General features: G+C 42.0%; 4 pseudogenes; all 4 read left to right on the top strand.

Annotated features, from left to right (window-relative positions):
• LOC124234154 (butyrophilin subfamily 3 member A3-like) overlaps positions 1–6,861 on the top strand; it is a 12,096-nt pseudogene extending 5,235 nt beyond the window's left edge.
• A 516-nt stretch (positions 6,862–7,377) lies between these two features.
• Positions 7,378–10,876, top strand: LOC124234153 (butyrophilin subfamily 2 member A2-like; annotated as a pseudogene).
• A 39,254-nt stretch (positions 10,877–50,130) lies between these two features.
• On the top strand, positions 50,131–56,599 carry LOC124234152 (butyrophilin subfamily 3 member A3-like; annotated as a pseudogene).
• Positions 56,600–71,758: 15,159 nt separating this feature from the next.
• LOC124234160 (butyrophilin subfamily 3 member A3-like) overlaps positions 71,759–72,089 on the top strand; it is an 8,496-nt pseudogene continuing 8,165 nt past the window's right edge.

The following is a 72,089-nucleotide window of genomic DNA, read 5'->3' as shown; positions in this document are numbered from 1 at the left end:
TGCAGGTAAGCTTCTGTGTTTTGTTCTGAACTGGTTCCTCTGTGGGACTTGGAGGCAGAGGCAAAGTTCATGCCCCCAACCACTTCAGAGCACTCCTAGCTGGTCACTAGCGACTGCCTCCACTGCCTTTCCACTTTATTTTTCTTAGGTCCTTGGGAAAGACGTAGATTTTCCTCCATGAAGAATCCCTCCTGTACATATAATATCAAGTAAAGCACTCTCTCGTGCTGGCCACCAGGGTCTAAACTAACGATCTTCAGGAATAGGAAGAATAAGAAAATACCTCCTCAGTGATTGTACACTGTTGTTTGAGTTCAGTTTTGTTCTAGATGGCTTCTGTGGCTCCCCCAGGTGCACGCAGCTGTGGGTCCTGTGAGGCTGACCTGGGGGACAACACCTGTGCTACCAGTGTTTTCCAACCAAAGGTCCCCAGAAACACACCTGGAGTTGACCAAGTTGTATTTATTATTTTTTGTAATGAGGGAGAATGCACACCTTGTGAGAACCATGGGGTGTCTCAGTAAGAGGGTGTCAGAGAAGACTTGGTATAGAATTTATTATTGTGTTACAGGAGTTGGAGGTGGGTTTATGGAAATGTGGGTTTGCCCTGGATTGGATGCTGTCAAGAAGGTGAGGGTTAGGATTCTGTTGCTGGATGTCTTAATAAATTCTATCTAAGAGGAAGACTAGAGTGAGGCTAAAGCTGTATTTGGTCAAGGAACAGCAGTCACTCATACCCAGGATAGGGAAATGTTTGGTCATGATTATGGTTTGGACAGTGTTCATGTTTTTCTCTGTGTTCAAACATGATTGTTGATTGGTCTTGTTTTCCTCTTGACCCATCATAGAGACAAAGTATCCTTGCCTGATGTTGGTGTTCCACGAAATTAGTTATATTCAACAGGAGAACACTGAGACCAGGCCGATGTCCAGATGTCGAGGGTTGCATTTCTCTTTCGCAGGGCACTCTCTTGCTCTGTGGCTTCTGGCTGGGTTTGGTCCATCGGCAGCCATAGCAGAAGGGGCAGGAGGGAGAGAAGAGAGAGATGTAGGGACTTATCCCCCTGGCATGCCCCCTCTAATATCACCTGTAGCTGGCTGTATTCTCCTCCCAAAGGTCACAGCTCCCCTCAAGAAGTCCCTCTCTACATGACTCTCTTATTTTAGGTATTCAAAATGACTTTTTATCTGCCTTCCTTTGGATTTAGGGGTGGGTGGTAAAAACCCCATTGTTCCTGGCCCTGGAGTATTGCTCTTTCCCATGTAATTTTCCCCTCATCATGAACATGATTTCGGTAACAACTCCTTAATGGACTTGGGTCTCTGCAGTTAATATAAGGCAGAGAACAGTATTTAGAGCCTTCTTCTCACTTCAAGAATGTTTCTTTCCCCCATAAATATGTTTATTTCACAATAATTTCTGAGAATTTCCCGTGTGCCAGATGCTGTGACTGGCAATGGGAATTGGGGAAAAGTGGTAAAGATCAGATCCTTAAGCAAAGATAAATGACAAAACGGGAACAAAGATGTACAACTCATATCATGGAGAAAGAGCTAATATTCTTAAAATATGGGACAACCCAGTAGAAAATGAGCAAAGTTCAGAGAAAAGGAAATAATACACGGGATGATGTCCAGTCTCACTCAATAGAAGAACTTGTATTGAGCCGTTTTCCACTGGTTAGATTGGCAACAAAACAGGACCAAAGTGGCAGATCACACATTCTGACGGCAGGACTGGGGGAGACAGTCACTTTTAGACATTTATTGGTATCATTGGTATATTTTTGGCATAAAATGGCACAGTTTCTATCGGTGCAATATAGCAGTATTTCCCCAAACTACCTATTTATTGATCCAAAATTCCACTTCTGGGAATTTCTCTGTCAGATGTACTTGTATTTGCATGAAATGACACAAATAAAAGGCTATTTTTTGTAGCATTAATGGTAGTAGCAAAAAGTTCGGAACTATACAAATGTCCATCAACAGAGAACTTTTATTCAATGCAATATTTCATGGCTACAAAAGAAACCACAGACATTCTTTCTGTGCTGATATGACCAGATCTCCAAGACGAACAGAAAAAGCCAGACACAGAGCAGTTTGTATAGAATGCTATCTCTGGTGTAAACAGGAAGAAGTAAAAATATATTTATGTTTTTAAAAGTGAATACACACTTGCATAGCACTCATTGTGTCAGGCACTTTACAAGCATTAATTTAATCTTTTAACCTTATGAGTGAGGTACTGTTATTAACCCTTGTTACAGATTAGGACACCAGGAACAAAGTAGGTAAGTAATTAGTCCAAGATCCAACTGCCAGTCAAGTGAAGGGGCCAGAATTTGAATGTAGGCCCTCCAGCTCCAAAGCTCATATTCTTAACCCCCATATTAATCTGACTAATAAATGGGGGGAGTGAGGAGGGAGTGGATGGGAGAGACCTGGATGGCTTTTTATTTATTTTTGATATTTCAACCATGTAAAGGTAACTTATTGAAAAAATTAAATTAGAAAAGACATAATTCTGATTGCCAAGTAACTCATATTCACATGTGAGAAGCAGACAGTTCAAGACAAGTAATATTATATTATAGTAAGAGTTTACTGACATCTCAGCAGAACTTCGTTGAGTCTCTAGGAGGAGAAGGATCATTTAATGTCCTGACATCAACTCTGATCGCTGCCGTGGAGGAGAGAGGCTAAAGCTCCATTCCATTGCAGACCCCTTGCAGAAGGCCAGGCCCTGGATCTTGGCTTTGGCGGGGACCGTGCCTGTCTTGCTGCTGCCTATTGCAGTGATGGGTTACTTTCTGTGGCGACAGCAGAAGGAGAAAGAGAAAGAGCAAGCAGAAAAGGATCTGCAACGAAGGGCAAGAGGTATCTGGCCAGGGAAGGAACCTGAGGACCTGGCTTGGGGGAGGGAGCCTGGTGACCTCACCTGTCCCCACCCTGGGCATGCACCCCCACTCTATTTGTAAGGTTTATTTTCCAGAGATCCTCCCTGTTCCATCCACATATCAGTAATATTTTTTTCCTGCTTATTTTCCAGAGGCGCTCCAGCATGAACTCAGTAAGTTCCTACTCCCCCAGGGACCCACACACCTTTGGGCCTCGCTGCTTTAAGCTTCCTAGTGACTCTTCATGTTTCTTCCATTGCAGAGTGGAGAAAGATCCAGTACATGGCTTGTGAGTGGCTCTGACTTTTTCTTTCAATTCCCATCTAAGACTCTCTGCTGGGATATTTCCCAGTCCCTTTCCTCATCCCTAACTCTTCCCAGGACTGAGAAATGTCCAGGATCCATTTACCAAGGGAAAGAAATAAGAGCGACTGATTTGGAGGAAGCACAGGGAGTTGTATTTATTTAATGGAGAAAAGTTCCTTCAGTGTCTCTACAGGAGGGGCTCACAGATTCTCCAACCCAGCAAGGTACAAGGGAATAACCAGGAGTGCACCTGAAAGGAAAGGAAGAGGAGGGTGATGGAACTTCTTAGATGAAATTCCTTCCCTCTGCTGGAAACCTCGCTAGTTGCTTTACATAATCTATAGGCTGCTGAAAAGAAAACAAAGAATGTAAAATTTAAAAGAATGAGAAAATCAAAGAAGAAGGAGAGACAAAAGTGTCTTTTAAAAGAGGAGTGGCCACAGTGACTCATTTGTCATGCATTTATTAGTCCTGCCTTTAAAAGAATAGTGTGTGAAATTTCCTCAAGTTGCCCAGTTCTTTTCAGAAGTAGACAGGAAATAATACAGCTTGAGACAGATGGATTTGGGAGCATGTACACATGCACGTATACACACAGTGACACCTATGCTCAGATATGGGAATATAGTTACAAACAGAATAGATCTGCCAGGTCTCAGCTGGCAAAGCACTTACATGGTGCCTGAGGTATCATCAGCATGTGATTGATGTTCTCAGACTTGACATTAAGGAGGAGAGGGGAAGAGTGTGTTGAACAGGTAGAGGAGGAAGGTAGGAAGACTGGCAGTGTGGGCCAGAAAGAAGAACTAGATGGGTGCAAAGGAAGAGAAAGAACATGACTCAGAAATGACACATTTCAGGTGACATCTCTAATTTTTTCCGTTGTAGGTGGAGGGAAGTCTCAGGCCTATGCTGGTGAGTGACCCTGATGTTCTCTGAGTTTCCTGGCACATGTGTACTAAGCTTTTAAACCTTCTGTCTGCTGTGTGACCCATTGGCATTCCCAGTAAGAATAGTCAGATGTAGTCCAGAGGATCATTTTCTGTAGGGGATACTACCCCTGCTTTTCTGGAGTCTCAGAGAAGATTTTCAGATACAGGTTGTGGCCGTTTTCAGCCACCCCTCACCCTGCAGGTACACATGCTCTCATCCAAGCAAAGCCTGGCCATGTTGCCTGCAGCCCCAGCATCATGGAGGGAAGGAAATTCACCATTTTTTGAGAGGTTGTGTGCCTGATCCAGCAGAGCTGTAGAGGAAGGAACACACACGCTGGAAGAGACTGAAGAAAGGGAGAGAGGAAAATCTTAGTGAGGAGAATGGGTGGGGCAAGCACAGAAATAATGCCCTTTCCTTATCTGTGTCTCCTGCCTTTCAGAATGGAAGACAGCCCTCTTCCAAGCTGGTGAGTGAATCACTGTATGTTCCTGAGGACAACCACCAACCTGTGGGACCATATTCCCTTTTTCTTCTCCAACTCTTGAGATTCTAGGAAGAAAAGTCCCCATGACTGGGAGAGTTCTGGGTGGATGACTTGAGGTCTCGGTCTGAAAGGTGTGCCCATCCCCAGGCCTTCCTGCGGAGAGCCCAGGGAACCAGGGCAGATTTCTCTCCTGGGCCTCCACAGATGTTCATGGGGAGTAAGAGGCATAAAGGGTAGAGCTGAGGGAAAGGAGAGGCACAGTAAACTAATATTCCAGGGAGAGTGAGGATGTGGAATGACCAGGGAGAGAAAGCAATGCACGAAGATCTTTGCTTTTCCCAAGCTACTTATGCCACCTCCTGCTGCTGTGTATTCCCAAGTTACTTATGTGTCTGAACTTTAGTCTCCTCATTTTTAAATGATGATCTTAACCCCTATTACGTGAGGGTTGAGGTAAAGAGTAAATAACGTGATGGACGTGTATTGGTCCAAAAACCAAAAAGAAAGAGATAGAATGTTCAAACTGGGTGTTTGAAGAAGGTTTACAAGTGGAACTCTTTACAACAGTGGGAGTGGGGTCAAGAGAAGCCAACAAGGGAATGTGAAGTGGCCCAGGGCTCACAATAGTGTGGAGTTGTCACCAGCCCTAGGCTTGAAGGAATAGGGACAAAGAGTAGTTACTGGAGCCCAGAGGAAGCTGTAGCTGAAGGACAGGGCTGCCTGAGAGGAGTCATGCCTTTGTGAGAGCATCACCATCTGACACTGGCAGGGAGGAAGTTGGGGAAATAAATGCTGTGCCTCTCTTTTCTTTCTCCTTCCAATCTTCAGCTAGTCCCTCCCATGGGCCAAACCCAAAATGTAACAAGAGGCAAGGGAGCCCAGTGATGTTGTCCATAAAGGATGTATTCCTGGGGCCCAGAAGAGGAGAGAGAAAGGTGGAGAGAAGGTCTGGGAGCACAGAAAGCCCCCAACGTGGCTTCTAGCACAGAAAAGGCATGGAGGCCTTATATTATCAGGTACTTTCTCCATGCCTGGACCTGGGCTACATATAAAACACGTGTTGTCTATTCCTACCCTAGAGATTAGTATTTTTATCCCCATTTTTCAGATAAAGAAATTGAGGCTCAAAGATGTTGTATAGCTTGTGTTTAAGGAAAAAGAGACTGCAGAAAAAGGAAAGTCTCTCAGCTCAGGAATGGCAGAGCAAGGATTGAAATGTAAATCTATGTGACTATAAAGTACAGGTGGGCAGAGTCATTTTGGAGAGGGAAGTCGGAAAATGTTGGAAAGAAATAGCCAGCTGCAGAAGTTGGGTTAGGCAGACGCTGACCCTCAGAACTCTACTCTTCTGAACACAAGACTCCTGGGCCTTTCTTCTGGTATTGCTGAGAGGGTCACATTCAGGGCAGCCTGGGGACACCAGGCCCTGGATTTGGACCTCCTCAGTCACACCCAGGTCTTGGAGGCTAAGGCTCTGAGATCTGAGAGCAGTGGCTGACCTCATTGCCCATCCCCAAACTTTCTGCAGCGGATGTCACTCTGGATCGGGACACGGCAAACCCCATCCTCCTTGTTTCTGAAGACCAGAGGATCCTGCGGTGGGCAGAGGAACAACAGAATCTTCCAGACAACCCTAAGAGATTTGATACCCATTACTGTGTGCTTGGCTGTAGCAGCTTCACATCAGGGAGACATTTCTGGGAGGTGGATGTGGGGAACAGGAAAAATTGGTATGTAGGAGTGTGTACGGATGACGTGGAGAGGAAAGAACGGGTTTGTATAGCACCGGAGAATGGATTCTGGATGATGGGGCTGTCTGATGGGAATGAGTGTCTGGCTCTCACTGATCCCCGGACCAGTCTGGGGATTGACAACCCTCCTAAAAGAGTAGGGGTTTTCCTGGAGTATGAGACTGGTGAGGTCTCATTCTACAATGCCATGGATGGATCTCATATCTACACCTTCCCACAAACCTCTTTCTCTGGGCCTCTGTACCCTGTTTTCAGACTTAAGAAATGGGATGACACTGCATTGACCATTCGCCCACCACTGACCTGAGTACAGAGTTCTCTTGTTCCTGACCTATTGTCTGACCTTTCCCTGCAGACCACAGTGACCCCAGGCTCTACTAATGGGAATGGGGATCCTTAAACTGAAGTAACATCCTTGTTTCCTCCTCCCCAGCCTGGAGCTGAGGGTCTCCTCCTTAACAGCAACACATCACAACAATAAAGAAAATACTTTGAAAATGCGCATACTGTGTGAAGTACTTCACTAGTATTAATTCCATTATTCCAGGTGACAGCTGAGTTTGGTACCACTTTATTATCTCCTGTCTATAGATAAGGGAAAAAGGATGCAGAAAAGTGAAGTAATTTCCCAAAGGAGACTCAGAAAGAGAATGACAGCTGGGGTTTGTAGAACGATGACCAACAATAATAGGTAACTTAAAATGTGCTGGGTGCTGTGCTAAGGGCTTTAAGTGAGTTTCACTCATTTAACTCTCAAAACAACCCTGTGAGGTGGTATCATTTTGAGAATATGGAAACTGAGGCAAGGCCAAATTAAGTAAGTTATATAATTCATACATAAAGTTGTGCTCCTGGGAGAGGATTAGACCCTGTCCTATCCCAGTCCCCTAGCCTGTTCTTCTTTTCCAGCCCCATTGCCCCTGTGGGGAAGAGACCATGTGCAGCCTTGAAGTTCCCATCCCAGCACATCCCAGGGTGAGGATCACTGTAGGTGACTATGGAGACCACACGCCACTTGGTTCCTTCAAAGTCGATTGTCAGAGCCAGAAGTCCAGCACCTCACTGGGTTGACTGCAAAGTGATGTGGTCGAGGGAACGAATTCACACACGGGATGTGAAGGGACTAGAGGCCAAACTCTTCACTAATAATGGGCACATGTGTACCCACTCTGTCAATGTGATTCATGGTCATGGAGCCAGAACCAATCCTCCTACTTTGAAGTTCTCTAAGAAACCTAACTTAACACCTAAAGATTGTCTGTGGAATAAGAATTTGGGAGAATGAAGCTAGATGATCTATAGTGGTATTTTTATCACACTGTAGAATCCATCTCCAGAAAAAGGGATATATCCACCCCTGATCATTCATTGGTGTTAACAGATGTTCCTTTCAACTGATGGATACTGGGGAAAGGCTACTCTTCGTTATCATTCCTATCATTGGTCACCACTTTATCCTCTCCGTCAGGCGTGTGCTTCTCAAGTTACATTTGTTAAATAAATTTAATAGTCTTCACTCTTCCTCTGAGGTTTTTCTAGATTTTAATCTCCCACCGTTTATTCACTAGAGTTTCATAGTTTACTTCATTGTAACATTTTCACAAAATCCTTATTGTATTACTTTTCTATTGCTGCCATAATAAATTATCACAAATTTTGGGACCTGAAACAATATAAATTTATTTTCTCACATTTCTGTAGATCAGAAGTCCAACTTGGGTCTCACCAGGCTAAAATCAAGGTGGTGGCATGCTGTGTGCTTTCTGGAAGCCTTGGGAAGAATCTGTTTACTTGCTCCTTCAGATTGTTGGCAGAACTCAGTTTCATGTAGTTGTAGGACTTAGGTTCCCATTCCTTGCTTTCTGTCAGCTGAGGGCTATTTCCTGCTTCTAGCAGCTGCCATCTTCCTCATCCTGAGATGCTCTTCGTCCATCTTTCAAACAGCAATGGCAGCTTGAGTCCCTCTCAGTCTTTGAATCTCTCCCTGTCCTTCTTCCATTGCATCTCTTTGACTCTTCTGCCTTCTTCCACTTTTAAGAACTTAGGTGGTCAGTCCAACAGATAATCCAGGATAATCTCCCTACTTTAAGGTACAAAACATTAATTCCACCTGAAAGATTCATTTTGCCATGCAATGTATCATATCCATAGGTTGCAGAGATGATGGTGTGGACTATTTAGTCTATTACAGTTATCGTAGTCACAGTCTGGACCACTCTGGAGGAAGAGGAGCTCTTGATCCTGGTAGGCCCCTATATAGAGTAAGAGCCTGCGTGATTGGAGAGTCCTGTGAATTTTTTTATCACATTAACCTAGAGCTTCAGGAAGCCACAGCTACTGAGAAGTCCTCCCAGGGCCAAAAGTTAAATCTTGAACCTGCTTGATTCACTTCAGAGTGGACACATCCATACAGAAGTGAGAACAGTAAAATCTCTAGTTGAATGAGTCAATCAACAAACATTCAATAGGAAGCAGACACTTGGTCCTGTGATGGGGTCTGTAACAGGAACACAAAGAAAAGTGTGATGTAATCTTTTCTCCTTAGAGATCTCACCATTTATTTGGCATATTGGTCTCCTAGTGTTCTCCAACATGAAGGTTTTCTTCCTTGCCTTCATCCTTCCTTTCTTCCTCCCTATCTTCTGCCTTCCTTCCCTGTCCCTCCTTCTTTCCTTCCTTCCATCTTCCCTTCACAGAAGGGCTACTGCAGGAATGCATGGAATATGCATAATCAGTTTCTCTGGGCACTGGGAGAGAGTATAGACATCACAGTTCAAGAGCCATGTGTGGGAAAGGCAATAAGCTTCCCCACGCCTGTCTCAAGGGTGCACACACAGGTGTCAGAAATGCCTTCCTGCTCCAAGAGAACACTGATCTTCTGTGTGTAGCCTGCGAGGGGAGGGGAGGTGGGCAAGTGGGAGAAAACAGAACCCACTTGTTTGGTCCTAATGAGCACTCTGCACTCTATGATTTGTCCCCTTCAGCTCAAAAGCACCAAAGAATCCAGGGTTTACTAGATACCATGGCACTGGGACCTTTCCTCCTTCCTTGGTTGAATTTCAAAATCGTCACAGTCAGGCATATCAACTTGGGGAAAGGAGAAAGTCATTTTAACACAATGGAAATGCACATTGACTAAGTAATAATAATTGCAGATGGGAGAGTCTGCAGAATGTCAGGGTCTGAAGCATTTCCTGTATCCAGAGAGCTCATAGCTGCAGACTCAGACCCAAGTTGCTAAAGCAAAACTGGATACAAAGAGTTCCCCCTCCCTTTTACCATACTCACCTCTCACTCTCAAGCAGCAGGTTGGCTTTTGGTGACATTATACTCCTTTTTTATCCTTTGAAGGACGCCCTTCTTAGTCATTTAAATCAGTTGTCATCTGGTTAAACTGGTGGAGCACAGAAGATCAATGAAGGGACCCATTACCGCCCAGGGAGCTGTGTAGGGAGAAGTTGGCCTTAACTGCTTCATTGGGAGAAGGATAGGGCCTCTTTGTTCATGTCAACCAAGTGGGAAAGTCTCTAACTAAAGCAAGTCCCTGGGGTCATATGTCTTCAGTAGAAAAGGGGGAAGATCTGAGAAGGTTGAGAGAATATGGGAGCCATTAATTCCATCTTTCTTGCTAAATTTTCTGCATTTCTTAGAGCCCCAATTATCCTCTACCTGAGGCTACGCTCCTGTCACTAAAAGACAGAGTGTAGCCTCAGTAATTCTCAGGCTGTGAGCTGCCTGGGACCTGAGATCAAGGGTCCTTCATGGAAAAGGCTGCAACATGAGGGATCTCGCACCAGCTTTCTGAGACCTCTCTGGGGACCAGGAATCACAAAATCTCCTGAGGTCACATTCCTAAACCTAAGACTTCCTCTGCAGCTGATGTGATCCAGGACCCAGACACCATTCATCTTGAGCTCTTCCTATGAAAGGACTAGAGAAGCATGAGATGGGGTCCCTCCAGGCAGAGCATGCTTGACAGCACAGAGAGATTTGATTGCTGCCTTGTGTCCTGGGCCTGGAGAGCTTTTCCTCAGGAGACATCAGTGGGAGGTGGAGGTTGAAAACATGATGGTGTGGCATGTGAGGGTTTGTACAGACAGTGTTGAGAGGAAAGGGGAGGCCCTACTCGTTCCTCAGAAAAGCTCCTGGACCATGGAGATGGTTGGAATCCAGTACTGGGCCTGCTCGTCTCCTTAGAAGTTTCTCCCCCTGACAGAGCACCTTTGCTGGGTAGGCATCTTCCTGGACTATGAAACTGGAGATGCCTCCTTCTATAACATGAGGGACAGGTTGCACATCTACATAGTCCCCATTCACCATTCTCTGGGCCCCTGAGACCCTTCTTCAGGCTGGGGTCTGATGACAGCTCCCTCTTCATCTTCCCAGTGTTCACAGGGGGCTGGGAGTTCATGGTGACTGAGGGTGTCCTGATCCTTCACAGGGCAGGGACCCACCACAGCCATCAGGACAAATTCACTAGTCTCAGTGCCAAGTAGAGAAGTCCTGGCCATCTCTAATACCACAGCACAGCACCCCATGGGGGAAAATAGGCTCTTCTTCCCCCTGTTCACATAAGAGAACCCCCTCAAGAGGCCCCTTTGACACTCACTTCAGACCTAGCCCCGTCTCACCCTCATTAGGTTGTTACTTTAGTAACTCATTTGCTTGTAACCATGGGGCAGGGTCCAGTCTCAGGAACTTGTGCTGCCACATCACTCCCAACCAAGAAGAAAGTGTGAGAAAGTGACAGGCAGAAAACCTGCTACTTTAACCTCAGAGGGATGCATTCCACCTGATCTTCGAGTTGACATCAGACACTGTGAACTCTTGGCCAGGACAACAGGACACATTAGGATGTAAGAGGTGAAGGGGAAACCACAAATGGAGGTCAGATACAGAAGAAGCAGGGCCAGTGAGGATGGAGGGGGCCAAGACTATCATCATGGTCAAGCCCCACCATTACAACTAAGGAGTCCCAAGAGCTGATGGTCCATTTCCAACTACCCCCAGGATTTCCAGACCACACACTAAAGCTCCCTAGGCCTAGAACTGGGATGAAGAAGGATGAAGGATGAGAACACATCTGAGTTTTGCCTGGCTCAGGTGTCCCTGTAATAAACAATCAGTCAGGACTTAGATATTGAGTATGGCCTAAGGTTTCAGGTCCCAGCTGAGCAGGTGAATACTGGACAAAATGGCTCATAAGGTTCAGGTTGAGTGGGGAAAGCAGCAGTTTTCAGACTTTGGTCTTAGGTATTTAAAAAATTATTGAGGATCTTAAAGAGCTTTTTCTTATTTGGGTTATATCTCTCAATATTTATGGCATTAGAGATTGAAACTGAAACTGTGTGGCTCTTGTATGGTGGGTACATGCTGTCTCTGTTGTGTGGTTGGTACACACTGTATCTGCTGTATTGTGGGTACATGTTGTGTCCGTCACGTGGTGGGTCCCTGGGGCAGGAGCAAGTATGGAGGATGGAGACCAACTAGGAAACAATTACATTTGTCTATGCAAGAGATGATGATGTAGGTTTGGACCATGTTAGTAACCATGGAATTGCAGAATGTAATGGATTCATGATTTATTTGGAGATGGGACTTCCTGTTGGAATAGGTGCTGGGGGAGAGGAGGATAGAAGCAAGGATGACTTTTAGGTTTTCCCTTGAGCATCCGGCTGGATGGTGGGAGACTAGGAAAAACGTATTTCAATTATGTTTCCTTTGGTGTGGGACTTTGCATGCTTTGTGTGCTCGTGTGTATGTCTGCATGTGCGTGTGTGTGTATTTCTGGTTTTCCGTGTTTAGCACAGGATACTTTTGTGGTCAGATCTCTCTCCTGTGGTGGATAGGCTAACTGTCCCCAGTTCTGCTGTTGTCAGCCATTAATCTTTGCAGTGCCACACCTCATTGACTTTGGGCTTGGCCATGTGACTTGTGTGGCCAATGGAATGTCAGTGAAATAAAGGTTCTAAATATGTTTGCATGGTTTGGCTTGGCTCTTTGATTCCGCCAGTTACCAGGACCCGGAGAAGCACACATCTTGAAGTTCCTGTTCTCAGAATAAAGAGAGCTCTGGAGTTGACAGGAACCCAACCTCCAGCCTGGAATCCAATCTAGTCAGCCAAGCCCAGGTGAGCCCACCGCAGACCAGCTGCAGTCCAGTTACCCTGCAGACCCATGAAGGAGAAAAGCAAATGTTGATATAATCTCGTGAGATGTTTGATGTTTGTTTTGAGGCATGAATGCAACAGAAACCCGTTTTATATACATACACCCAGTACTGAGTAAATGTTATTAACATTATTATTTTTTTTATAATAATGGTAACTCTTTGCCACTGATTGGTTGAGGGACTATTTCGGCTGGGTCTGAGGTTCCCGTTTTTGTGGATCAGAGCAGCTCAATCATCTTGCTAAGCATGAAGGTGGGAAAGGAACTTGAGGAGTAAGGGCTCTTGCTCTCCCTCCCACAAAGGGAAATTATTGAAAACAAGATTAACTCCAGGGCAGGATTTGGATAAAGGATAATCCAGGGGTGAGAAGACTCCCTTACAGCAGAAGACTCCCACCTGCTTCCTGTTGCCTGAAGTCTGTTTAAGGAAGGAGAGAGCCTCTATTCCACAATGAGAAAGAAAAGACTTCAGATGCATGTAAAAGAAGTAGAGCAAAGGAGTTATTAAAGTAAATATTGATGATAATTTCTCTTTCTCTCTCTTTCTCTTTTTATTCAACCAATGATTTGGGCACCTAACCCTGTCTTTCAGGCACTAACTCCATTCCTTCAAGTTCAAATGTGAAATAAATAAGTGCCTTGCCTTGGAACAGCTTGTCTGATAAGAGATAGGGTTAAAAAGTCAGCAGTCCTGGGCATCTGAAACTGAGTACCAAGAGGAGACTGGATATCCTGAAGTTGAACTTCTCCAATTCCACAGTGGCCTCTGGTACAGTGTATTTTTGAAACAAATAGAAATAGTGTTGAAGACTATGTGCTTCATTCAGAGCCTGGAGCAGCCTTTACAAGTGCTCTGACTCAGTTAGAAATTACCATCCCTGGAGCTCAGACTAACATTTTTGGAGAGCAGCTTGCTTTTGGCTAACAATAGCCCCACAGGGGAAAAAAGAAAAAGAAAAACAAAACAAAACAAAACAAAACAAAAACCCAAAGTGTAGAAATTGTCTACAACGTTTATTTGCTCTTCACAGTGTAATCAGAAAGTGGGTTTTGCTCTAAATATGTGGTCTGAGTAACAGCTTTCTCCCTGAGGCTGAGAAATCTGTCCACTGAAATTCATGTTTTTTCCTTACATAATATACAGTTATCACTGGTAATTAGTTGCCTAGGCAGGGAATACATTTCCCAGCATCTCTTCTGTCTAGGTGGATCTGCGCATTGTTTCTTACCAATGGAACATGAGCGGAAGTGAAGTGTGTCTCCTCTGGGCCAAAGCCTTTAAGAGGTGGCCACTTTCTTTTTCTTCATTCTGGCTACATGTGGAGACTCCGTGCTCTTGGGGGATGGGCTGTCAGATGAAAGGAGTCACACCCATGAATCCTGCCTACCAGCCAGGAGCTACTACATTGATGGTTATATGAGCAAGAACTCAATTACTGTTGGGTTCAGCCCCTGAAATTTTGGAAGATATTTGTTGTACCAGCTAGCAAGACATTAAGCAATACATATACCTTGCATATTCTAGAATATACAGGAATAGCAACATTTCTTCAGGGAGGTCATATGTCAAAAAGTCTCCTCCATTTCCCCATCTTGGTAGCCCCTCCCTAAGTAGCTCTGATGAAAATGGCATCAGAGGAATTTTGTAACATTCACACTGCAATCAAGACACCCAGGACTAGAGCACTGACCTTATCAGTATGTCTGGGGCTTTGGTGTGTAAGCTACACAGAATCTGTGGAAAAATTTTGCCTTCCTGGGCTTATACAATTTTAGGACCCACTTTAAGGAAAATATACTAAATTATGCATATATATTAAGTACAGGCCCTTGGAAGAGGCCCTGAGTCTTCAGTTTTATTTGCATCACTCTAAATCCACCTCACATGCCCACTGAAGAAGATGCACAGCAAGGGAGGTGGGCAAGCAAGAACAAAGAGGGCTGCCTACACAGTTTTCCTTTCTCAACTAAGGTGCTTTGTAGCAAAATGCAAAACCGAAGGAGTTTGCAAAACTGTGTAAACATTGAGAGTTTACAAGCTGGTGGTGCTGTTCCACCAGCAGAGGAACATGGAGCCATGCAAAGTGACTGTGTAGAGGGCTTCTTGCAAATCTTTCAAATGAGATCATAGGACAGGATTTAATTTGTTTTAAAAACTTAAAAAATATGATACATCTTGCTCCAGGTGTGTTGTGGGCAAGTCTTGCCCTAACATCAGGTTCTGCCATCCACACTGCTCCCATTTCACCTGGAGTCTCCACTCAGAGCTCCTCTCTCTCTCTCTGAACAATCTTTGCCAGTGGCTTGAGGTCCCCCTTGCGTGGATAACCCATCTGTTTCAAGCCCAGGCCTGGCTCTCTACCTGCCTGATGTGTCTGTCTAAATGTCCTTCAGCACCTCAAATGCAACAATTACTGAGCTGCCATCATTATCTCCATGTTCTCTTACACCTGGCTCTCTTGACCCAGTAGTAGCACTGACGTCTTTAGTTACCAATCAAGACACTGGGATCATGCTCCATAATTCATTCTCTATGGCCTACTTCTAGCAGCTGCCATTTCTATCTCTGGCTGGCTGCATAATTTGCAGGGCTCAGTGCACAATGATAATGTGGGGCCCCTTGTTCAAAAAGCAGGAACAAGTGCTTTTAAAAGTATTGAAATATAAAGCTTTTCTCTTTCTTCTATAATCTCTCTCTCTCTCTTTCTCTGGTCTATTATAGTGTCTTTTATTTCCTAGTTATTATTGTTCTAAGTAAAAAAAATTGGCATTTTTAATTATTACCATGAAATTTACCACTTTCTTTATAATGTGCAATGTTAGTTTTAAATGCTAATATAAGAACATTTAATGCATATGTGGATTCATTAAATGTGCATCATTTGTATTTTATAGAGTGTATATGTATTCCATTCTTATCAGAACAGTGGAAACTCTGCACAAAACTAAGTCAACTGTTGTTGTTTCTCTTTTTGGTATGTGTATGTTCTACCAACACTATCTTTGGCTTATTAATAACTAAGGAAAGACCAGAAGGAAGGGGAACTATGGGTTTTTATATCCTTTCCTTAACTTCTCTGCCATCAATTTTAGCATAAATGGTAGCAAATACAGGGATGTAACATACAAAAGAACATGATGGTATTGTGTTTCTTAGGACACCATTAACATCTTTTTGCATTTGAAGCAAGTTTTGGTTCAAAAGGGAATCATGACCTCTAGGGGCTGTCAGCACCCCCATTTACTCAGTCATAGATGTGACTTGCTTACTTTGTACTCACTCTGAGTTTTGCTGAATTACCATGCTTATGGGTCTGATGGAAATCTGTGGAGCATCACAAATACTATATGTGAAAGGAGAGGCAAGGAACGGTGGACATGCACATTGGGCATATAGCCTTTTCTTATGAACATGCTCTGTTAGTCCACTGGATTTCATTTATAAAACACAAGTTCACCGGACAGCCACATGCAAAAGAGTGAAACTGGACCACAATCTTACACCATACACAGAAATTAACTCAAAATGGATTCAAGCCTTTAACGTAAGACCTGAAACCATAAAATTCCTGCAAGAAAATATAGATGATAGGCTCCTGGACATTGGTCTTACAGATGATTTTTTTAAAATTTGACACCAGAACAAATGGTAACAAAAGCAAAAATAATCAATTGGTACTATATCAACCTAAAAAGCTTCTGCACAGCAAAGGAAATCATCAACAAAATGAAAAGGCAACCCACTGAGTGGGAGAAAATTTTTGCAAGTCATATATCTGACAAGGGGTTATTATCTAAAATATATAAAGAACTCATACAACTCAATAGCAAAAAAAAAAAAATCCAATTTAAAAATGGGCAAAGGAACTGAATAGACATTTTTCCAAAGAAGATCAACAGGTGGCCAACAGATACAGTAAAACGTGTTCTACATCATGAGTCATCAGGGAAATGCAAATTAAAGCCACAATGAGATATTGCCTCACATGTGTTAGAATGGCTATCATCAGGAAGCTAAGAAATAACAAGGGTTGGTGAGAATGTGGGGAAAAGGGAGCACTTGTGCACTGTTGGTGGGAATGTAAATTGGTGCAGCCACTGTGGAAAACAGTATGGAGGTTCTAGAAAAAATTAAAAAGAGAACTACCATGTGATTCAGCAATTCCACTTCCAGGTATTTATCCAAAGAACACAATAATGCTAACTTGAAAATGTATATACACCCCCCATGTTCTTTGCAGCATTATTTACAGCAGACAAGATATGGAAACAACCTAAGTATCCATCAATGGATGAATGGATAAAGAAAATGTGGCATATATATACCACGGAGTATTATGCAGCCGTGAGAAAGAAGAAATTCTTGCCATTTGCAACAACGTGGATGTACCTCTTTATGCTTCTGTGAAATAAGTCAGATAGAGAAAGACAAATACTATATGGTCTCACTTTTATGTGGAATCTAAAAACAACTCTGAACTCATGGATACAGAGAACAGATTGGTGGTTGCCAGAGGCAGGGGTTGGGGGTGGGTGAAATGGATGAAACAAGACAAAAGGTACAAACTTCCAGTTATAAAATAAGTAAGTCATGGGGATGTAATGTACAGCATGGTGACTATAGTTAATAATACTGTATTCTATATTGATAAGTTGCTGAGAGTGGATCTTAAAAGTTCTCATCACAAGGAAAAGAAATCTGTAATGTGTGGTGATGAATGTTAACCGGACTTATTGTGACGATCATTTTGAAATATATATAAATATTTATACCTTATGCCATACATCTGAAACTAATACAGTGTTAAATGTCATTTATATCTTAATTTTTAAAACCTCCAAGTTCAAAGATAAAATTATTAAGAATTTCAAGATGGCAGCAGCAGTGGTGTCCTTCTGACTGCAGGGTCCTATGCAACTGCACAGGTGACACCCTATGAAGCCAGCCCTGTTTCTATCTCTTTATTACCTCTTGGAACTGCCCCTCCTCTTCAAGCCCCCGGCCTCTGTTCATGTCACTGTAACTTCTCCCCTGGACTGTCACAGTAGTTGCCCTACTTCTGGTTTCCTTACTAACCTTCCTCCACATTGTCCTCACAGAGACCTTCATATAGCACACATTTAATTTGTGCTGTTAATCCCCTCTCCTTTTAAATACTTCCATGAGAATACAGTATAAAATGATATGTATACTGTCCAAAGCCCTCTATGACCTGCCCCTGGCTCTACACTCTCATCCTCTCTACACCCTCAGCCCTGGACAAGCAGTCTTCATATAAGCAAAAGCTTGACTTACGGATAGTATTACCATATTTAGCAAATAAAAGTACAGGATGCCCATTTAAATTTCTCCCATACAATATTTGAGACATATTTTTAAATTCTTTGCGGTTTATCTGAAATTAAAATATTAACTTAGGCATTATCTGAATTAACCACCCTTTCTTTTTCTCCAAGTCACACCACAGTGGTTTCCCCCTCCTGGAAGTCTCTCTGGCCTCTCCCATCGCTCCCCTTATCACAGCACCAACACATGGCTCCTTGTTAGAATAGCTGATCTTGTTTGGCCTCCAGCAGACTCTGGGACCCAATAGCCTGATTTCAAAGTCTAGAAAGAGTCACTCTTCTCTAATTGTGAAAAGTTCCTTAACCTCTTTCTGCCTCATTTCCTGCATTTGTATAATGGGCATGATGAGGATGGTGGTGATGAGGGAAACAGTGCTGTTGTATGGACTTAGGGGTCCAGACATGTACAAACCACTTAGAAAGATTTCTGGCACATAGTAAATGGTATAATTTGCTATTTGAATGACTTGGCTGTGAATTCCTGGCCAGCAGGAACTGTGTTCTATTGATCGCACCCCTGACTCCTCATACAATCCCTGGCACACAAATGATGCTGCTTATTGAATGAACGTATCTGCTTTAAACTCCAACCGGGAACCTTGAGAAGTAAGATTATAAAACCTTACCATGCCTACGGCATTACACAGGGTCAAGAAGGTGCCTGCTGACAGGGCTCCATCTTTCCTGGGTCCCTTGGGTGTCCATCCTGGGACAGCTCTCCACCTTGGCTTCTGCTCCTTCCACACATCTGCCTGTTTCTAGGTCTCATCACCTCTCTGGCTTTTCCCTTCTCCCATCATAGTGGCAATGTTTCCTGGATCTGCAGCTGACTGGTCTCTGCAGGCAGAGAGAGGGGGCTAATGTGCATCTCCCTACCTGGCCTCTCTGGGCCCAGTCAGGTTCTTCTGCTCTTGTGACACAAATGTGCCAATTCCAGAAAATAAACATTTCGTATCACTCAACCCCAAGTGGGCAAGGAACATCCTGTGTGAGGTAAGTATGGAGGAAAGCCTGAGAGGGAACAAGAAAACCATATTATCCTTTTTACATTACTCTCTTTGGGCAAATAAACTCTGGGGGAAGGACAAAGACCTCCTGTGTTTTGGTCAAGGACCTTTGCACTGTTGTGTGTTCTCAGCTTACCAGCACTTTCTCTCCTGCTCTTCTTTGCCAGTTGTGGGCATTAGGGGCCTGTGCCAGTCTGAGTTGAGTTCCTGTTCCCCAGCGTCAGTGTGTGTGGCCACAGAAGGCCAAGGAAATGGGGGCAGGGCCTGCTGCACAGCAGAAACTGTTCAGAGGTCCAGCTTCACAGTCAGTGATGGATTGAACCCTGACATTGCTGCTCACTAGCCAAGTACTTTGATCTAGCTTCAGTTTCCTGAAAAATTTGGGATCCTAATACCTCCCTGGCTGATTCTGTGCAATGAAGCATAAACAAAAACTCATTGCCTGGGCCTTGCGTAAATCATGGGGATGCACGCAGCCCCTAGAACAGCGTGAGCAGTGAATAACATCTGGGTGTTATTATTGGGATCTTAGAGAGAGGGCACAACAAGGATTCTGAACTGTGATCTTTTCCCAGGAAGGAGCAAAGTTGGGAGCAATGAAGGAGAGAGCCTTCCTCTCTGCATCTGTGATCCTCTTCATTTCGGAGAACTCTCTAATTTTCTTGTGAGAAAGTCATGGGAGGCTCCAGAATTCTCTACAGAGGGGCAAGTGTGTCTGTGTATCTTGGGGGCCTAACGCTGCATATGCATATTCTCACGCAATTTAAGAAAATGTCAACAGGGTAAAGAATGGGAGATGATGTAGATTTGGGAGGCATGGATGTTCTCCATTGTTCCCAATGTTAAATGTGTTTTCACATCACAATGGTTGGGAAGGCAATGTTGGGTGTGAAGAACACTGGCAGTGAGTTTGAATAACAGTAAGATTAGTCAGAGAATCCAGAGCTCCCACTGTGTTAAGGGATGTTAAGAAAAAGAGTCATTGAGCCACCTTGGATCTGAATATTTATTTTGTTTAAACAAGTTTTGAGGGCAGGGATTGGACTGGAAGTCCAACAGTGATCCTGGGGTTTTAGCATTCACAAACCAATAGTAGTAGCGGAGCTGAATGAGGATATCCTACAGACATGCACTGTTCTAGGAAGAACAATCTGCAGCTTGTGGGAATGCTCATCCCATGGTTGGGGTGGTAACTATTGTAGCTACAGAAGAAATTTTGGGGAATGGTGGTTCTCCCTTCAAAGCTTTAGTAACAAGCAAGAGATAGGAGGAAGGGAGGGAGGAGAAGAGAAAGGGTTGAGACTGAATGCAGTTTGGAAGGAGGCTAACGATGGAGCTTAAGGAGTGCTGCCCACAGCAAGAAGTTGCACCTAGAAGTGAGACTGCAACACTGCCTTCCACTTTCTCCTCCTCCTCCTCTTTAGACCCTGCATCTCTAGTCCATTTTGGTCCATTCCTTTCTTGTGTGGAGGCATCGCCTGTCCCAGGGTAGATGCCTGCCCTTGCACCATCCAGAAGATGTCTTCATCTTCTATGCATGGAATGCTCTTTCGTAGAAGAAGCCTCTCTGCCTAAAAGCAAAGACAAAACTGCCAGTTTGGGTCTTCACATCCTGGGACCAGGGACTATTGCCCCCTAGGGAACCTTGAGATCTGACTCTCAGAGTTGAGCAGGAGCAGGCTGCGGCAGGGAAAGATTACTACCCTGGAAATCAGCAAACCAACTAGCTCTGAGCTTGGACAGGTCAATTAAAGCATCATAGACAAAGAAGTAAAAAGCGTTTAGGTGATTCTCAGTGGAAGGCTCCTCTTCCCATGAGGAAAAAGAAAGTTTCCACCCATTCCTCCAGATCTCAGGTTCAGGGGTGATTTGTGTCTCCCTAATTTAAGTCCCTGGGGCTTTTTTTGCTTTTTTTTTCACAATGACTCTGAAGGCTTCCTGGTTTCCCAACCATCCTGTGGGAAAGAATGGGGCAAGACAGGAGTCACTATCACGGCCAGGCCCCTTCTTGTCATTGACTGGTCTAGGAATCTTGAAGAGGCTTTGAGGAATCCTCTGTGGCTCCAGAACATGCTGTATGTGGCGCTTTCCTGCTTTTCTCTGCAGGAATAGTGCTCAGCAATCCCAGCTCAGGCACACTCTTGCTGAAAGATTTTCCTTGGGCGACAGCACAGACTTCACTCTTGCTTCTTCTGGGACTTCTCCTGGGGGGTGTGCTGGGTTTCATCTGGAAATTTCTCTGGGAGAAAAAGTGAGAATGCCTCACCAGAGGTAAGTCAATCAGAAGACAGAGGCAGTGAGGTCCAAAGACTGTGGAACAGGAGGTTGGACTGAGTGAAAGGAGAGGACAAAGACCAGAAGATCAGGGGATGTTTTAATCAAAGTTTTTAATGCAGTCCTTCCTCACTCACTACCATCAACCCTGCTCCATTTCCTTCCCCACCTGTGACCCTGACTGTGCCCCAGTGTTCTTAGTTCTGGGACAGCTCTCAGGACTCACTGCACACAGTCCAGGAAGGGGTCTCCCAGAAGCCCCTTTGCTCAGTAGACCTGGCTTCTCTGCTATGGACAGTACTGATTAACTTCTTGTCCTTTTGTAGAGAAACTCCAAAGAGAGCTCAGTAAGTTCTTTGCTTTGCTCTCCTCTGTGTAGGATTTAAGACCTTCTCACTCACCAGTTATCTCATAAGGTTTCTTTGTTCTACTTGAGGCTGGAGAAAAGCCCAGAAAGTGGATGGTGAGTAAACTGGAATATTTGTTTTAATCTAAAACTTCATCTGCCTCATTTAATAGGTGTATTTAACCTGATTCTTTCCCCTGAGGCCTTGTTTATTCCTATACAATCCATATTTACCTGTATAATCCCAATACCTCTGGCTCACACCTCACGGATGCCTCAAAGGGTTTTAAATCCTGTGTCCAAAACTGAACTCCATGCCCTTTCCCGTCTCCTGCTCTTCCTCCTGTGTACCCTTGACTCCTCAAGGCTGCCACCACCCAGCCAAGTGAGCTCCTTTCTCTCCTACTCCTCAGGGCAAGTTATTTCTACTGCTTAGCCCAAGGCTCCTTCTCAGCATGGACTGCATCCCCAAATTTTTCTCTTTTTTTAATCACAGATCTTGGGAGTTTGTTTACCACAGCACTTCTTTTCACAGCCATCACCAACAAAGCATTGTAACTCTATGGTTTCTGTTTCCCTTATTCTGATAGATACTGCTATCTCTCTTCTCTTATGACTTTTAGTTTAATTAAATATCAGGAAACAGAAAAGATATCTGGAAAACAGCCAGAATAACCAACACATTGCTCTTTAAAATTTATTACAGTGGTCAGCCTAGTGGGTAGTGGTTGAGTTCACATGCTCTGCTTCAGCAGCCCAGGGTTCACGAGTTTGGGTCCTGAGCACAGACTTGCACACTGCTCATCAAGCTGTGCTGTGGCAGTATCCTATATACAAAATAGAAGATGTGCACAGATGTTAGCTCAAGACTGACCTTCCTCACTAAAAAGAAAACAAAAGTTATTTCAATATTGTCCAGTCTAGAGTTTCAGTGTAAACCTCCTAAAACAAACATCTTGTTACCTTCCCCTGAGTTTCCAAATGTCATGTGACTTCTCATTGCCTCCTGCAGTGTTAGTGGAGTGGAGGATGCCTTGGCGATTTGTAAATTCTAAAATAATTTTCAAATTTTTTGAAAAAATTGTCTTAATGTCATTTTGTGTGTGTGTGTATGTGTGAGAAAGATTGGCCCTGAGCTAACATCTGTGTCAATCTTCCTCTATTTTATGTGGGATGCCACCACAGTGTGGCCTGACAAGCTGTGCTAGGTCTGTGCCTGGGATCCGAAAGTGTGAACCCCAGGCTGCTGAAGCAGAAAGTGCAAACTTAACCACTTGGCCACACAGCAGACCCTTACTGTCATTTTTAATCTAAATAAACAACCTAAGCAGTCTCTGTATCACCTGGTTAACTTCCTTGTAGTCAATTATTGCTTAGTGGTTCCAGTTTCTAAGCTAACTGCTATGTTTATAATCACATCAGTGACAAATGAACTCCCTAATGACAGACTTTAACTTTCAATGCCTCATTTTCAAATTGGTTCCTTCAGGGTTTGCAGGTATATTTTCAGTAGTGTTCTGGAAATTCTTTTTGGTCTAAGCAAACGTTTCACATAGCAAAGTTGAAGAAACACTACCCAAAAATATAAAGTCCAGTCCTTGGACTGTTTATTTTTGCATTAAGATACTCAGCAATCCAGTCCTGCTATTTCTGCCCCATCCTTGGACATTCTCTGCCATGTGCTGCCCTGCACTGGCCAGACCACACCTGCTGCAGTGCCCCCAAACTGTCACTCAGTTTCATACTTCTGTGCCCATTTCCTCTGCCTGTTCAACTCACCTGCTTGGCTCCTGTTTATCCTACTTAATGGGACAGAAGGAGAAAGGTAACTTCACCTCTCTGAAATTCTATTATCCTCACCTGGAAATTGAGCTCACTATACCCACCACTCCGAGAAGATAATAGGGAGTAAGATAAGGTGTCAAGAACACCAAGTACAGGATGTAGCATATGGCTGAGATCAGTGAACATTAGCCATTATCCTCATCAACACATTCTTTCCATGTGTCTGATGATGAGGCAACCCGCTACTTCAGAGAGAGGATAGAATAGGGAGGTCCCAAACTTCCTGCCCCACCTCCTGCACCTGCTCCTCCTGATCTGTTTCCTCTGCTTTTGAGAGAGCGCATGTCCTTTCTCCTGTGTGAGGCTATTTCTTCACCCTCATCCTGCAACCTCATGCTCCAGCTTCCCTCAGGGTTTCTCTATTCAGTCTTTCATTGATTCATTAACTCAATAAAGATCCATGAGCACTAACTATGTGTCAGTTACTATTCTAGGTGCTGGGGCACAGAAGTGAACAAAACAGAAATTCCACGTTCATCATCTGCATGCATCTCTCCCTTCTAGTGGAGAGAGACAAACAGAAAAGTAAAAAATAGTAAAATATATGGTGTGACACATGATAATAAGGATAAGTGATGGGAAATAAGTGAATTGGACTAAGGAATATTGGATCAGAAGGTGCAATTTAAAATAGGGTGGTGATGATGTAGGGGAGCAAGACACAGGACTACCTGGGGGAAAAGCATTTCAAGTAGACAGAACAGCAGTGCCACAGCCCAGAGGCAGAAGCATGCCTGGAGTATTTGAAGAGTAGAAAGAGGCTGGTGTGGCTAGAGGACAGGGAGTGACCAGGAGAATTGGAGGGGACAGTATCAGAGGAGTTTGACTTTGAAAGCCAACATCTGGTCTTGGCTTTGTCTGTGAGAAAGGAGCTAATGACAAGCTTGAGCAGAGGTTGGATTGGATCTGACTTATGTTTTAAGAAGTTACTTCAGAAAGAGTTGAAAGATGGTGACATAAGCAGACTCTGAACTCATCTCCTCCCACAGACACAACCAGGTTACAACTATTTTTGGAAAAATTACCCTGGATCGAAAACTGAAAGCTGGATAAAAAGAACCCCCACAACAAGGGACAGTCCTGACTAAGGAGGAAGAGGCAGAAATTCCTGCTGGAGAGGAAAAAAGCCACCTTTTGGAGCAAAGGTCAAGCTAAAGAGTCTATCAACTCAATATAGACTGTTATATACATAGAATATTAAATAGGATCCTCATGGTAATTACAAATCAGAAACCTATAATAAGTAAGAAAAAAAGTAAGACAAAAGAAATCAAACATATTACTAAAGAAAGCCATCAAACCACAAGGGAAGGGAGCAAGAGAAAAAGACAGGAACAGAAAAGAACTACTAGAACACCAAGGAAAAAAGTAACAAAATGGCAATAATTATGTATTTATCAATAGCTACTTTAAACGTCAATGGACTAAATGCTCCAACCAAATACCATAGGGTGGCCAATTGGATTAAAAAAACAAGACTCATGCATATGCTTCATAAAAGAAACACACTTCAGACGTAAAGACACTCATAAATGGAAAGTAAATGGATGGAAAAAGATATTCCATGCAAATAGCAAAGAAAAGAAAGCGGGGGTAGCAATACTTATATCAGACAAAATAGACTTTAAAACAAAAACTGTAGTAAGAGACGAAGAAGGGCACTACATAATGATAAAGGGAACAATCCAACAAGAAAATATAACACCTGTAAATATCTATGTAAGCAACATAGGAGCACCTCAATATGTAAAGCAATTATTAACAGACATAAAAGGAGAAATACACAGTAACACAATAATAGTAGGGGGCTTTAACACTCCACTTACACCAATAGATAGGTCATCCAAACAGAAGATCAATAAGGAAACACTGGCCTTAAATGACACAATAGACCAGATGGACTTAGTAGATATATGTAGAACATTCCATCCAAAATACACAGAATACACATTGTTTTCAAATGCTCATGGAACATTCTCCAGGATTGATCACATCTTAGGCCACAAAACAAGTCTCAATAAATTTAACAAGATCAAAATAATACCATGCATCTTTTCTGACCACAAAGGTATGAAACTAGAAATCAACTACAGGAAGAAAACCAGAAAAGCCACAAAAATGTGGAGATTAAACAAAATGCTACTGAACAACGATTGGGTCAATGAAGAAATCAAAGGAGAAATCAAAAAATTCCTGGAGACAAGTGAAAATGAAAATACGACATGCCAAAATCTGTGGGATACAGTACAAGTGGTTCTAAGTGGGAAGTTTATAGCAATTCAGTCTTACCTCAACAAACTGGAAAAATCCCAAATAAACAATCTAAAAGTGCACGTGAAGTTACTGGAAAAAGAAGAACAAATAAAGTTCAAAATCAGCAGAAGGAAGGAAATAATAAAACTCAGAAAGTTAAAAATAGAAATACCTTGGGACCCAGCCATCCCACTACTGGGTATCTATCCTAAGAACCTGAAATCAGCAATTCCAAGAGTCCATGAACCCCTATGTTCATCGCAGCATTATTTACAATAGCCAAGACGTGGAACCAACCTAAATGCCCAGCAACTGATGATTGGATAAAGAAGATATGGTATATATACACAATGGAATACTACTCAGCCATAAAAAAGGACAAAATCATCCCATTCGCAACAACATGGATGGACCTTGAGGGTATTATGTTAAGCAAAATAAGCCAGACAGAGAAAGAAGAACTCTGTATGACTCCACTCATAGGTGGAAGTTAACATATAGACAAGGAGAACTAATCGGTGGTTACCAGGGGAAAGGGGGGATGAGGGGAGGGCACAAAGGGTGAAGTGGTGTACCCACAACATGACTAACAATACTGTACAACTGAAATTTCACAAGGTTGTAAACTATCGTAATCTAAATTAAAAAAAAATCAGAGCAGAAATAAATGAAATAGAGACTAAAAAAACAATAGAAAAAATTAATGAAACCAAGAGCTGGTTCTTTGAAAAGATAAACAAAATTGACAAACCCTTAGCTAGACACACCAAGAAAAAAAGAGAGAAGGCTCAAATAAATAAAATCAGAAATGAAAGAGGGCAGATTACAAAGGATGCCTCTGAAATACAAAAGATAATAAGAGAATACTATGAAAAGCTCTACGCCACCAAATTGGATAATCTAGAAGAAATGGATAAATTCTTAGAAGCATACAACTTTCCAAAACTGGACCAAGAAGAAGTAGAGAATTTGAATAGACCAATCACCAGTAAGGAGATCGAAACAGCAATCAAAAGCCTCCCCCAAAATAAAAGTCCAGGACCAGATGGCTTCTCTGGTGAATTCTACCAAACATACAAAGAAGACTTAATACCTATCCTTCTCAAACTCTTCCAAAAAATTGAAGAGGAGGGGAGGCTTCCTAACTCCTTCTATGAAGCAAACATTATCCTGATACCAAAACCAGACAAGGACAACACCAAAAAAGAAAATTACAGGCCAATATCACTGATGAACATCGATGCAGAAATCCTCAACAAAATACTAGCAAATCAAATACAACAATACATTAGAAAGATCATACATCATGATCAAGTGGGTTTCATTCCAGGGATGCAGGGATGGTTCAACATCCACAAATCTATCAACGTGATACACCACATTAACAAAATGAAAAATAAAAATCACATGATCATCTCAACAGATGCAGAGAAAGCATTTGACAGGAGACAGCATCCATTTATGATAAAAACTCTGAATAAAATGGGTATAGAAGAAAACTACCTCAACATAATAAAGGCAGTATATGACAAATCCACAGCAAATGTCATTCCCAATGGAGAAAAACAGAAAGATATCCCTCTAAGAACAGGAACCAGACAAGGATGCCCACTGTCATCACTCTTATTTAACACAGTATTGGAAGTCCTAGTCAGAGAAATCAGGCAAGAAAAAGAAATAAAAGGGATCCGTATTGGAAAAGAAGAAGTGAAACTGTCATTCTTTGCAGACGACATGAATTTATATCTAGAAAACCCTAAAGAATCCATTAAAAAACTTTTAGAAACAATAAATGAATACAGTAAAGTCATGGGATACAAAATCAACATAGAAACATCAGTTGTGTTTCTATACATTAACAATGAAGTAGAACAAAGAGAAATTAAGAATACAATCCCATTTACAATTGCAACGAAAAGAATAAACTATCTAGGAATAAACTTCACCAAAGAGGTGAAAGCTCTGTACACCAAAAACTATGAAACATTGTTGAAAGAAACTGAAGAAAACACAAAGAAGTGGAAAGATGTTCAGTGTTCTTGGATTGGAAGAATTAACATAGTCAAATGTCCACACTTCCTAAAGCAATCTATAGATTCAACATAATCCCTATCAAAGTTCCAACAACATTTTTTACAGAAATAGAACAAAGAATCCTAAAATTTATATGGAACAACAAAACACTCCGAATAGCCAAAGGATTCCTGAGAAAAAAGAACAAAGCTGCAGGTATCACACTCCCTGATTTCAAAATATACTACAAAGGCATCTCACAGACAGTATACCAAAACAGCATGGTACTGGCACAAAAACAGACACACAGATCAATGGAACAGAATCGAGATCCCAGAAATAAACCACACACTTATGGACAGCTAATATTTGACAAAGGAGCCAAGAGCATACGAAGGAGAAAGGAGAGTCTCTTCAATAAATGGTGTTGGGAAAACTAGACAGCCACAAGCAAAAGAATGAAAGTAGACCATTACCTTACACCATTCACAAAAATCAACTCAAAATGGATTAAAGACTTGAATGTAAGACCGGAAACCATGAAACTTCTGGAAGAAAACATAGGCAGTACGTTCTTTGACATCAGACTTAGCAGCATATTGTCAAACACCATGTCTGACCAGGCAAGGGAAACAAAAGAAAAATGAACAAATGAGACTACACCAAACTAAAAAGCTTCTGCACAGCAAAGGAAGCCTTCGACAAAACGAAAAGACAACCTAACAATTGGGAGAATATATTTTCAAAGCATATATCAGATAAGGGGTTACTATCCAATACATACAAAGAACTCATACATCTCAACAACAAGAAAACCAACATCCCAATTAAAAAATGGGCAAAAGATCTGAACAGAGATTTCTCCAAAGAAGATATATGGATGGCCAATAGGCGTATGAAAAGATGCTCAACATCATTAGCTATCAGGGAAATGCAAATCAAAACTACAATGAGGTATCACCTCCCTCCGGTCAGAATAGCTATAATTAACAAGACAGGAAACAACAAGTGTCTGGAGAGGATGTGGAGGGAAGGGAACTCTCATCCACTGCGGGTGGGAGTGCAAACTGGTGTAGCCACTATGGAAAGCAGTATGGGGTATCCTCAGAAAATTAAGAATAGATCTATCATATGATCCAGCTATCCCACTGCTGGGTATTTATCCAAAGAGCTTGAAAATGCAAAGGCATGAAGGTACATGCACCCCTATGTACATTGCAGCATTATACACAATAGCCAAGACTTGGAAGCAACCTAGGTGCCTATCAAGGGATGAATGGATAAAGAAGATGTGGTATTTATACATGATGGAATACTACTCAGCCATAAGAAATGATGAAATCCGGCCATTTCTAACAACGTGGATAGTCCTTAAGGATATTATGCTGAGTGAAATAAGTCAGAGAGAGAAAGTCAAATACCGTATGATCTCACTCATAAGTAGAAGATAAAAACAACTACAAAGAAACATATAGCAATGGAGATTGGAATGGTGATTACCATGGGGGGGGAGGGCAAAAGGGGTGATTAGGCTCACATATGAGAGGATGGACTATAATTAGTTTTTGGGTGGTGAACATGTAATCTACACAGAATTCAAAATATATTACGATGTACATCTGAAAGCTACATATTGTTAAAATCCAATTTTACTGCAATTAAAAAAATTTTTTAAATTTAAAAAAAGAAGTCACTTTATATGCTAAACTGAGACTGGGCTGTGGGGAGGGGTGTCAGGATAGAAACCTGACAGCCAGGTAGGAGCTACTGCAGACATACAGGAGAGAGAAGAGAATGGCTTAAACCAAGGAGAGCAGGGGAAGTGGTCAGGGCTAGATTTATTTTTTAAAAAGAGTATAAGGGCTTTGCTGATGGACCTGATGTGGGGTGTGAATAAAGGAGTGGATCAAGGATGACTCCAAGGTTTTAGGCCTAAGAAACTGTAAAGATGAATTTTTCATGGAATATATGAAGTTGCCATTTACTGATATGGGGAAACGGAGAGAGAAGCAGGTTGTCAGGACATGGGGGAGGAGGTGCACAGAATTCGAAGTTAAATTTTGGCTATATCATGATTGAGGAGCCTATAAGGAATCCAAGTGGAGATCTGGAGTAGGAAATTGGATAACCAAGGGTGCAGCCAGGCAAGTGGTGAGGGCTAGAGATATAAATTAGTCTTTTTACTCTACTCTTTGGTATCTTCATTATTGACTCCTCTGTCTCTTTTTCCTTCCTTATGGATTAGCTATGTATTGCTGTGTAAGAAATGAAAACAAACTTGGTAGTTTAAAACAGTACACACGTATTATTTCCCACTTTCTGTGGGTCATAAATCCAGGCATTGTTGAACTTGGTCCCCTGCTCAGGGTTTCACAGGGTGGCAATCAAGGTGATATCGACCCTGATATCAGTTTCCCCACATTAAACCCAGCATATATGGGGTTAAAACCAAAACACTCATTCCCTGCTTACTCTCTAGCTTCCTGGCTCCAAAATCCACTATCCTCCATGGAGACAGACATCGCCAAGGACAAGCACCTGGATCATCTCCTCCCTGCAAAGAGATACAGCCTTGTGGGAAAGCTGCTGACCAGCAAGGTCACAAGGCTTCCTCCTCTCTGCAAACAGTCTCAAGGCCAAAGACAGGCTGGTGGGAAAGCTCTGACCAGCAAGGCCATATGCTCCCTCTCCCCTACCTAAAACCCCAAATGAAAACCCTTCCTTTTAGCTTTTTGGGGAGTTTTGGGATTTCAGCCTTAGCTGCCCTCTCTCCTTGCTCAGCGCTGTGCAAAAATAAAACTCCTACTTTCTTCCACCACACCCAGTGTCAGAGATTGGTTTGCTGCACAATGGGTAAGTGAACTTACTTCAGGTTCGGTAACAATTTGGCGACCCAGATGGGACAATGTCCCAGGTGGACATCTCAGCTGGGGCACACTGGCCTCTGGCTAAAAACCACTCTTGGAAGCTGTCCTGCAGCTGCCTGAGTCCCTTGTCTCAGGGACAGCCCCAAGTGACTGGCTGCTAAACAGACGTTGTCGGCCCATGGCACTTTTGCTTTGGTGGTGGAAGAAATTAGGTTTAGGACTTAGGAAGACGTCTCTTGTAAGTAGCTGGTAGTTTTTGTTTTTGTCTTTGTTTTAACCTTTTCCAACAGGACTGGCTGGAAATAATGGGTACCTTGGCAGCCCTCTGGGTTCCGCTTGTTTTGAAGTCGCCGCGACGCCCTGGCCAAATTTTGGTAAGTCCCCTGTGGGTGCACAACTGAGGTCCCTTGTTCTTGCTCATTTGGGAAGATCTGCATAGCAGATCTTCATTTGTTGGGAGCCCACCGAGTGTAGGACACGGACTAAGCCGGGACTGGAAGCATTTTGGTTTTTGGTTTTGGTCTTTGTTTTGGCTTCTGTTTGTGGCCGAGGGTTTCTGGGAATGTGCGCTTGTTTGGTATTTGTTGTTGTTTGTCTGTCCTTTTAAAAGCGTTAACATGGGAGATGCTGCATCTATTCCACCTAAGAGCCCCTTGGGAAAAACTTTGGCTGATGGTCGACCTATAGCTATAAGGCAATGTCTAAAGAGGGATGATTTTCTTTTGTAACACTACCTGGCCACAATGTTCTCTAGACTCCAGAGAGAAAAAAAATGGCCAAATGATGGATCCTCAAGTTGGGAAACTTTTTAGACAGCTCTTATGATAAACAACTGTTTTATTGGTACTTATGAAAAGACCAAATTAAGAGGAAACTATAATGACTAGTCTTAAGAACTTAATCAAACTTGGGGTCTCAGCTTCTCGTAGTCTTACAGATGCTAATAAAAATGTTAAGTTAACAAAGAAAAATCAGAAAGGGAAGAGTCACAGGACTCATCCCAATGGGATAAATAGAACAGATATAAATGAAGTTAAAAATAAGGTTTTAATGAAACACTGCCTAAGCTTGGATGGGCTAAAAGGACCCCCCCATTAGCTCCCCAACATTAAAGGACATCAGACAAATCTGTTCTATTTACCCCAGTTTGAAAAATTTAAAAGGTCAGGAGGCAGAAATCAGAGTGAGAAACCTGACCAACAATTGTTTGGGGCAACAGTTAGGCTACTAAGATTAATAAGACTATAAAAATTAAAATGTTTAAGCTAATATTATAGAAAGAGGTTATGTCAACTTTGCCTGGATGTTTTCTTTGGGAATAAATGTCATGTCTAACTGGGAATGCTTCTGCTGAACAATATTGTAATACCAAAACTTGTTAATAGAAATCTAATGTAAGTTATAATTAAAAGTATAAGTGTTAGTAAAACTAAGATAAAGTTTTGTAAAAATTAATATACCTAAACAGGCCAATTTCAGTTCACGCAAGCTGATGTATGCAATTGGAAAAGCCAGCTGCAAAAATGGGGAGCCTGTTTTAATCTTTTGAGGCTTCTAAATAAAATTGGAAATACTTTACTGCTTCTTCAAGAGAAAATAATTAAATAATTAAACATGCCAGCAGCCAACCCAAATCTGCTGCTTTTGTCTACTCTCTTGCTGAGCTTCCCAGTAAGTTGACCTGAGCTTCAACTCCCCCAAAATTCCTGATCTAAAATTGAACAAGTAAAAAATAAACTTTTGAGGTAATTTGGAATTGTAACGGCCATTCTGAAAACCTGCTTCAGAAGAGCATTCAAAATCTCTCATAATGGAATGCAGTCTTTAATGAAGATGCAAAAACTTCTAAGATACAAAATTATTTAAAATGATATAAAATGATCTTTGATGAATGAAAGCCTGTTTAAGGTTGTTGGTTTCATTTAAAATGAACACGTCCTCTAAGTTATCAGCATTGGCTATAATGCAGACATGCGGCCTGAGTTTACTGGTCAAATGAGCTCATGTCATGTCTGTTACAAAATTTATCAGCAAAACTCATAACTCAGTATAATAGCTAATTTTGTTTAATGTCTCATGGAGGTTTGCAGACGATCTAAATATAATTGTTAAGAACAGGTAAACTAAATAAATGTAAAAAAATAAAAGTTTTTGGAAAAACTTTTTAACAATAATTATATGTATAATAATTATACTATGATATATGTACTTCAAACAACTGAGGATGATAGTTAACTGCTGTAATGTCACATGAAGTTTTTAACAGTAATTGTTAAAACTGGGTAAGAGTTTTAAGTACAATAATTATGTTTTATAGTCTGTATACCTAAAAAATAGCTTCCAAAATCTTTTTGGAAACAAATTTTATAGCTTTACTAAGTTAAATTAAATAATAACAGTTTATTGGGTATCTAGGTCATTTCCACATAAGATAAAATGTTAAAGGTTAACTACTAAGCATGTATTTGCCTGCCTTTGGTTTCTTATATCAAAGAGACCAAAAATGTGCTTAGGTTTATTGATGAACATGTTTTATATATGCTGAGAAATTTTCTATAAGAAAACATATATTTCTAAAAGATCTATATACAAGGAAAGTGAAATATATGTTTTCAGTAAAAAGATATAAAGAATGGAAATATTTTTGTTTCTTGAGTTGAGAAAGATAAATTTGTCCTAAAGTACTGGGACAAATTCTAAATGTAAAAAAGTAACCAAACGTTTGGAAAAGTAAAGCCCTAAAGAGATTTATATATAGTCAAGATGGCCAGGATTAAAGTAAATCCAATTAAGTAAATAAACGTACATGTCAAAAGTAAACTGATACAAAGTTAAAACTTGGTGTCCTCTTTCTTAAAAGGATAATTTTCCTAAATTTTTTAATCTGCTCTTGATAAAAAGATTATAAAAAGGCTTTTTTTGACTATTTTAACTATTTTTTCCCTTGACTGTTTCTGTTGTCACTTCGAATAGATACCTGAACATGGTTTCACAGTGAACTTTGTTTCCTATCTGAACAAATGTTTTAAAGCTTTTAATATTTTTGACAAGCTTCCCCTCCACACACAAATATTCAAGTCTTGAATAAAAGCTTTCTTTTGACCTAGAAGAGGAGGAAGAGTTTCTCTGGGGATTTTCAGAGGGCCCCTGGGGACTTCTCGGAGAAATTTGCTCTCTTCCTATAAGAAAAGAATGCTAAACTAATAAGGCTTATTTTGTATGTTAAATTACATAAGAAGTGTTGTCAAATAAGTAATGATAAACTTTCTTAAATGGCATTATGTAAATAAATGTTACTAATATAAGTATTTTAAAAACTATCTGATCTGTTCTGATTGTTAGCTATAATCCTGATGATTGTCTCAAAATGTTGTACATCACAGATATGGTCAAATGCCTTTGTCAATTACCATTTTTTGAATGTTTTGTTATTTATAAACAGTGACTGTTTTACTTTGTTTTTGCAAATATGTTTCATCTTCAGAGAAATTCATGGAAAGGACTCTGATACTCTAGAATACAGGTTTCCAATAGACATTCATATTGTAAAACTAAACTAGGTAAAAATTACAGAACTCCAACAGAGAAACTAATGACCTCCGAAACTGCTGACAGAAGATTAAGATCAAGAACCAATTACACAGGACAGAATAAACTGATAGGGATGATTATAATTTTTATGACTTTTTAATTAAGATATTACTGATTTTTAATGTTTTGCTTTTTTTCAGAATTAAGAAAACCTTTTTCTCTTTTCTCTTAAAGAACTATGACTTACAGCAATTTATAAACAAAATTGAAGCATTTGTCTTTTCCTCCCTATCTGAGCCCTCCAAAATGTAAAATCCCCTGATGAGTAAGTATTCTTATTCTTATGGTAATATAGTTGTTTGCATAAGTCCAATAAGAATCTGTTCTTCTTTTAACAGGACACAATTGGATACACTGGTTATGTTACCAAGGCTTTGACTGGAATATCATATTTGAAAAAACATATGGGCTTGGATATAATGAAACAGCTTTTGAGGAATGAAGGTTGACATTCTGGAATAAAGCCAGTTTGAAATATTGGCCTGGTACTGTGCTTATGGGTTCTGAAACCTGGTAAGGTTGAGAAAACAATGTCGCTGCCTCTGGCAAGTACAAGGAACCTCAATATTTTGGGAAACCTCACGAAGAGAGGAATTCACCCAAATCTGTAGGTACTGCAGGCAGAATGTGAGAACAGGTCCTTTGCTTGGCTTTCCTTGAGAGGCCTTTAAAGATCAACCTGTGATTCCTTATAAGGTTCCAGCAAAGCAGATTTAAAAGAGCCTATATGATCAATTACTATTCTTGCTGTACTTATGTAAATAATTATGCCAAATTTATTAAAACTAGACTTATTTTGCAAACCAGTGTCTTAATTTGGCTATATCTAGTGAAATTGAGGATGATTTTAGGGAAGAAGATTATATTTCAATAGAAACTATAATACATGTTTATAAATATTGGGTTTTAGTTTTTTCAATTGTCTTTGAAATTTTTGTTTTACTTCTGTTAACTGGACTGGATCTTGAATTCTTTGTCTCCTGAAATATCTGGCTAAAAACCTCCAAACTAACATTTTCAGGTTTTTTTCCCATTATTTTCATTTGGAGTCATTGAAAACTAAATCTTCCCTTTTTCCTAAAGCCTTAGAAACTGAAGCTGGGAGGCCTAATATAAACTTAAGACAGATTCATGTCTACTGCTGTGTAAGCCACTCAAAAAGCTCCCTGAGTGTCTGGTGACACCATCAGAGACATTTCAAACTGCAAAAGATGCTTCGACACTGACTTCTAGGAATCTTGATTGGCTGCCCCCTGGGCTCAGAAACTGGTTTATAATTTGCTCCAACCATTAACCTTGTTTTTCTCTTTCTGTTTCTCTAGAAAAACTTCTTATTACATACCTGGTTACTTACTTACATGATACAGGCTTAACTTCAGGAGTCCACCAGCATCACTGCCTTATTAAAAGACTGGTTCAATGAGATGAAACAACCTACACCCCATTTCAGCAGGAAGTAGCTAGATGGGTCACTGCCCCAAATCCCTCAAGATTGAGGGATGGACATAAAATAGAGGGGAGTTGATATCGACCCTGATATCAGTTTCCCCACATTAAACCCAGCATATATGGGGTTAAAACCAAAACACTCATTCCCTGCTTACTCTCTAGCTTCCTGGCTCCAAAATCCACTATCCTCCATGGAGACAGACATCGCCAAGGACAAGCACCTGGATCATCTCCTCCCTGCAAAGAGATACAGCCTTGTGGGAAAGCTGCTGACCAGCAAGGTAACAAGGCTTCCTCCTCTCTGCAAACAGTCTCAAGGCCAAAGACAGGCTGGTGGGAAAGCTCTGACCAGCAAGGCCGTATGCTCCCCCTCTCCTACCTAAAACCCCAAATGAAAACCCTTCCTTTTAGCTTTTTGGGGAGTTTTGGGATTTCAGCCTTAGCTGCCCTCTCTCCTTGCTCAGCGCTGTGCAAAAATAAAACTCCTACTTTCTTCCACCACACCCAGTGTCAGAGATTGGTTTGCTGCACAATGGGTGAGTGAACTCACTTCACGTTCAGTAACAAAGGTGTTGGCCAGGTTGTAGTCTTCTCACCTGGAGTCTCCACTGGGGAAGAATCCAATTCCAAGCTCACTGAGGTAGTTGGCAGAATTAATTTCCTTACAGCTGTAGGACCAAGGCCCCAACTTCTTGCTGGCTGATGACTGCAGGTTGTTCTCAGCCCTCATAGGCCCCCTTCAGCTCCTTGAGATGTGGGCCTCCTACCATGACTGCTTTCTTCTTCAAATCCAGGAAGGGAAAGAGAGCCTCTAGAGTGGGCCAGCTGGCAAGACAGATTCTTATACAATAATGTTATCGTGGACGTTACTGCCCTTCATCTTTGCCAGATTATATTGGGTAGAAGCAAGTCACAGGTTCGTCCCACAGTCAAGGGGATGAGATTACACAAGGGTGTGAACTACAAGAGGGGTGACGTTGGGGGGACTGCCCTGGAGTCTTCAACCACACAACTACCTAGAACAAGCACAAGCTTCTCTCATCTTCACCAGTTCCTTCCTTCCCCCTAACTCTGGGCAATATGCTCCGTCTCACTTCTTTCTAGGGCTCCACTTCCACACAAGAAAGGTCTCAGCAAAGAGAACTCATGAATGGCCTCCACTCTCTTGTCTGCCATGATGACTGACCCGTCCTCCACCACACCATAAAAATTGTTCCTGCCAGTCACTAATGGCCTCCCAATCACTAAATCTGTGTGCATTTCTCTATCCTTTCTTCTTGGATCTCCCTGAGAAGGTCTTCATCTCTAATTTGGCATCTGCTTCATCAATTCCCAGGGCCCTCTCCTGGTTCTTTCCTTACTCTAGGGGAGCACCTTCTCAGAATTATTGCCCCTCTTGCTCCATAACTGCTGATATTCCTCAGGCTTCAATACTGGGCTCTTTTTCATTCCCTGCAGGGTCCAGTCCATTTTCAGGGCTCTACCCTATAAGCTGATCATCCCTCCCCTAGCAGTCCCGGGATTTCTGGCAACAGCCTCCCCTTACCTTGAGCCCAGTGCCCACTGGACACCTTCCATTAGAGGCCTTGAAGGCATCTCACAGACAGTATATCCAAAACAAAACTCCCACCAACCCTGTGTGCCCTCTTTATCTAAGTGAATGACACCATCTGACTGTCATTTTCAATTCCTCTCACTCTCATCTACCACATTTGACTAACAGTCAAGTCCTGCTAATTACTATTCCTTTAAATTAGTTAATCTTAGTGGTTAGAACACAGACTCTGGAACCAGCTTCCTGGACTCAAGTCCCAGCTCAGCCAGTAACCCCTTGTGTGACCTTGGGTGAGTTATTTAACCTCGCTGGACCTCAGCTGCCTCACGTATAAAATGTGGGAAATAAGAGTATCTACCTGTTTGTGTTGTTAATACATGTAAAGCCCTAAGCACAATGTCAAGCTCATAGTAGTTTCTACATAAGTATTAACTATTATTAATAGTAGTAATCAAATCCACTACTCTCTTTTCTGACTCCAAGGCCAGGGACTTGCTCCAGCCCTTGTCAATTCTTCCCTGGAGTATTACAGCAGCTTTCTACTTGGTCTCCCTGCCTCCTCCTATCTGCCTGGCCAAAAAAGGACAAGCTACACTGTGCAATCCCAGGAGGCATCATTCCAGAGAATATAATGCAAATGGCGTCCCTGCCTCCCATCTCCCTGTGCACCTGCCCTACTGCTGTTTTCAAAGTACATGTTTTCTCATGCTGAAATTTTCACAGGTCCCCCTTCATCTTTTGACTACAACCCCAACCCCACGGTACCCACCTGATGGTGCTGTCGCTTGGGAAGGTAGATTTAGGAGTCAAGTACAAGGGTCATGAAAGATCATTTCAAAATGGACGACAATGATATTCACAGAGGTTTAATATGCGCGGATGCTGTTCTAAGTCCTCCCCAGCTGACTTAAGAAGCAAGTGTTGGTTTTATCCCCACACTAAAGATGAAGTTAATTAACTGGCTCTGGGTTTCATGGCTAATGAGTTATGGATAACAACATATGGAGACAGAAGGAAAAATTGTGAGCTGGTAGATGATAAACCCTAGGACCTAAAACACATGAGCAGCTCCCCAGATACAGCTAGAAAAACAAAATTGTGTCCTGAGAGTTACTAATGGCAGCAAGAAGTGACATATTAACCAAGAGAAATTGATGCATCCTACTGAGGCTAAGTAAATAAAAGAGACAGATTTCCAGGCAGTTGGCCACACTTGCTGCATGCAGGACACTACACTAGATCTTGGAAAAGGTGACAGTGAAGATGGGATCAAGTTCCTGACCAGAGAAGTGAGTGGACCATAAGCACTGTGAAGAGAATGGTGAATCCAGCATAGTTTTGCCCTGTGTCCAGTGCTGTGTCCTGTGTAACATCAGCCTTCACTTGAGTTGGCACATGAAGATGCCTTTCAGATGTTGAGGAACAAAGCCATCTAACTTAGGAAACAAGAAGAGATGAGTAAAGAGCTTGCAATAAAGTCCAAACCCGTGGTCAGCAAGCAGGAAGGTCAAAAAGAAGAGTCCATTTTCTATTGCTTCCCTGTCCCAGGAGACATCCTTGTGAAGAACCTGAGGATAGGCACCCAGACAAGTGCAGGAGATGAGAAAAGAGGACACCAAAGAGGAGAAAGGAAGGCACCCAGGACACAGAGAAGGGCAAGAAATATCTGGCTTTAGCAAGGGAGTGCTCACCACTCTTTTTCCTGTTGCAGTTTGGAGAAAAGCCAGGTCTTATGCTGGTGAGTGGCCATCTCATTCCTATGGTCTCAGGCTCAGCACTCCATAAAAAAAGATCCTAGTGTTCTTTCTCCATCTTCCAGTTCCAACTAATGGCCTTGCTGTGTGGGCCATGGCTGGAGACCCAGGGAAGATCCACACAGCATCATAACCAAGTGCTGCCCCGTCCCCCTTCAGCACCTGCACGTTTTTCTTTCCAGCAGTTTAGACTCTTTTTAAAATCTTTCTCCTTCTTAAAGCCCTCCCCACCCACTTTGTTTCTTGGACTTTTCTACTCCTCAACATTTTCAACACCATAGATCTAAGGATACAACTAGAAAGCCTCCATTTAAATGGCATTCATTTTCAAGCAGTTTGTGTGCATCTTAGAGGAGACCTGGTAAGTCTGTCCACCTAAGAACCTCTCTCCTCAGAGCAGAGGGACCACTTCATAATTGGTTCCCCCATGGAGAATCCTAGAAAGGAGGGCTAAGTAAAATCTTGTAAACTGTCTTTTTGAATAGCCAACATTTATTGAGCAGCTACCACCATGCCCCAGGCACAGGTCTGAGTGCTTTATGTCTATTTTCTCATTTATTGATCCTCACAACAGCCCTAAGAGGTAGGACCTATTATTACATCCATTTACAATGAAGGAAATTAATCCAAATGAGAGTAAAAACCCTGTTGCACATCATACATCCATGAGGTGGTGACACTAAGACACAAACTCAGGGAATCTAGTCCCACACTCCCTGCTCGTATGGTGTAAAGTTGGAATAGACCTACTCTGATCCCTTATCTTTAACATGAAGAAGGCCCAGTAATTTCAAGTAACTTCTTCAAGATCACACAACTGGTTAATTCTCACTCAAGAGATGCTGACACTTCTCTGTCTGCTAAATGTACGTGTTCCCCAGGGATTCTTGGGTCCACTTGTCATTCTGCAGTGAAATACCTGTCACTCTAAATACACCTTGAGAAACCTACATGTAGAGTACTACCACATTCATATCTCAGTTTCTTTCCAAAATTCCACTTCTGCTGGAACCCTGAAATTTGCCTATCTGGATTGCCCCATGGCAGCTCGGACCAAGTTAACCTTTCCAATTCACTCTTACTCTCTTTCCATCTCTAGCATTCATATTATGGTACCATTATCTACTCAATTGCCCAAGCAAGTACTTCAGTCTTTCAGGATTCCTCTTTCCTTATCATCCTATTCTAATAGACTAGGCTGTTCTGCCAGTTCATCCTTCTAAGTGGCCCTAAACTCAATCTTCTCCTCTCCCTACATTGCTCTGATTCAGATAATCCTTTGTAATGTATTGTTTTTCTCTTGTTATGGTCTCATTTGTGCAATATGTGTTTACTAATTGCTTTTCTTTATACTAAGCCATGAAGGAAACTAACTAGACTCAGTAATCAGGAATCAAGGGGGAAGACTTAATATAGGATGGAGGTCTGGGAGGGTCCTTCTCAGGAGATGACATTCAAGACAGGACATAAATAGGAAGGTATCAAAATGTCAAGCCCCAGGACTTTCCCTGCTCCAGGCTGAGTGGAGGGCAGATACAAAGGTCCCAAGGTGGGAAAGACCCAGAGTTTTGAGGAACTGGAAGGATGCCCATGTGCCTGGAATGGACAGTGTGATTGGGACTAAAGATGAGAGGAGATGTGGTGCAAGAGATAAGCTGGTGTCACAAAATGGAAAGTGTTCCAGACTATGGTGATGTCTTTGGATTTATTTTAAGTGTGATAGGAAACCACTGGGAACTTTAGAGATGGAAAGTGACAGCATCTGATTTATGGTTTTTGAGATCGCTTAGCTGCTGCTGTGTTAAGAATAGACTATACAGAGGCAAGATGGGAAACAAGGAAGCCAGTTAGGATTCTACAGCAGGAATCCAGGCATGATATCAGAGCACATTTAATGGAGATGATGAACAGCAGTTGCTGAACTTGAGATATGTTTTGATGGAAGAGTTGAGAAAGACTTGATGTTAGATCCATTTGGTAGGCCCTTCTTAGGATTTTGGCCCAAACAAATGGATTAATAATACAGAATTTCTCAGAGAAAATTAAAAATTGTCTTTTGGACTTAAGTCATGTGTGAGTGTGTGAACCTGGAGGGCCTGGAAGATGCTGGAGCTGGCGACTTAGGAATCTTGTGTGCACATGTGCTATTTAAAATCCGGGGATGGGATGAGATTCCTTAGGGACAGTGTTCAGAGAGAAAAGAACAGAAGTTCAAAGTACTGAGTTTCAGGGCCCCCGAACATACAGAGATTGGGAACTGGAGGATCCAGCAAAGGAGACTGAGAAAAACTACCCAGTGGAATAAGAAGAAAATCCCAACAGGATATGTGTCACAGAATCTGAGGAAAGAAACTATGTCAAGAAGGAGGAAATGTTTATGTCAAATACGGCTGAGAATTTGAATAAGATAGGAACTGACAATTGACTATTGAATTTGACAAAATGAAGGTGAGTGCTGAACTTGATGTAACACAAATAAAAAATCAGAGACATAGTGGGGATTAGGCTAGTTTTACTGCTCCATCAGGGAGGGAAGCCCTGATGCAGCAAAGAGCAGCTTGGGTCTAGGGTGTGGGCTCCAGATGAACCACAAAGAGGTAGCTTGATTTTTGTAAACTATATAAGTATGTGTACAAGGAAAGAAATCAACTACACAGGATTCTCTGAAAAATATAATTAGAGAACTAAAGGTAGATTTGACGGCTTTTAGAAGGAAGAGTTGACAGTATTTTATAGACTTTCTCTTTGAAGTGATATTATTCGCTTATTTGTTTGTCTCAAGAGTGAGTTCTTTGATATGTCAGGGACTGTGTGTTACCATCTGTGAGTCCTCAGTATCTGGCACATAGGAAAACTGTCTGCAGAAACAGCCTGTAAAAGGAGCTGATTTCAACCACAGCTTGTGTTGGTCAGGGTAGGCTGAATGCTGTAACAAACCAACCCCACTGTCTCATTAGGTAGACATAATAAAGTATATTTCTCCATCACTTCAGAGTTCAGGACAGATCATAGAGAGAGGTGAGAGCTCTGTTCCATACAGATTTTCTAGGGCCTCATTCTCCTTTGCATTCAGCCAGCAGATGGGGAAAAAAGGGTTGAAATAAGGTGCAGATAGTTTCTCAAGGGCCAAGCCTGGAAGGAGCCACCTGTGCTCCTGGGTACCCAAAGGAAGCTGGGAAATGTCATCTAGCTGTGTCTCCAGGAGAAAAAGGAACCAGCATTTGGTGAACACATCACAGTTTCTCCCATGTGACTGTTCTAAGCTATGAGATCCTGGGAAATCTGCTAAAAATGGGTTTTATTAGATAAAGGATCCTACACAGTTGGGGGAAAAGCTCTGGCCAAGTGGCCCTTTGCCCAATCCCCTGGGGCTTCAGCTTAGCAGAGAGGGATGGCCGCAGGCTCTCCACAGGACCTTCCCCATGTCTTCGCTCTAAAAACATTATTAAGCACCACTTGGGAGCCAGGGACTGACAGCGCTGGACAGTGAGAATGCAGTGATGAACACACATAGTCTCTATTTTCTCAGGTCTTGGTCTAGCAGAGGAGAGAAATATGAAACAAATAATGACAGTGCAGTGACATGTGAGGGATTTGTACAAAATGGTGTGGGAGAGAAGAGGATAGTCTGGAGAAGTGGGGATTTCTGACTAGCGACCCCTGGTCCCAGGGACCTGGGACCTCCAGATTCAGGAATCTGCATTATGTCCTCCTTCTAAAAGTTTCCTATAGGAAAGAAGTCTCTACTCACAGTTTGGTATCTAGCAGGCTCATCTCCTAAAGTCAACGGTAGAAGCACAGCCTTCAGTTTTGCTTCCTTACAGCATCAATTCCAGGCATCTCAGTCTCCTCAAGGGAAAACTGCAATCTATCAACTTTGAGAAGGAGGAACAAATCTACCTTTTACTTAACATACATTTTTATGGTTTATTCTGTATCATGTACTGTTGTAAGAAAATTGACTGAATTATCTCATTTCATCCACATAACAGCAACCCAAAAAGTCAAAAACTATTATTATCCTTATTTTACACATAAGAATACTAAGACACGGAGAGGGTAAGCTACTGATCCAAGGTCACACAGCTAGTAAAGCTCACCAAGGTAACCTGGCTTCAGAGTCTATGGTTTAACTTCTCCCTTAAGCCACCTCTCCTCACCAATTTTAAGTTCAGTGATTGAAACCTACTAGACGGTATGTTCTCAATAGAAATTTGCTGAATTAATGAAATTTTTCCTCCTCAGCTTCACAAATATTTCTCTGCAAGAGCTTCATGTAACAGTCTGAATGAAAACTACATCTGGTGTCTTATATTCTTGGAAATTATAAAGTTAAAAAAACGTCGTGCCCTGAAACGCCTTGTCTGCAGTTCAGCATCTATGTTGGAAATCAAGGCTGCTTTTCTTTGTCAAAGTAACTTGGATGCTCCAGGCAAGAAATTGAATGGTTCATTGATATGATTTTCAGCAGCAAAGCTTTTGATAGACTGCAAATTTTTATTTACTTTTATTTATAAATTATTTTATTGAGGTCATATTGGCTTACAACACTGTGTAAAATTTAGATGTACATTATTATATTTCATTTCCTGTATAGACTACATCATGTTGATGAACACTAGCCTGGTTGTTATCCATCACCGTACATGTGTCTTTTTACCACTTTTGCCCCCTCTACACCATTTTTCCCTCTGGGAACCACTAATCTATTCTCCTCATCTATGTGTCTGTTTATCTTCCACATAAGAATGATGTCATACAGTGTTTGTCTTTCTCTATATGACTTATTTTGTTTAGCATAATACCCTCAAGGTCTACCCATGTTTTCACAAATGGCATGGTGTTCTCATTTTTATGAATGAGTAGTATTCCATCTTCAATGTATACCACAACATCTTTATCCATACATCCATTGACGGGCACCTGGGTTGCTTCCATGTCTCAGCTATCGTGAATAATGGTGTGACAAATGTGGTGGTGAATAAATCTTTTTAAATCATTGATTTCATGTCCATTGGATAAATACCCAAGAGTAGAATAGCTGGATCATAGGATATTTCTATTTTTAATTTTTGAGATATCTCCATACTGTTTTCCATGGTGTTTGCATCAGTTTTCACTTCTGTCAGCAGATGCCAGGGAATGGATAGAAGGGCCCTGAGGCAGTGTTTGTCCCTGTCTCAAGCTGTTCCTGAGAAGCAGTCCTGGAGCCTCCTGCTTACACAGCCTCCTGGGGGAAGCCTGACTCTCACTAAGAGGTGCCAGATACCTTGGGGCCAGACTGTCAGTATCATTGGGGAAGGCAAGGCATTTAGGTGCTAAAGTTCCCCACATAAAAATAACCCACTGATCATTTTGGAACATGTAACTGAAAAGTACTCCTACATTTGTGTTTCAAATACAACATTGGTCCCTCATCCATTTCACAACTGTGTTCTTCTAGGTGAGAGGTGTGCTGAAGTATCCACAGGAAAGTGCACTGATGTATGCAAATTAATTTAAAACACACCAAATGAATAAATAAATAATGATTGAAATGAATACATAAATAAGGATGGATAGGGGGATAAACAGGAGGATAGATTATAATAAAGCAAGTATAGTAAAATGTTCACTGTGGAATCTATATAGTAGGTAAATTTGGTATTCACTGAAAAAGTCTTTTGATTTTTTGATAGTTTGAAGATTTTCCAGATAAACTGTTGATAGTGGGGTTGGGGAGGGAAAAATTGTGGTTTGCTGCTAATAACAGAGACCAGAAGTACCACTGGCTTCAACAAAACAAGAGAAGTTTTTTTCCTTTCACATAAAACAAATTCAAATGTGGCAGTCCAGGGCTGGTCTGACAGCTCAGAGAAGCATCCATGCCCCAGCCTCCTTCTGTCTTTATTCTCTGCCATTGCTGCATGTGGCTTGCATTCTCAAGGTTGCCTCATGGTCACAAGATGGTCGCTGCACTCCAGCTCCAAGGACCACGTTCCAGGAAACAGGAAGGAGGAAGTGTGAAGAGTATGGACATCACTGGAGAAACACAACCTAACAAGTTCCACCTACAAATTATTGGCTCAAACTTAGTCACCTGGACTCTCCTATCTACAAGGGGGATGGACACATGACTGGATCCCCCAAAGTGGGTTTGATTACTAAGAAGAAGTAGGGAGTAGATATTGCACAAGCAACCAGCCATGAATAGAGCCTAAATTCCAACATTGGAATATAACAATTTCTATCAGCCAAGGTCACATCAAAGCCCTAGGAGCTTTAAACACTGATTTGAGACTCAAATAACCTTTCTTGGGAGGCCCTAGGCCATAGGTAGAACCAGTTAGCCCAAATGACACCTTATAGAAACAGCATTCAATCCTATCGAGATTCTAATCTCAGAGAATACAGAATCCTGCAGGCAGAGTAGAAACAAATACACGTGAAAATACAAACGTAGCACAAACAAGGCACAAAGAGTGAAGGAAGCTGCTCAGCAACACTCCAAATAAGAATGTTCTGAAAAATCTAAGACCTACTCATCAGTCACTGGCAGCACTGCCTGTGGAAACCTGAAAATTATACGATCTGATCATGAATCTGAGACTTGAGTATCAGAGGTGCTAAAAAGGTAGAGTGCATCTGGTTTTCTTTCTGTTCGTACTTACATTTAACTCTGTTGTAAAAGATCTCCTCCTCCGTGTGCCCACCTACACAGATGTTAGCAAACAGCCACAGAAACATTTAATTAATGCACATCTTCCTCTCTTCACACATTAAAATCTTCTAATTTCTCTGCTGAATTCTGCTGATAAATCTATTATGATATAAAAGACACAAAACAGGAGTATATAAAGAAACGCTGATTATACACAAACATACCCATGAATGACTCAAACAGCTAAACACAGAGAGACACAAACAGTGCAACAATTAGGGCAATAATTTTTCTTCATTTTGTACAATCCAAAACAGTTTCCATTTCATTCTACCTTCCCCACTGCTTTCTGTCCAACAACTGATAAGAAACACCCTTCTGAGCCAATCAAAACCCTAATTCTTCCAAAGAGAGACTCTGTTACTGTTTCTCACAGTGAGCACCTTTTCCCTTTCTTCCAGAGTAGGCTGCTAGCATTAATGGAGAAGTACTGATTCCATTAATTCCATAGGCTGTGATTTTCAGGTGAGAATGCCAAGGGGTAAGTAGGGGAAATTGGTAAAAGCCAGGGCCACAGGCCCTGGGAGGACAGAGGCAGAAAGCTGAAAGTGGGTACAGGGAAGTCCTTACCCAGAGAAGGGGTTTGGTGCTTGTGTGTGTGGTGAGGGGATGGGGGTAGGGGCAGGAGGCAGTGCAAAAGGTAAGGACCTGCATTGGGAAATTTGGTGGGAAGGAGACAACCTTAATGAAGAAACTTGCCAACTGTGTGTTCTTAGGAACTTACTCTGGTTAGAAAGGAGCAAAGGACTCTTCTAATCTCTCCCGATCATCCATGGGAATGTATTCTAAAAGATTCTAAAAAGAGGTGTGCTCTAAAGATTTACATGTAACGATGCTCATTACAGAATTATTTGTAATATAGAAAAATCCAAACCAACTCCCATATACTATATACGTAAACATATACAACAATCGAAGGATGGATAAACAACTCGTTGTCCAGGCCTAAAGGGATTTCCATATAGTCATTAGGTATTGTGTTTTTACTAAACAGTTTTATTTATCATTGTAACAAAATTCGATGCAATTTGGTTGTTTAAATCCATATCTACATTTGGCTATTATAGATTTTACTATGATGAACAGCCTTAAAAATAAAACTTTGCGTTAATAATTGATTATTATTCTTTACGAGTATTTCCTAAATGTCCAATGTCTTGGTGCAAGGAAGAAACATTTCAAAAGTATTTAGTATTTATATATAGCCAAATACTTCCTGAAATATTTATATTCGTATGAAATGAAGTATATGATTACAATCAGGGATTATTTAAATTTTAATCCCTTACATTTTTCTCCATTTTAAAATTGTCAAAAGTCAGGAGGAAAAAACAATAAATACCTTAAAATAAGTGAAAACATATTCTCTACTAGGATGATAGTAGAGAAGTTGTTACCCATGCTAATACTAATAATATTGCCCTCTCTCTAGCACCATCAAGAACAGTTTGAAGAGGAGAGGATGTCCTGAGAGGCGATATTTTATCTGAGGTTGTGTCCAGATTTCAGACAAGGGTCCGAAAGAGAGTCAGCTGCCCAGACTTCTGCTCCCTTGTCCCCGTGGCAGTTCCCGGACTTGCAGCTACTATGACTGGGGGCCTCATGCTGGTTTGTTTTGGAGGAGTTGGTATTTTCTGAACAGCTAATAATTTCCAGTCACTATAGTTACTTGTAACAGTTATCAATTGTTAAATTTTACATGAAACCATTTCAAATTAAAGACATTCAAAAAATTTTCAAAGTATAGAGAACATCGGACAAAAGCATCTTTCACTCAATCCCCAATTCTCAGTGTAGCATGCATCTTTTAGACCTTTTATAAGACGATTTCATAAACATGTATATACCAATTTATAGCTTTGTTTTTGTTTTTTAACAGAACCGTTCATATTGTTCTGCAACTTGCATTTTGTTGACTTAATACGTCTTGATTATCTGGGTTGGTGACTACAATTTAGTCTTAACAGCCACATTAAATTTCTTCATAGGGATGAGCCATTATTTAACTAATGAGTCTTCTATGGGTGATCGGTTAGGTTATTGACCACTTTTTTACTTTTAAAATAGTGCTGCAGGGTCATGCTTACACATGCTTCTCTTTGGACCCATGCAAGTGCTTTACTGGACCAGATACCTGGAAGTGGAATTGCTGCATAAATTGTGCATGTTCTAAAGTTCATACTTCACATTGCTTCATTGGTGACTAAAGTTCAAGTCGATTTTAGCACATGGCTGAGATGAGGCAGCTTGTGAATCATGGAGCTATTACCTAGTTTCCATCCCTTTTGTGCTCCTACACCTAACACATTGTGGGCCTGGAATATAATGTGTGCTCAGTAAATATTTGTTGAATGAATGAATGAAAACATGGAAGAGACTTGGCTCATCCCTAGCTCTCCCATTCACTAGCCTTGTGATTAAGATGTGGTGGGTTCAGACTCTGACTACTCCAGAGCCTCTACCAGGGAGTCTGCCTGGATCTCAACCAGAGACTGGTGGGGACATGACTTGAACTTAGTTATGGCCATGCTCTGGGGCTTAGAGGAGTCCACAGTGTAGCTCCCCAGATGGCCACACCCTCAAGTCATCTGTCAGCACCTCATTCTACCTGACATCTTCATGCAGAGAGAGGATACATCATGGGAGAAGACCAAGAGATAAGGAAGGGGTCTAAGACCAGAGATCTCAGTCCTGTCTCTGAGTAATCCACCTAGGCATGTTCTCATGCTCTCCACTATCTAGCGATGCAGCCAACTCTGGGGTGGTTAGGATGGAAGCCGAGCTAGAACTCCATGTAGAATCAAGCCTTGCCAGCTGTTGAGGGCCCCAAACTTCCCTTATCACAAAGGTTCACAGTGATGCAACAGACCATGCCTAAAAGATGGCAGAGGGGCAAATATGTCAAGCTAGGACCCAAGATATAGATGAGAGTACTTGGCTTGGAGTGGGGAGTTGCAGGGGCCCTGGTTCTGACCTGGGAGAACCTCAGCACTTCATACAGGTATGAGCTTGTTGGGCTGCTGTGTGCTCTTAGCTTGACATATTTTTTCCCTGTTTTGCAAGTGCCAGCTCTTATACCTCTGCCTCTAAAAGGCACTTCTCTAGCAGTGGAAAGATTAAAACCAAGAACTTATCCACTGATGGTGAGTGCAGGGGCCATCTGCCAAGGAGTATTGGTGAACACTCAGAAATAGGAACACTGGAAATGAACAGTTTCCTTCCCATGCATGGTTCTCCCCCAAAGAACAATTGTGAAAAGAGAGCACTGAGTACGTGAGCTGTAAAACTATTAAATGCATATTCAGGACATGCTTGCTCCTTCAGCTACTGTATTGTAAAACAGGAATAAATACATTAATATAAGCAAATCTCAGTGGGATCACAGGAGGCTGGGATCTTCTCTCTAAGCCAGAAAAAAAGAATAGGTCGTTATGGAGGCATAGCTTGTCTCCATAACTCTCCACCTCCCTTTCTGTTGGATGACAACCACTTGATCTCATCACCTAAAGAAATGTAAAATGCTACTGACTATTATTGGGTTAATATGTTACCTCTCACCCATTCCCTCGTTTGATAGATATTTACGGAAGGCTCCATGGGAAGCACACTGTTCTCCAGGCTTGACACACATTATGAAACAAAATAGACCAATATCCTTACTTTGTGGAGGTCAAATCCAGCAGGTAGAGACAGACAGTAAACATGGGATATGTGAGATGGTAAAAATCAATAGAGAAAAGAAAGGCTCAGGTGGATGGGAGCAGTTTGTCATAATCCTGTGGTCAGAGAAAGTCTCATGGAGGAACTGATTTTAGAGGAAAGTCTTGAGGGAGGGTAGGAAGTGAGCCTTGTGGATAAATGCAAGAATAGGGTTCCAGGTGGAGTGAAGAGTCAGTGCTGGTGTCTGCTGTCCTGTCCTGTTCAGTGACGAGCAAGAAGGGCAGAGTGGCTGGAGCAGACAAGCAGAGCAGGGGAGATGAAGTAAGAGATGCAGATCCTAGAGCACCTGCTTGGACATTGTGAGGACTTCAGCATCTCCTCTGAGTGAAATGGGAGCCACTGGAAGATGCTGAGCAGAAGAGTGACATAATGTTACACAAGGAATGTTCTGGCTATTGTGTTGAGCATAGACTGTAGGGGACACTGGTAGAATCAGGGGACCCAGAGAGGAGGGTCCTGCATTAATCAGAATGAGATGGTGGAGGCTTGGATCAAGCTGTAGCAGGGGAAGTGTTTGAAAGGGGAAGGATTCTGAACATATTTTGAGAGTAGAGTCAAGGATTTCCTGATGAGTTAGAGTTAATGTATGTACATTTAATACTACATACATAATATTTACATGATAAAAGTCCAGTTAACATTACATACTTTTATGAGTGATTTTCCTTGTAGAACTCAAGGTTAAGAGACTCCCAAGCAGACATTTTAGCAGAAGAGGATCACGAGTCACCACACTGTGTATTTCATGCTGAGTCGGCCCTGGGGAGATAGAGGTCTGATGTGAATTCACCATCTGCTTCCAGGTCCAGGTCATAGTTTCTGCCTGATTCTTTCTGGTGTATCTGCAGCACAGACAACAATGGCAAGTTCCCTAGACTTCCCTCTTGTCTACATTGTCCTGGTCCAGCTGCTTATCCCTTGCTCAGGTAGGGAACATTCTGCTTTTACGTATCTGAAGCAGACAATTACCTATTAGTGCCCATTCTGAACCTCTGACAACTTCTCACAACTGTAAGTCCCATCCCAAACTGAAGATGCGCATGCCATTAAGACAAATTTCTTCTGCTGGTGTCGTGTTCCTCGCTAGGTTTTTTGTACCTCACTCTCCCTGCCTGAGAGCCACCCTCACTACCCTCATGGCCCAACTCCCTCTGATGGAGCTTCTCCTTTTACTGACCAGCTCAGTTTGCTGTGGTTGGACCATCTGGGCCCATCCTGGCCCTCATGGGAGAATATGCTGATCTTCCCTGTCATCTGTCCCCAAAGATGAGTGCGGAGACCATGGATATGATGTGGGTGAGATCCAGCCTTAGGGAGGTAGTATACAAGTATGTAAATGGGAAGGAAGTAGAAGACCAACAGATGGCAGAGTATCGAGGGAGAACTTCACTTTTAAGAGATGGCATCACTGAAGGGAAGGCTACTCTCCGAATTTATGACATCAGAGCCTCTGACAGCGGAAAGTACCAGTGTTATTTCCAAGATGAAAACTTCCATGAAAATGCCATGGTGGAGCTGAAGGTTGCAGGTGAGGCTCCAGGTTTTGTTCTGAGCTCATTCCTTCCTGGGACCCGGGGGCAGAGGCAGAGTTCTTGCCCTAAATCCACCTCAAGCATCCTGGCTGGTCACTAGGATCTGCCTCCACTGCCTTCCCACTTTGTTTCTCTGAGGCCCTTGGGAAAGATACAGGTTTTCCTCCAGGAAGAATCCCTCAGACCCTTAAGCAAAGATAAATGACATAATGGGTAAAAAAACATGTACTACTCATATCTTAGAAAAAGAGCTAATCGCCTTAAAATATAAACTAATACTACATATATTAGTTCACAGAAAAGGAAATAACGCATAAGACAATGTCCAATCTCATCTCATCCAAGAGACAAATGTGCATTAAACATTTTCCACTTTGTGAGTTTGGCAACAAAATAAAACAAAAGAAATCTAAGGTGATAGATCACCCATTCTGATAGCAGGATTGTGGGGAGATAGTCACATTTAGACATTTGCATAATTTGCAATATTTTTGGTGTAAATTAACAAAAGTTCTGCTGGGGGCTATATAGCAGTATTTTCTCCTAGCTACTTATTTATTGATCCAAAAACCCACTCTGGAAATTCCTCTGACAGAGATATCTGCATTTGTATGATATGAACCATGTAAAGCTTATTTCTTGTAGCATTAATTATAGGAGCAAAAAGTTAGAAATTGTGCAAATGTCCATCAATGGAAAAGTTTTACACAACGGAATATTGCACAACTGGGAAAGAAAACACAGACATCCTCTCTGTACTAATATTGCAGGATCTCCAAAATGAAGAGAAAAAGCCAGATGCAGAAAACTTTGTGTAAAATGCTCTCTTTGGTGTAAACAATAATAAGGAAGAATTTATTTAAAAAATTTAATACACACTTGTATAGCACTCACTATGTTTCAGACTCTTTATAAGCATTAATTGAATCCTTTAACCTTATGAGTGATATGCTATCATTACCCCATGTTACAGATTAGGACACCAGGACAGAGCAGTTAAGTAATTAGTCCAAGATCACACTGCCAGTCAAGTGGAGGAGCCGGAAGTTGAATGCAGGCCCTCCAGTTCCAAAGTTCATATTCTTAACCACCATATTAAGCTGACTAATGAGAGGCTAATAAATGAGGGGAGGGAGAAGGTAGTGGATAGGTCAGTGGGAGGACTTTTTACATCTTTATGTTATTTGAACCATGTAAATGTAAACTTTTTTTTTTTTTTGCGCCAAGGAAGATTTGCCCTGACCTAACATCTGTTGCCAATCTACCTCTTTTCGCTTGAGTAATGTTATCCCTGCTCTAATAGCTGTGCCAATGTTCCTCTATTTTTTATGTGGGTCACCACCACAGCATGGCAGCTGACAAGTGGTTTAAGTCTGCGCCCAGGAACTAAACCCCAGGCTGCTGAAGTGGAGCTTGTGGAACTTAACCACTAGCCCAGAGGGCCAGCCCCTAAACGTAAACTTTTAAATAATTGAATTAGAAAAAACATATGATTCTAATGTTCAAGTAACTCATATTCAGATGTGATAAGCAGACAGTTCAAGACAAATAATAGTATTTTGTTATAGTAAGAGTTTTCCTTGAGACTTTAGTAGGAGAAGGATCATTTAATGTCATGAGATCAACTCTGTGATCCCCACCCTGGGGGTGAGAGGCTAAAGCTCCATTCCATTGCAGACCTCTTCTGGAGGGCCAGGCCCTGGATCACAGCATTGGCAGGGACACTGTCCATCTTGCTGCTGATACTTGCAGGGATGGGTTACTTCTTGTGGCTACAGCAGAAGGAGAAAGAGAGAGAACAAATGGAAAAGGATCTGGAAGGAAAGGCAAGAGGTATCAGACCAGTGTGGGAGCTCAAGGCACAGGCTTAGGGGAGGAAACCTAAGGCACCAGCTGAGGGGAGGTGCCCCCAAAGGCCTCAACCCCTCCCAATCCCATGCACCCACCCCTGCACTGGGTCATTTGTAAGGTTTATTTGCCAAGTTCCTCCATGATCCATCCCATACCAGTAATTTTTTTCTCCTGCTTATTTTACAGAGGAGCTCCAGCATGAACTCAGTAAGTTCCTATTGCTCCAGGGACCAATGCATCTCTGAGTATTGCTGCTTTAAGCATCTTAATAACCCTTCATGGTTCTTCCATTGCAGAGTGGAGAAAGATCCAGTACATGGCTCATGAATGGCTCTGACATTTTCTCTGAATTCTCATCTGAGACTCTCTGCTGGGATATTTCCCAGTCTATTTCCTCACTCCTAACTCTGTCCAGGCTGAGAAATGTCCAGGATCCATTTCCCAAGGGAAAGAAAGAAGGGTGGTTGATTGGGAGGAAGCAGGGGGAGTCATGATTTTTAATGGATAAAAGAGCCTTCAATCTGTTTACAGGAGGGGCCTACATACTCCTCAGCCCAGCAAGGCACCAAGGAATATCCAGGGGTGAACTTGAAAGGATCTCCATAGATGAAGTGCCTTCCCTCTGCTGGGAAACTCACTAGTTGTTTACATAATCTACAGGCTGCTGAGAAGAAAACAAAGACTGTAAGATTTAAAAGAATCAGAAACTCAGAGAAGAAGGAGAGAGAAAACTATCTCTTAAAAGAATGAGGGGCCATAGTGGCTCAGTTGTCATAGATTTATGAGAATTGCTTTTAAATAAGTTATTATCTGAAATTTCACCATTAAGTTGCCACATTCTTTTCAGAGGTAGGCAGAATATAATACAGCTTGAGACAGATAGATTGTAGTACACACACACATATAGGTGTACACACACTGACACCTACACCCAGGTATGGGAGCACAGATACATACAGTATAGATCTGTCAGGTCTCAGCTGGGAAAGCACTTACATGGTGCCTGTGGTATCATCAGTGTGCAATTGATGTTCTCAGACATGGTACAAAGGAGGTGAGGGGAGGAGAGAATTGAAAAGGCAGAGGGAGAAGATAGGAAGGGTGGGGGTGAGGGTCAAAAAGAACAGTTACATGGATGTAAAACAAGAGAAAGGACATGACAGAAATGCATGTTTCAGGTGACATCTCTATCATTCTTCCATTGTAGGTGGAGAGAAGGCTCAGGACTATGCTGGTGAGTGACTCTGATGCTCTCTGAGTTTCCTGACACATGTGTATGAAGCATTTAAATCTTTTCTCTGATGTGTGACCCATTGGCATTATCAGTAAAAATACTGAAGATCTAGCCCAGAGGCTCATTTTCTGTGGTGAATATCACCCCTGCTTTTCCCTTCCAGATAAAACATCTGGGCATTTTCAGCCACCCATCACCCTGCTGGCACACATGCCCACAGCCTAGCAAAGCCTGACCATGTCAACTGCAGCTGCATCATGATGGAGGGAATGAAATCCACTGTTTTTGAGAGGTTGTGTGCCTGATCCAGCAGAGCTGTAGAGGAAGGAAGCTACACATTGGAAGAGACTGAAGAAAGAGAGAGAGAAAAGGCTTAGTAAGGAGAATGGGTGGGAGGAAGAACAGAAATAATGCTCTTTCCTTATCTGTGTCTCCTGCCTTCCAGAATGGAAGATAGCCCTCTACCAAGCTGGTGAGTGAATCACTGTATGTTCCCTAGGACAACAACCTGAGGGACCATATTCCCTTTTTATTCTCCAACTCTCAAGATTCTGGGAAGAAAAGTCCTCAGGACTGGGAGAGTTCTGGGTGTGTGATTTGAGGTCCTGGTCTCAAAGCTTAGACCATCTCCAGGGCCTTCCTGCTGAGGGCCCAGAGAATGAGAGAGGATTGCTCACTTGGGCTTCCACAGATCTTCCTGGGAAGGAAGAGGCATAAAGGGTAGAGCTGAGGGACTCTTTCGCTCAGGGAGAGTGAACCAATACTGCAGGGGAAGTGAGGATGTGGAATGACCAAGCAGAGAGGGCAATGCGAAAATATCTTTGTTTTTCTCAAGCTTTTTATGCCACCTCCTGCTGCTGTGTGTCCAAAAGTTACTTAAGGTTTCTAAAGTTTAGCTTCTTCAGTTTTAAATGATGATCATGATCTCTATTATGTGAAGGCTGAGGTAAAAACTACATGAGGTGATGAATGTGTTTTGTTCAAAAACCAACAGGAAAGAGATGGCACGTTCAAACTGACTGGTTGAAAAAGGTTTAAAAAATGAATACTTTACAGAGATGGGAGTGAGATTAAGGGAAATCAACAAGGTAGTGTGAAGTGTCCCAGGGCTCACAATAGTGGGGAGATGTTCACCACCCCTAGGCTTGAAGGAATAGGGAGAGGGAGGAGTTCCTGGAGCCCAGAGGAAGCATTAGCTCAAGGACTGGGCTGCCTGAGAGGAGTCATGCCTTTGTGAGAGCATCATCATCTGATGTTGGCAGGGAGCAAGTGGGGGAAATAAATGCTGTGCTTCTCTTTTCTTTCTCCTTCCAATCTTCAGCTAGTAACTTCCATTGGCTAAATCCAACAGGTAACAAGAGGCAAGGGATCCCAGTGATATTGTCCATAGGGGATAGATTCCTGGGGCCCAGAAGAAGGTAGAGAAAGGTGGAGAGTGGATCTGGGAGCAAAGAAAGTTCCCAACATGGCCTCTAGCACAGGACAGTCATGGAGCTATTATATTATCAGGTTCCTTCTCCATGCCCGTCCCCAGGCTACATATAAAACTTGTGTTGTATTTTTCTAACCTAGAGATTAGGATTTTTGTCCTCATTTTCCAGAAACGGAAATTGAGGCTGAAAGACATTGTATAGCTTGTGTCTATGGAAAAAGAGACTATAGAAGTGGAAAAGTCACTCAGCTCATGAGTGGTAAAGCAAGGATTGAAATGTAAATCTATATGACTATAAAGTACAGGTGGGTAAACTGATTTTGTGGGGGAAAGTAAGAAAAGAGATGGAAGGACGGAGCCAGCTTGAAACGTCGAGGGAGGCAGCCCCTGACCCTCAGCACTCCTATCCTCTGATTGCAAGACCCCTGAGCCTTTTGTTTGCTATTGCTGAGAGGGTTACATTCAGGCCTGACTGGGGACACTATACTGTGGACTTGGACCTCCTCAGCCAGACCCAGGTCTTGGAGTCTAAGGCTCTGTGGTCTAGGAACAGTGGCTGACCCCATGGTCTATCCCCAAATTTTCTGCAGCGGATGTGATTCTTGATCCGGACACAGCAAACCCCAAACTCCTTGTTTCTGAGGACCAGAGGAACCTGAAGCTGGCAGATGCACCACAGAATGTACCAGACAATCCTAAGAGATTTTATCACTTTTACTCTGTGCTTGGCTGCAAGAGCTTCACATCAGGGAGACATTTCTGGGAGGTGGAGGTGAGAGACAGGAAACAGTGGTTTCTTGGGGTGTGTAGGGAGAATGTGGAGAGGAAAATTGTTGTTCGTATAAACCCCCAGAATGGATTCTGGACTATGGAGCTGTCTCACGGAAATGACTATCATGCTTTCACTGACCCCATGACCAACCTGACAATTGCCAACCCTCCTCAAAGAGAGGGCATTTTCCTGGACTATGAGAGTGGTGAGGTCTCATTCTACAATGCCATGGATGGATCTCACATCTACACTTTCCCACACACCTCCTTCTCTGGACCTCTGAGGCCTATTTTTGAAGTTTTTACTTTGGATCCCACTGCCTTAACCATTTGCCCAACACTGACATGAGTGCAGAGTTCCCTGCTCACTGAACTAGTGTCTGATCTTTCCCTGGAGACCCCAGTCTCTGCTGATGGGAATGGAGACCCTCAGGCTGAACTAACATCCTTGCTTCCCCCTGCCCAACCTGGAGCTAAGGGCCTCCTCCTTAACAGAAACACATCATAACAATAAAATATTTATTAAATGCATACACTGTGTGAAGCACTTTGCTAATATTAATTCCATTTTCCCATATGACAGTTGAGTTTGGTACCACTTTATTGTCTCCTTTCTGTAGACAAGGAAACAGGGATGAAGAAAAGGGAATTAACTTTTCAAAAGTGACTCAGCAAGTGAGTGAGAATTGGGATTTGTACAACAATAACTGACATTTATGGATAACTTAAAATGTCCTGGGTGATGTGCTAAACGCTTTAAGTGAGTTTCACTCAATTAATCCCTACAATGTCTCTGTAAGGTAGTCTCATTTCAAGAATGTGGAAACTGAGGCAGGGCCAAGTTGAATATCTTGTTATTGACAGAGAAAGTTGTACTGCCAGGAAAGGTTTGACCCCTGCCCCACCCCCAGCACCTTGCCTGTTTTATTTCCCGGACCCTCTGCCTCTGTGGTGAAGGGACGACAGGCATCCCTGAGTTTCCCTTCCCAGGGCACTGCAGGGGAAGAATCACTGTAGGTGGCCATGGATGCCACAATCCACTTGGTTCCTTAAGGTCGGTTGTCAGAGCCATAGGTCCAGCACTTCATTGGATTGAGTCTGAAGGGTGACGTGGTCCAGAGAATCAGTTCACAGGGACTGTATCACATAGGATGTGAAGGGACTAGGGGCCAAACTCTTAACTAATAATGGGCACTTGTGTACCCACTCTGTCAGTGTGATGTGTGATCATGGAGCCAGAACCAATCCTCCTACTTTGAAGGTCTCTAGGAAGCCTAACTTAGCACCTGAAGATTGTCTGTAGAATAAGAATTTGGAAGGAAGGAAGCTAGATGAACTCTAGTGATATTTTTATCACACTTTAGAAACTGTCTCCAGGAAAGGGATATTTCTACCTCTGATCATTCACTAATGTTAACAGATGTTCCTCTCAACTGATGGATGCTGGGGAAAGGTTACTCTTCATTATCATCACCATTATTGTTCACCACTATATATCCTCTACCCAGCAGGTGGTTGCCAAGTTATATTTGTTAAATGAATTTGTTAATTATCTTCATTCTTCAAATGAGCTTTTTCTATAATTTAATCCCCCACAGTTTATTTACTAAGGCATCACCGTTTACCTCACTGTAACTTTTTCACAAATTTCTGATTGTATTAGTTTTCCATTGCTGCCATAACAAATTATCACAAAATTTCAGGACCTTAAATATCATAAATTAATTGTCTCACATTTCTGTAGGTCAGAAGTCCAACAGGGATCACACTGCGCTAAAATCAAGGTGTATGCAGGCTGTGCTCTTCCTGGAGGCCTTAGACAAGAATCTGTTTACTTGCTCATACAGATTTTTGGAAGAATTCAGTTTCTTGCAGTTCTAGGACTGAGGCTGCCATTCCTTGACGGTTGTCAGCTGAGGGCTATTCCAGCTTCTAGAAGCTGCCACCTTCCTTGGTTTATGGCCCTCTTCCTCCATCTTCAAAGCTTTAATGGCAACTTGAGTCCATCTCAATCTTTGAATCTCTTCTTATTCTTCTTTTACTGAATCTCCTTGACTCTTTAGCCTTCTTCCACTTTTAAGAACTTATGTGGTTAGATTGAGTCTACTCAGATAATCCAGGATAATTTTACTAAGAATCCAGGATAATCTCCCTACTTTAAGGTCCCAAACCCTAATTCCATCTGTCAGGTTCCTTTTGCCATGTAATGTATCATATTCACAGGTTGCAGAGATGATGGTATGGACTATTTAGCCTACTGCACTTACCATAGTCATAGCTTGGCTCACTCTGAAGGAGAATGAGACCTCCATCCTGGTAGACCCTATGTAGACTAACGGCCTCCATGATTGGAGATTCCTGTGAATCTTTGGAAAATTTATCTGTAGCCCTTTATTCACTTGCCAGACTAGGTGTATATGTCAGAGTATACTTCTCCAGAAAAGATAATCCTCACTGTTGGACACAATGTTTGGTGCAATTTCTACCTAATCCCATCTCTTAGTTTGGGTTCTTGAAAAACTGATTCTGAGTCAAGGCCTTGGGTTCATGTGATCTATTTGGGAAATGTCCCCAGGGAACCCAAGTTTGGAAATAAATAAAACGTAAAAAGCCAACTAAATGACAAATGGCATTCAGGGTACATTAATTTTTGCTATCATGTGGGCAACTGGCCAGGACACTCTGAGAAACCATGTGAAATTTTGGTATGTACCTCAGAATCCTCCTAAAAGGGGTGAGGAACCTGAGCCATTGACTCAGTACTCCCATCACCCACTGGCTGAAGGTGACCCCTGGGAGTGTTAACTCCCCTGTACTTCGAGTTTGGGCTGTGCATATGCATGGGAGCAAGCATCATCGGTGTTAGAGCAAGCTTTCAGTGGAGAAGAAGAAAGGCAAGCACCTGGAGAGTTGTTATCTTAAAGTAGAACAATGGGCAATGGTATTGGGCATCAACAGAATTTCTTTATAAGGTTCTGCCTCTGAGAATATGCTGAATGCCCATTAAGATCTGTCTGTCCTCCCTCAACTCCCAATCATTTAGGAGTGGTGACTTCCTGTCTTCCAAAACATGTCCATATAACGTGGCCCCACTACCCTCTGCACCTGCGATGGACATCTGGCCCAGACTACACCAGAGGTCTTTTCTTGTACATTTTGATTGAATGGCTCAGTGATGTGAAATGACTTATACCTGGTTAGTAGCAGGAATGCATGGGCACTGTGGGAAGGCATTTTCCAACCACAGTGTTGTCTAAAGAAGCACAATGATTTACAGATAAATTAGGCTGAAGCCGACATGCAGAGAAAATAACCCAAGACAGAGAGAGTTTGAGAGTGGCATCAGCAACATGACAGAGTGAGTGGCTCTCTTTGTCACTCTGTCTTCAAACTACAACTAAATTTACATTCATTGATCAATGGAGGATAGGCACACAGCACCTGATGATGCCTGAGAGACCCATGCTGCTATACATTGGAAGGTGGATGGACTATCCCCAGGGAGGAGGTGGAGATAGGTGAGAACTCTCAGTCTTAAGACAGCCCAGTACCCGTGAGTGACTGCTCTCCCTGCTGAAGTGCTCATAGCACTGCCTCAGCCCCTAGGGTGAACATGCACCTTGGTGTGGCTGTGGAAACAAGTGATTACAGCCCTGAGACCCCCATGATTACTCTTTGGTCCATTAGGAAAGCCCACAGTCCCACTATAGCCCCAGGGAGTAACTTTGGCTCAGACCCCATGGGGAGGCCTTGCCTACCAAGCTCAAGGTCTGGTGTGACCTAGGAGCAGATGTGGCTCACCTGCCAGTCTGGGTGAACATTCCTCTGGCTGTCTTAAACACACATAGATCTGCTGCAGCCCCAAAGGGGAAAGTGAGACCCAGTGAGACTGTGGAAGTGGATGTCAACAACCCTGAGACCCAGCATGATTCTTCTAGGTCCAGTGGGAAAGTCCATAGTCTCACTGTGGCCCCAGGGAGTGAATCAGACTCTGTCCCAGTGAGGAGGCCCCTCCCACCAAGTACAAACACTGGCGCAACCTAGGAACAAATGGCAGCATATCTGCAGCATGGGGGAAAGTGCCCTCAGCTACTGCAAACGTCCACATTATCATAGCAGCCCCAAAGGGGAAGTACAACTGGCAGGACTGTGAAAGCAGGCAGCTGCATGCCTGAGCCGCTGTGTGATCACTCTCTTGACCAATGGGAGAGTCCACAATCCCACAACAACCCCAGGGAGAGGGACTGGCCCAGACCCAGTGGGGAGTTCCCACTCATCAAGAATAATACCTGGTATGACCTAGGATCAGTTGGCAGCAGTGATGTGAGTCTGGTGAACAAGCTTCTGGTTGCCTCAGAATCCCATAACACAACTGCAGTGCCTGAGAGGGGTGTGAATTTTCTAGATGGGTCTGTGAGGCAGGTGGCAGCAACTGAAAGCCCCCATGTGATTATTCCCACAGTTGGTGGGAGATGCCACAGGTTCACTGTGATCCCAAGGAGTGGCCTAGGCTCGGACAGCAACAACTGAAGGGGATCCTAGTGGGAATAGATTACACAGCTCCTGGCCCTTCTCCCCAGTGGCAGTAAGTGGAAGCTATGACCAAATTCTATCTATATGCAGAGGCACAAATCCATGCCATCAAGCAGTATGAAAAAGTATATTAAATATCCAGAACAGAAGGAAAATGGCAAGTACCCAGAAATCAATCCTGAAGAGACAGAAATATATAACCTAAATGACAAAGAATTCAAAACAGTTTTCATTAAAAAATGCAATGAGTTAAAATATAATACAGATAGACAACTCAACAAGTTCAGGAGCTGAGTCACAAAAGAGCTTCAAACTATAAAGAAGAACCAATCAGAAATGTTGGTGATGAAAAACACAATGGATGAGATAAAGAAAAATCTGGACTTCCTAAACAGTAGTGCTGATAATATGGAGGACAACATCAGCAGTCTGGAGGACAGAAATATAGAAATGCTTCACATAGAAGAGGAGAAAGAACTAAGACTAAAAAGAAATGAAGAAACTCTCCAAAAAATATCCAACTTAATTAGGAAATGCAACATAAGGATTACAGATATCCCAGCAGGAAAAGAGAAAGAGAATGGAGCAGAAAGCTTGTTCAAAGAAATAATAACCAAGAACTCCCCAAAACTGGGGAGAGAGCTGGAAATCCATGTTACAGAAGCCAATAGATCTCCAGACTTTATTAATGTAAAAATACAAACCCCAAGGCCTACAGTAGTAAAGCTGACAAAAGTCAATGACAAAGAAAAAATATTAAGGGCAGCAAGGCAGAAGAAAATTATCCACAAAGGAACCCCTATCAGGCTGTCAGGGGATTTCTCAGCAGAAACCTTACAGGCTAGGAGAGAATGGAATGATATATTCAAAATTCTGAAAGAAAAACACTTTCAACCAAGAATACTCCATCCGGGGAAAACATCTTTCAAATGTGATGGAGAAATAAAAAACTTTCCAAAATAAAGAAAAGTTAAGGGAGTTCATTACCACAAGACCACCCCCCAAAGAAATCCTCAGGAAAGCCCCCATAGCTGGCAAAAAAAAAAAAAAAAAAAAAAAAAGGAAAGGAGTTACAAAACCCGGAGAAAGGAGATAAGTAGATAGACAAAATTAGAAGATTGCAGCGCTCTATCAGAACAGGTTAGCAAATGGTTAATTATAAGATTAAAGATAAATGGAAGGAAAACACCAAGAACAAATACAATCTTGTCATTTTAGCACTAAACTCACAACACAAGGTGAAATAAGTTGTGACAATAACAACTTAGAAGCAGAAGAGGAAAGGGATGGAACCAGTTGACTCTGAGGAAATAAGAGGCTATCAGAAAATGGACTATCTCATCTATGAGATTTTTTCATGCAAACCACATGGTAACCACTAAACAAATGATTAGAACAGAGATACAAATTATAAATAAGGAGAAAAGTAAGAAAACCAGCATAGAACACTATTTAACTGATTTTGTAGTCTGAAATATATGGGACGAGAAACAAAGGAAACGCAGGAGAACTGGAAAATGTGCAATAAAATGGGAGAATTAGGCCCTCAGATATCAATAATCACTCTAAATATAAATGTATTGAATTCTTCAATGAAAAGACACAGAGTGGTAGGATGGATTAAAAAGGAAGACCCAACAATACGCTGCCTCCAGGAAACACATCTTAGCCCCAAAGACAAACACAGACTCAGTGTGAAAGCATGGAAGATGATACTCCAAGCTAATGGTGAAAAAAGGAAAGCAGGTGTCACCATGCTTGACACCAAAAGTAAAGGCAACAAAAGCGAAAATAATCGAGTGGGACTAAATCAAATTAAAAACTGCACAGCAGAAGAAACCACCCACAAAATGAAAAGCCAATCTACTGAGTTGGAGAAAATGTTCGTAAATCATATATTTGACAAGGGGTTACTATCCGAAATATATAAAGAACTCATACAACTCAGTGGTAAAGCAAACAAACAATCCAACTTAAAAATGGGCAGAGGAACCAAATAGACTTTTTTCCAAAGAAGACATACACATGGGCAACAGGAACATGAAAAGGTGCTCAACATAACTAATGATCAGGCAAATGCAAATCCTAACCACAAACAGATATTGCCTTACACATATTAGAATGGCTATCATCTAGAGACAGAAAATTACTAATGTTGGTGAGGATGTGCAGAAAATGGAACCCTCATGCACTGTTGGTGGGATTGTAAATTGGTGCAACCACTATGGAAAACAGTATGGAGGTTTCTCAAAAAATTAAAAATAGAACTACTATATGAGTCAGCAATCCACTTCTAGGTATTATCTGAAGAAAACAATAGTACTAACTTGAAAAGCTATTTGTGACCATTGTTCATTGCAACATTATTTACAATAGACAAGATCTGGAAACAAACAAAGCATCCAACAGTGGAAGAATGGATAAAGAAAAGGTGGTAAAGAAAATATTATTTAGTCATAAGAAAGAAGAAAATTTTATTTGCAACAACATAAATGGACCTCATCAAACTAAATGAAATAAGTCTGACAGAGGAAGAAAAATACTATATGACCTCACCTATATGTGGAATCTAAAAAAATCCAAGAACCTGATCTCATGGATACAGAGTACCGATTGTTGGTTGCCAGAGTCAGGGGTTGGGGGTAGGTGTGTGTGAAATGGGTGAAGGGAGTCAAAGGGTACAAACTTCCAGTTACTAAATAAATAAGTCATGGGGCTGTAATATACAGCATGGTGACTGTAGTTAATAATACTGCATTGTATACTGTAAAGTTGCTAAGAGAGTAGATTTTAAAAGTTCTCATCACAGGAAAAACATTTGTAACTCCATGTGGGTAATGGATTTCATGGCTAATGAGTCGTGGATAACAACATATGGAGATAGAGGAAAAAAAATACGAGCTAGTAGCTGTTAAACCATAGTTCCTAAAACACAAGAACAATTCCCCAAATAAAGCTACAAAAAAATGCGTGTTCCTGGGAGTTACTAATGGCAGCAAGAGGTGACATATTAACCATGAGAAATAGATGCTTCCTTCCTACATAAATAAAAGTGACAGATTTCCAGGCAGTTGGTCACACTTACTGCAGGCAGGACACTGCACTAGATCGTGGAAAAGACGAAAGAGAAGATGGGATCAAGTTCCTGACCAGAGAAATGAGTGGACCATGATCACTGTGAAGAGAAGGGTGAATCCAGCATAGTTCTGTCCTGTGTCCAGGGCTGTGTCCCATGTAATGGCAGCCTTCACATGAGTTCGCACATGCTAATGCCTTTCAGATATTGAGGAACAAAGCCATCTAATTTAGGAAACTAAAAGAGATGAGTAAAGAGCTCCAGATAAAGTTCAAACCCATGGTCAGAAACCAGGAAGGTTAAATAGAAGAGTCCATTTCATCTCACTCCCTCTCCCAGGAGACATCCTTGTGAAGAACATGAGGAGAGGTAGCCAGAAAAGTGGTGGATATGAGGGAAGAGGGCACCAAAGAGGGGAAGGGAAGGCAGCCAGGACACACAAAAGGCCAAGAAATGTCTGACTCTAGAAGGGAGTGCTTACCTCTCTTTATTCTGTTGCAAAGTGGAGAAAAGCCCTGTCCTGTGCTGGTGAGTGGCCATCTCATTCCTATGGTCTCAGGCTGAGGACACTTTAAAAAAATTCCTAGTGTTCTTTCTCCATCTTCTAGCTCCAACTAATGGCCTGGCTGTGCAGGCCATGGCTGGAGACCCAGGGAAGATCCAGGCAGCATCACAATCAAGTGCTGTCCCATCCCAGTTCAACACCTGCACCTTTGTCTTTCCAGCAGTTTAGACTGTTTTCTTTTAATCTTTCTCCTTCTTTAAGCCCTCCCCACCCACTTTCTCTCTTGGATTTTTCTATTTATGAACATTTTCAACACCATAGACCTAAGGATACAACTAGAAAGCCACCATTTAATTGACATTCATTCTCAAGTGGGTTATGTGCATCTTAGAGGTGATCTGGTAACTCTGTCCAGCTAAGCACCTCTCTCCTCAGAGCAGAGGGACAACTTCATAATTGGTTCCCCCATGGCAAACGCTAGAAAGGAGGACTAAGTAAAATCTTGTAAATTGTCTTTTTAAACCTTTTTTTTAATTTGAGTTCATAATAGTTTAAATTGTTGTGAAATTTCAGTTGTACATTATTACCTGTCCTTCACCATGTAAGTGCTCCCCTTCACCCCCTGTGCCCACCTTCCACCCCCCTTCCCCTGGTAACCACCAAACTGTTTTGTTTGTTCATGTGCTTATTCTTATTCCACATATGAGTGAAATCATCTGGTGTTTGTCTTTCTCAGTCTAGCTTGTTTTGGTAAGCATAATTCCCTCCAGGTCTTTCCATGCTGTTGCAAATGGGATGAATTTGTCTTTTTTTCTGGCTGAGTAGTGTTCCTTGTGTATATATATATGCACCACATCTTCTTTATCCAATCATCAGTCGATGGGCACTTGGATAGTTTCCATGTCTTGGCTATTGTGAATAGTGCAGTGATGAACATAGGGGTACATATGTTACTTTGGATTGCTGATTTCAAGTTGTTTGGGTAGATATCCGGTAGTGGCATAGCTGGGTCATATGGTAGTTCTACTTTTATTTTTTTGAGGAATCTCCATACTGTTTTCCATAGTGGCTGCACCAATTTGCATTCCCACCAGCAATGTATGAGGGTTCCCTTCTCTCCACACCTTCTCCAACATTTATTATTTTTAGTCTTAGTGAGTATAGCCATTTTAACAAGTGTAAGGTTATGGTATCTCAGTGTAGTTTGATTTGCATTCCCTGATGATTAGTAGTGTTGAACATCTTTTAATGTGTTTATTGGGCATCTGTATATCTTCTTTGGAAAAATGTCTGTTCATATCCTTGGCCCATTTTCATCAGTTGTTCATTTTTTGTTGTTGTTGAACTGTATGAGTTCTGTATATATTTTGGAAATCAGCTCCTTGACAGATATATGATTTGCAAATATTTTCTCCAAATTTCTGGGTTGTCTTTTCGCTTTCTTGTTGGTTTTCTCTGCCCTACAGAAGCGTTTTAGTCTGATGTAGTCCCACTTGTTTACTTTTTCTTTTGTTTCTCTTGGCTGTGTAGACATGATGTTCAAAAAGACACTCTAACACCAATGACAAGGGGAATACAGCATAGATTTTCTTCTAGGATTTTTATGGTTTCAGGTCTTACATTCAAGTCTTTAATCCATTTTTAATTAAATCTTGTGTCTGGTGTAAGATGATGGACAGCTAATCCTCTAAAAGGAGCCAAGAACATACAACGGAGAAAGGAAAGTCCCTTCAATAAATGGTGTTGGGAAAACTGGACTGCCAAGTTCAAAAGAACAAATGTAGACCGTACATTTTTAAAAGGAAGTTTATCAGTGAGTAAGAAAGTAGAGAGGGGGTTGGTTTTCAACTTTGCAGCTGCAGCGTGACCTCGGGAGAAATATTATTCATGTTAACTATGCTGCTAGTTTCATCAAATATGCATGGTATCCAAGCCTGAAGACTGTCACGGCAGATTTTTACATTCTGAGCTAATTTTCACTTTCTTACCCCTTTGTAATGTAACAGACACCAGAAGTACCACTGGCTTCAATAAAACAAGAGTTTTTCTTTTTTTCCTTTCACATAAAATGAATTCAAAGGGTGGTAGTCCAGGGCTGGACTGGCAGCTCAGATATTCATCCATGCCCCAGCCTCCTCCTGTGTTTATGCTCTGCCATTTCAGCATGTGGCTTCCACTGTCAAGGTTGCCTCAGGGTCACAAGATGACCCCCGTGCTCCAGCTCCAAGGACCATGTTCTAGGTGAAAGGAAGCAGGAAGTCAGAAGAGAATGGTCCTCTCTTGAGAAACACAACCCAACAAATTCCACCTACAAATCATTGGCTCAAACTTTGTCCCTTGGACTCTCCTGTCTACGCGGTGGATGGACACACGACAAGATCCCCCAAATTGGTTTTGATTACTAAGAAGTAGGGAGTAGATATTGCACAAGCAACCAGCCATGCACAGAGCCTAAATTCAAACAGTTGGAATATAATCAATTTCCATCAGCCAAGGTCACGTCAAAGCCCTAGGAGCTTTAACCACTGATTTGAGACTCAAATAACATTTCTTGGGAGGCCCTAGGCCACAGGTAGAACCAGTTTGTCCCAAAGACACCTTAGAGAAACAGCATTCACAGCCTATCCAGAGTCTAACCTCAGAGAATACAGACTCCTGCAGGCAGAGTAGAAGCAAATACATGTGAAAATACAAATATAGCACAAATAAGGTGCAGAGGGTGAAGGAAGCTGTTCATTGACACTCCAAATAAGAATGTTCTGAAGAATCTAAGACATGCCCATCAGTCACTGACAGCACTCCCTCTGGAAACCTGAAAATGATGTGATTTGATCATGGATCTGAGGCTTGAGTACCAAAGGTGCTGAAAAGGTGGAGTGGATCTCGTATTCTTTCTGTTCTTCCTTCCATTTGGCTCTGTTGTAAAAGATCTCCACCTCCATGTGCCCACCTACATGCACACAGATGTCAGTAAATGGCCACAGCAACATTTTAATTAATGCACATCTTCCTCTTTTCATACATTAAAATCTGCCAGTTTCTGCTGATAAATCTCTTATGATATAAAAGACATAAAACAGGAGTATATAATGAAATGCTGATTATACACAAATATACCCATGAATGATTCAAATAGTTAAACACAGAGAGACACAAACAGTGCAGCAATTAGGCCTATAATTTTACTTCATTTTGTACAATCCGCTACAGTTTCAGTTTTGTTCTAACTTCCCCACTGCTTTCTGTTCAGCGACTGATAAGAAACACCCATCTTTGGCCATTGAGCCAATCAAAAAACTAATTCTTCCAAAGAGAGTCTCTGTTACTGTTTCTCACAGTGAGCAAACTTTCTTTCTTTTCTCTTTCTCCCAGAGCAGACTGTTAACTGTAATTGAGAACTGTTGATTCCCTTCATTCCTGGGCTGTGACTTTCAGATGGGAGTGCCAAGGGGTAAGTAAGGGAAATTGGTAAAAGCCAGGGCCACAGGCCCTGGAAGAAGAGAGGCTAAACAGCTGAGAGTGGGTACAGGGAAGACTTCACCCAGAGAAAGGGATTTGGTGCTTGTGTGTGTGGTGAGGGGATGGGAGTGGGCATGGGAGGCAGTGCAAAAGGTAAGGACCTGCACTGGGAAATTTGGTGGGAAAGAGACAACCTGAAGGAAGAAACTTGCCAACTGCATGTTCTTAGGAATTTACTGTGGTCAGAGAGGAGCAAAGGACACTTATAATCTCTCCTGGTCATCTCTGGGAATGTATTCTACAAGATTCTAAAGTGAGATGTGCCTTAAAGATTTATATGTAAAGATGTGCATTACAGAATTATTTGTAATATAGAAAAATCCAAACCAACCCCCATATGCAACATATATAAACATATACAACAATTGGAGGATGGATAAACAACACATTGTGCACTCCTAAAGGGATTTACATACAGTCATTTAGGTGTTGTGTTTTTAATAAACAGTTTTATTTATCATTGTAACAAAATTGGATCCAATTCGCTTGTTTAAATTGTATCTACATTTTGTTGTTATAGATTTTACTGTGATGAACAGCCTTGAACAGAAATATTTGCATTAATAACTGATTATTTTTCCTTAAGAGTATTTTCTAAAGGCCCAATGTCTCGGTGCAAGGATGAAACTTTTCCAAGGCATTTGGTACATACAAATGGCCAAAATACTTCCAGAAATATTTACATTCCCATTAAGCAAAGTATATGATTACAATCAGGGATTATTTAAATTTTAATCTATTACATTTTTCTCCATTTTAAAATTGTCTATAGTCAGGAACAAAAAACAATAAATACCCTAAAATAAGTGAAAACATGTTCTCTATTCTGAGGATAATAGACAAGTTGTTGCCTACTATAATAATAATAATATTGTCCTCTCTCTAACACCATCAAGAACAGTTTGAAGAGGAGAGGATGTCCTGAAAGGCAGTATTCTGTCTGAGGGTGTGTCCAGGTTTCAGACAAGGGTCGGAAAGAGTGCCAGCTGCATAGACTTCTGCTCCCTTGTCCCCCCAGCAGTTCCTGGACTTGCAGGTACTATGACTGGGGGCCTCATGCTGGTTTCTTTTAGAGGAGTTGGTATTTTCTGAACAACTAATATATTGCAGTCACTATAATTACTCGTAAGTTATTAATTGTTAAGTTTAAATGAAAATATTTCAAATTAAAGACATTCAAAAAATTTTCAAAGTATAGGGAACATAGGACAAAAGTATCCTTCACTCAATCCCCAATCTCAGTGTAGCATGCATCTTTTAGACCTTTTATAAGATGATTTCATAAACATGTATATACCAATTTATAGCTTTGTTTTTGTTTTTTAATAGAACCATTCATATTCTTCTGCAATTTGCATTTTGTTCACTTAATACGTCTTGATTATCTGGGTTGGTGACTACAATTTAGTCTTAACTGCCACATTAAATTTCTTCACAGGGATGAGCCATTATGTAACTAATGAGTCTTCTATGGGTGATTGGTTAGGTTATTGATCCCTTTTTTACTTTTAAAATAATGGTGCAGGGTCATGCTTACACACGCTTCCCTTTGGACCCATGCAAGTGCTTTGCTGGACCAGATACCTGGAAGTGGCATTGCTGTGTAAATTGTGCACATTCTAAAGTTCATGTTTCACACTGTTTTATTAGTGACTAAAGTTCAAGTAGGTTTTAACACATGGCTGAGATCAGACAGCTTGTGAATCATGAAGCTATTACCTAGTTTCCATCCCGTTTTTGCTCCCACACCTAACACATTGTGGGCCTGGAATATAATGTGTGCTCAGTAAATATTTGTTGAATGAATGAATGAAAACATGGATGAGACTTGGCTCATCCCTAGCTCTCCCATTCTCTAACCTTGTGATTAAGCAGTGGTAGGTTCAGGCTCTGACTACTCTAGCACCTCCACCAGGGAGTCTGCCTGGATCTTAACCAGAGACTGGTGGGTACATGACTGGAACTTAGTTATGGCCATGCTTTGGGGCTTAGAGGAGTCCACAGTGTAGCTCCCCAGATGGTCACACCCTCAAGTCATCTGTTAGCACCTCATTCTACCTGACATCTTCATGCAGAGAGAGAATACATGATGGAAGAAGACCAAGGGAGAAGCGAGGGGTCTAAGACCAGAGATCTCAGTCCTGTCTCTGAGTAATCCACCTAGGCATGTTCTCATGCTCTCCACTATCTAGCGATGCAGCCAGCTCTGGGGTGGTTAGGATGGAAGCCAAGATAGAAGTCCAGCTAGAATCAAACCTTGTCAGCTGGCAAGGGCCCCACATTTCCCTTATCACAATGGTTCACAGTGATGCCACACACCATGCATAAAAGATGGCAGAGGTGCTTTTCTGAGCCAAGATACAGTTGAGAGCACTCACCTGGGAGTGGGGAGTGGCGGGGCCCCTGGTTCTGACCTGGGAGAACCTCAGCACTTCATACAGGTATGAGTTTTGTTGGGCTGCTGTGTGATCCTAGCTTGACATATTTGCCCCTGCTTTGCAAGTGCCAGCTCTTACATCTCTGCCTCTAAGAGGCACTTCTCCTACAGTGGAAAGATTAAGACCAAGAACTTATCCATTGATGGTGACCCCAGGGGCCATTTGCCAAGCAGCATTGGTGAACACTCAAGAAATAGGAACAGTGGACATGAATAGTTTCCTTGCCAGGAATATTTCTCCTCCAAAGAACAGTTGTGAAAAGAGAGAACTGAGGTACACTGAGCTATAAAACTCTTACATGCATTTTCAGGACATGCTTGCTCCTTCAACCACTTTATTGAAAAATAGGAATAAATACATTAGTATAAGCAAATCTCAGTGGGAGCACAGGAGGCCATGCTCTGCTCCCTAAGCCAGTAAAAAAGAATAGGTCATTATGGAGGCATAGCTTGTCTTCATAACTCTCTACCTCCCTTCCTGTTGGATGACAACCACTTAATAAAATCACCTAAAGCAGTGTAAAATGCTAGCGAGTATTTATGGGTTAATGTGTTACCTCTCATCCATTCACTCATTCAATAGATATTTACTGAAGGTTCCATGTGAACTATGCACTGTTCTCCAGGCTTGACACACATTAGGAAACAAAATAGACCAATATCCTTACTTTGTGGAGTTCAATTCCAGCACGTGGAAACAGACAGCAAACATAGGATATGTTAGATGGTGAAAATCAATAGGGTAAAGAGAGCAGGCTCAGGGGAATAAGAGCAGTTTGCCGTAATGCTATGGTCAGAGAAAGTCTCATGGAGGAACTGATTTTAGAGGAAAGACTTGAAGAAGGCGAGGGAGTGAGCCTTGCAGATAAATGTAGCAAGAGGGTTCCAGGTAGTAAGAAGAGTTAGTGCTGGTGTCTGCTGTCATGGCCTGTTCAAGGAGTAGCAAGAAGGGCAGTGTGGCTGGAGCAAACAAGGAGAGTAGGGCACATGAAGTGAGAGGTGCAGGTCCTAGAGCACTTTGTTGGCCATTGTGAAGACTTCAGCATCTACTCTGAATGAAATGGGAGCCAATGGAAGATGCTGAGCAGATGAGTGACAGGATGTTACACAATAATGTTCTAGCTGTTGTGTTGAGCATAGACAGTAGGGGACACAAGTGGAATCAGAGGACCCAGAGAGGAGGGTCCTGCATTAATCAGAGTGAAACGGTGGAGGCTTGGATCAAGCTGTAGCAGAGGAAGTGTTCAAGAGGGGAAGGATTCTGAATGTATTTGGACAGTAGAGTCAAGGATTTCCTGATGGGTTAAGGTTAATATATGTACATTTAATACTGCGTACATAATATTTACATGATAAATATACATGTAACATTACATATTCTTATAAGTGATTTTCCATGTAGAACTCAAAGTTAAGAGACTCCCAAGCAGACATTTTGGCAGAAGAGGATCATGAGTCACTACATTAGTGACTGTGTGTTTCATGCTGAGTCGGCCCTGGGGAGGTGGAGGTTTGATGTGGTTCGCCATGTTCTTCCAGGTCTAGGTCTCAGTTTCTGCCTGACTCTTTCCATTATCTCTCTGCAGCCCAGGAGAAAATGGCAAGTTCCCAAGTCTTCCCTCTGCTAGACCTCCCGGTCTGCCTCATCCTGATCCAGCTGCTTACCCCTTGCTCAGGTTGGGAACATTCTTCCTTTATGTATCTGAAGCAGACAATTACCTGTTAGTGTCTAGTCAGAACCTCTGACAACTTCTCATACTTGCAAGTCCCATCCCAAACTGAAGGTGCACATGTCATTAAGACAAATTGTACTTCTTCTGGCATCATGTTCTTCTCTAGGCTTTTCATATCTCACCTTCCCTGCCCTCCCCTTACCCTCATGGCCCAACTCCCTCTGATGGAGCTTCTCCTTTCACTGTCCAGCTCAG

Source organism: Equus quagga, unplaced genomic scaffold (assembly GCF_021613505.1).
Source record: "Equus quagga isolate Etosha38 unplaced genomic scaffold, UCLA_HA_Equagga_1.0 72115_RagTag, whole genome shotgun sequence".
Classification (NCBI taxonomy): domain Eukaryota; kingdom Metazoa; phylum Chordata; class Mammalia; order Perissodactyla; family Equidae; genus Equus; species Equus quagga.
The sequence above is the reverse complement of the archived record's forward strand: the minus strand, read 5'-3'. Positions and strand labels throughout refer to the sequence as shown.